The sequence below is a fragment of the Nicotiana tabacum genome, chromosome 11 (assembly GCF_000715075.1).
Source record: "Nicotiana tabacum cultivar K326 chromosome 11, ASM71507v2, whole genome shotgun sequence".
Classification (NCBI taxonomy): domain Eukaryota; kingdom Viridiplantae; phylum Streptophyta; class Magnoliopsida; order Solanales; family Solanaceae; genus Nicotiana; species Nicotiana tabacum.
Genome location: NC_134090.1, coordinates 141,989,940 through 142,062,028, shown reverse-complemented (window position 1 = coordinate 142,062,028; position 72,089 = coordinate 141,989,940). Strand labels below are relative to the sequence as shown.

General features: G+C 38.4%; 2 protein-coding genes and 1 long non-coding RNA gene across 7 annotated transcripts; 2 read left to right on the top strand and 1 right to left on the bottom strand.

The window, feature by feature from the left end:
- Nucleotides 1–21,552: 21,552 nt before the first annotated feature.
- Nucleotides 21,553–35,202, top strand: LOC107817859 (uncharacterized protein At5g03900, chloroplastic-like). Of its 4 annotated transcripts, XM_016643750.2 has the most exons (14): nt 21,555–22,116; nt 23,415–23,522; nt 23,620–23,720; nt 23,817–23,897; nt 30,070–30,142; nt 30,226–30,291; nt 30,546–30,632; nt 31,134–31,199; nt 32,217–32,359; nt 32,443–32,529; nt 32,617–32,680; nt 33,418–33,561; nt 34,515–34,640; nt 34,737–35,202. In XM_016643750.2, the coding sequence occupies exons 1-14, from the start codon at nt 21,775–21,777 to the stop codon at nt 34,752–34,754; spliced, it is 1,506 nt and encodes a 501-aa protein (XP_016499236.1). In that variant the 5' UTR covers nt 21,555–21,774; the 3' UTR covers nt 34,755–35,202. The 4 variants fall into 4 exon arrangements, 2 of the variants coding, with proteins under 2 accessions (XP_016499237.1, XP_016499236.1); XR_012696791.1 differs by lacking the exons at nt 34,515–34,640; nt 34,737–35,202 and adding an exon at nt 32,985–33,126 and having other exon boundaries at nt 21,553–22,116; nt 33,418–33,556; XR_012696792.1 differs by lacking the exons at nt 34,515–34,640; nt 34,737–35,202 and adding an exon at nt 32,985–33,131 and having other exon boundaries at nt 21,553–22,116; nt 33,418–33,556.
- Nucleotides 35,203–35,787: 585 nt separating this feature from the next.
- Nucleotides 35,788–39,948, bottom strand: LOC107817858 (proteasome subunit beta type-5). 2 transcript variants are annotated; one of them, XM_016643748.2, is made up of 8 exons: nt 39,817–39,948; nt 38,837–38,960; nt 38,594–38,723; nt 37,753–37,859; nt 36,923–37,057; nt 36,742–36,845; nt 36,148–36,248; nt 35,788–36,018 (listed from the first exon to the last, which is right to left on the bottom strand). In XM_016643748.2, exons 2-8 carry the CDS (start codon nt 38,951–38,953, stop codon nt 35,891–35,893), a joined length of 822 nt encoding a protein of 273 aa, XP_016499234.1. In that variant the 5' UTR covers nt 38,954–38,960; nt 39,817–39,948; the 3' UTR covers nt 35,788–35,890. The 2 variants fall into 2 exon arrangements, with proteins under 2 accessions (XP_016499234.1, XP_075081620.1); XM_075225519.1 differs by lacking the exon at nt 39,817–39,948 and adding an exon at nt 39,417–39,551.
- A 5,998-nt stretch (nt 39,949–45,946) lies between these two features.
- Nucleotides 45,947–47,736, top strand: LOC142166383 (uncharacterized). The gene is made up of 2 exons (XR_012696790.1): nt 45,947–46,858; nt 47,152–47,736. It is a non-coding gene; the product is annotated as an uncharacterized LOC142166383 (long non-coding RNA).
- Nucleotides 47,737–72,089: the final 24,353 nt, after the last annotated feature.

Genomic DNA, 72,089 nt, shown 5'->3' with positions numbered 1-72,089 from the left:
AAGAGCTATTTCCTAATAGACTGTCGGAAAATTGCACAGATATGGTGCACTGTACGGCGCGGTAGTGGAAATTCACAAAAATGCAAAACATGAAAGTTGTAACCCTCTCGAATAGATTTCCAACGATATACTGTGGAGCCCAAACGGAGTTCTGAGCAAAAGGTTATGTGTATTTTACTAGACAATGCACCGTATGCCCGCTCGATTCTTCGTTTCGTTCTTCACTATCATCCGTTGATCCTCGAACACGATCCCGACTTGATTCCTTGGGCTTTTACTCAGACTTCAAAGCTTCAAATTACTTGAATTCATTCCATAAGATCTACATAGCTTGGAATCACTCCTACAAGGTATAAAATACACAATTAGTGCAAAACACTAGCGATTAAAGCTCAAACTCAATTAAAGTGCAATACATTAAAGTGTAATAAGCGACTAAAATACATAATTATAGCTTATCATCAACACCCCACACTTAAACCATTGCTTGTCTACGAGCAATCAAACTACACTTTATATAGAGATGACCTTTTTAAACAATTCTCCTAACTCATCACACCAAGGATATTTAAAATAGACTAAGCACAAAAGTGTAACATCTTCACCTCAAGATTTGACTCGCAAATACTATGCATTATTTACAACTCACTCACTTACTCTAACATGGAGGTCAATGATATTACCTTTTTTCATGAATCACGTGCCCTCACACAACAAAAGAGAGTTGTTCCACACACAATAAAGTTTAAGAACAATTAGGAACTCAAGATAGCAAGAATTCATTCACTCTCAGAAATAACATTCACATGCTACAAAAGATGCACCATAGGTTTGCCCGTAGTATACTATTGTACTAATCGAGCTCATTAAGTCTAGGATCAATTAGGACTTTATTTGGTTGTAATGTAGGTTGTGGGATGGGTAGGATACATTTGGATATAAGAGTGACTACACCTCCCTAATCATTTTAATACATATACTTTAACATTCAAACCCCACACTTATGTCAAACCATGACTCCACCTTCACATAAATATACATCAACTCCCAAATTATTTAAGCACAATTACATCAAGAGTTACCACTTGTCAATGAATATCTGCACACAATACAACTATTTTTTTTCTTTTTCAATTCAAGTGGCTCTTGCTCTTTCAAATCAGTGCACCTTTCTCTTTATTTCATTAGTTCCATTCAAAAGCCAAACCAACCACCCCACACTTTAACTTTTACAAAGTTCATAACAATCCAAGTGCTCATGAGAGGTGAAAAGGTTCAAATAGATGGTCAATTCAAATAAAGGGGTAAGACTTGTAATATGGTTGCCAAAGAAATAGGATTACAGGCTCAAAGGGGTTAACTACGATACATAACAATTAGGCGGGTAAAATATACATATCTGGCTCAACAAAAAATGCCTATATCACTTCCAAGTCTGAACAAAACTGCTATTTTGCTTTGCAAATACACGGGGTAAGTTCTAGGCATCAAATGCAATGCACAGAATAACACCCAAACATCACACACGCATGACATATAACTCACTCAGGATTGGATTTATCAAGGCACTCTAGTCAAAGCAGTTAAGCAAAGTTAAGAACATACAATTTAAGGTGCTTATATAAGAGTCAAAAATTGAGCCTAAGCGTCACAACCAAAGGACTCGCTATTCTCAAAGCATAACAAAGTCAAGAGATATTGCTTCAATTCAATACACAACACAATGGCTCCTATTCCTAAAACAATTTAAACTAACTACACTCGGTTCAAACAAAACCCTTGGAAAAGAATCGCGGCACAAAGAAAAACCAAGGGGGGAATTACTACACTACCTATAAAAAAATCTTTTTGTCCTTTTTTTTCTTTAGACTTAAATCGCTCAAGAAAATTGTCTAGGATATCCATCGTCAGGAAAAGTCCAATCTATTTTTTTCATTCGTTTTTCTAAATAAAAAATTATTCAATTAAACTAACACAACTAAAATAGCATAGGAATTCACCCAAACAATATCTTCACCCCACACTTAAAATTGTGCATTGTCCCCAATGCACACCATACTAATAAGAGGGCAAAAGAAACTCCCTGGTAGGCCAACGTCCGAAGCACTAGCAGCTCATGGGGTATTCAAACTTCTCCCATGCTTGGTCCTTCGTGCGGGTACCTCACACTTAGTTCCAACTATTTGGTTTGTTGTTGTATCCTTCCAATAGCGTTGCTTTTCATGCTCCTAGAAAATCAACAATCGACACTACAAAAATAATACAATTAAAAAAATTAAAAATAAAATAAAAGAAAGCAGTAAAGCTGGGTTGCCTCCCAACAAGCGTTTGATTTAACGTTGCGGCATGACGCGGATCACTTTTGCCTCCACTTTGAACTTATGAATTGGACCCCAAGTTTAATTCTGCTCTATGATCATGCTCATGAAGTAATACAAATTGTTGCGAGCCAAAAATTAAATGATACTTTATGAACTTTTTGGCTTTCAACCGAGGAGTATCGTTTTGCCTAGACGGCCTTGAAAATTTCAAAATATAAGGCATTCCTATCTCTTCCTTTGATTCTTGCATTGACTCATACAGATCAATTTCCATTTCACCATCTGAACATAATGTAGAGAAGTATTTGGAATGAGGTTCAACGCGCTCAAATACATGAAATTCAAGATTTTTAACCTCCTAAACACCAATCACACTAGAGTTAACTAAATTTGTATCTTCAACGTCCATGGTTGACTCTAGTATTACTTCTTCAACATCGGCATCCTCAAATTCTAGTTGGTTAGAGTGTTGGGGTTCTATTTTGGACTCCTCCATTGACACCTCAATTTTCATCTCTAATACACACTGCTCCTGGCTGCTATCCATAATATTGACATATTGAGCATTAAAAGCTTCAACTAGTTGACTCACTTGAGCCTCCAAATTGCGAATAGTTGCATCTTGCCTTTGTATCCACAGTTGTATCCTGTCATATTGTTCCACAAGGCACTTTAGCATATTCTCGATCTTTTTCAGGTCATCATCCCTGGGTTCTTTGTTCCTATTAACTTCACACGAAAAAGAAGAACCATCAAAGTAAGGGGTTGGAGGAAGATAAGAAATATAAGAACAACCATGAAAGTGACCATCTTGACCACCACACATATCACACACATTCTACACATAAGATTGAGTTGGTGCACGTAACTCGCTCTCGGGAATATTTTGATAATTTTGCCCTGGGTAGTTTCCTCTACAATATGCATAAGGAGGATCAAAAGTAGAATTACCAACATCTAAACTCTTATAATTCCAAGATGTCATGTCTCTCAAGTCAAAAAAATAAAAAAAAATCAAATACAAGAAAACAAAAATAAAATTTCAAACTTGCAACCTAGAAATATGTACACATACAACTACACCGTTAGTTTTTCAGCAACGGTGCTAAAATTTGATCACGCCCAACTATGCCTTATAAAAAGGACTAAGCGGTCGTTGCAAATATAATCTGTTTTACAAGTCTGGAGTCGAATCCCACAGAGAACTAAGGCTTAGCTACAACCATTCAATATCGCTAAGAAACATAAGTCCAAACAATTTCCTAATTATAAAGATTATAATATTTATTTTTATCTAATTAACTAACAAATACTAGAAAGCAGTAAAACTATGAATTAACAATGATAAGGATTGGAGACAAGATTAAGCAGGTCTAGAGTTATGATTTCCCCTATTGTCGGAATCCTTTCAGCTACGTTTTTTATAAATTTGCCTAAGTATTCTCTACCTATCATGAGCGCTCTGACTATTGTAACTCTCTCTTGAGTAATTACCACAATTTACTAGACATTTTCTCCCAAATTACGCTAGCTGACATTAAGTACGGCTCACTCGGATCGCACCCAAGGATTCGTTATCCCTAATCCCACCTTTAAACCCTTTGTATTGATCCCTCAATAAGTTAGGAGTGATGTTATTCAACAACTACCTAAATATGCACTCTCTCTCGAGTAATACACACTAAATAGGCACAGTCGATTGAGAGTTCTTCAACCAACCACAATAATAACGTAGTTGAACAAATAGAGAAAATACTACAGCAAATCTATCTAATGTAATAGGAAAATCATCCTCCAGTAGATTCCATCAAAACCCTAGATAACAAATTAGCTATTAATAATAGTATGCATAACTACAATACTAGCATTCTTAACTAACAATGAAAATAGGAAGAAGAAAGTGAAAAACTCGTAGAAGAATTCTCCGCCTTGCTCCTAGTGTGTTCTTGCCTCCTTAGGTCAAATCTTCGGTCTCCACGATGGCTCCGTGCTCTTCCTAGGTAGTGTGTCCAGCGTCACCAAAAAATATTTTTCCATGTATATATACCAAGTAGGGTTGGGCCCAGACGAAAATACCTTCTCCTATGCAAAATAGGACAATAACTCTATAAAATTTGTGCAGGCGTGTCGCAGGCCGACGTACTGTGCGACGTGGCAGTGGGGAAGTTCAGAGAGCTGTTTCCTAACAGACTGTTGGAAAATTGCACAAATGCGGCGCACGCTGCGGCGCGGTAATGGGAATATGCAAAAATGCAAACCATGAAAGTTGTAGTCCTTTCGAATAGCTTTCCAATGATATATTGTGGAGCCTAAACGGAGTTCTGAGCGAAAAGTTATGTGTATTTTACTAAACAGTGCACTGTATGCCCGCTTGATTCTTCGTTTCGTTCTTAACTATCATCTCGCCCATCCCCAAACACGATCTCGGCTTGATTCCTTGGGATTTTACTCAGACTTCAAAGCTCCAAATCACTTGAATTAATTTCATAATATCTACATAGCTCAGAATCACTCCTATAAAGCATAAAATACACAATTAGTGCAAAACACTAGCGATTAAAGCTCAAACTCAATTAAAGTGCAATACATCAGAGTGTAATAAGCGAGTAAATACATACTTATAGCTTATCATTAGTGTTACATGAGCTTAGGAAGGATTTAGTTGAATCTCACTATAGTATTATGGCAGTAATAAAGTATGGGCATTGTGAGTTATCAAGTGTTTTGATCTATGGCTTTGAGCCAAGTGGGGGGGGGGGGTCTGCTATCGATGATTTGATTATATGGTTATATGTTGTATTAGTTTCTGTCCGAGGCATACTTGTGGATCAATGATGACTTGCAGAGGCTGGCTTTGAGGATCACTTAAGCAAGGAAATTTCTGGATGTATGGGATATTACACTATATGGGAATATGGGAATCATGGAATGATTGAGTTATTATTCATGAAGGATATAGTGCACATGGTGTAGGAATCTTCTTGGTTGCGTTAAGGCGGGGTTACTTCTTTGGGTGTTGTCGTGCTAATGGGGCACATGTTGTTCGGCCCGTTTGGGCGGTACAATTGAGATTTGAGTAGAGTGGATGACTCTCGAGAAAGTTCTTATGGATTCAAGATTTATATGTAGCAATTGATAATTTTTCGGATTTGTATATGGCTAGAATCTGTGATTTACATTGGACGGTGTCGAGACTCGCGGTATTTCTATATCATTATGTATTATACATTTCAGTATCAGGAAGGTGAAGGAAATGACTTTAGATTCATGGAAGGGCTTTTCAGAGTGGGTGTCTCGGTTGTGGTACTTTTGGGGTGCTTAAGAGGAAATACAACGGCTTATGGGCCTTAGGGCGGTGTGGTTTTACGCTAAGGTCTCGTATGGTGAGTTTTGGTTGAGGATCGTGGTATTATGGCAAGTAGAAGTATCAACTTGAAGGCACTTTAGAAGAAAGTCGGAAGAAATAAGATAACTTGGTAGTAGGTTGGATCAGTATGGAAATGGTATGCTCGGTTCTTTTGCTTTTTATGATGAGGTAAGGCTTTACGGGTGTTTTGTGGCAATACTCTTGGATTTCGCGACCTGCGTGGCTTGGTTGAGTTAGAGGGATTCAGTTCTGATAGCTTTGTTATGTATAGATGGATTCCAAAGTGTTCTCGATGATTTCTACCACAGTTTGAGACGGATATTTCCTACCGGTATGATGAGCATGTTGAGTATTGTGATTTTCCACTTGATGGGATCATGTGAAAGGTTTCTGGCTAATTGATCATGTAGTTTGCTTGTAATTTAGAGTTGATTATGAGATTTTCATACTTTTCATATGATGGCATGATAGTTGTGGTGTGGTGTGTGAGATTGAGATTTGCATAAGCAAGATCACAGTTCAATTTTGAAAGGAAGGTTATGAATTCTTAGATAACATGGATGATTTCCGATGTTTCGATGAATGCTATAAATACTTGGCAATACCTGAGGAGGGTGTGCATTTCAGAAAGGCGCATTGTGTTTTGACTTACGGATGCTTCATTAATATTGCGGTACTCGCCCGGTTGATCGACTACTGATGTTCAGATTTTTCTATGTGGTATGGAAGAATTATAGAAGTATTTCTCATAGGATGATTATATATGAGAGATATGTTAGTCATTCGAGTGGTGGATTTGGGATCGGCTAAGGTGATTCATGTGTTCTATGGATTTGGAGACTGGGAGTTCTCAAAAGCAGATTGTCTCAAGGTTACGGACTGTGAAGATGTGACCAAATTTAGTTAGTTGGTGGTACGAGTTATGGTTAGATCATTGTGGACTTTTGGAGGGCTATTTATCTATTTGAGGATGACCGGAGTTAATTTGGGGACCCATTGGTAGGACCAATGAGGATGTGTATTCTACACCGGGTCGGATTTGATGACTTAGAATTGTTTGTGTTTAGGGGTGTGGCATTCGGTTAGAATTGAGTTTGTTAGTGTTCGGATATGTTCTATGAGTTACTCTTCTATGCTGCAATGGGTTTTGACTTATCGGTTATGTGCACACATGCGGTTCTGTTTGGGCCTTGCAGCGAAATTCGAGCGAGATGGTTATTGGGGTGTTGAATGGTTAATATCACCTTGGTTATGTTCTTTCTGGGAGGTGGTATATTGTGTTATTTCTTATCCATGGTTATTGTCATGCACTTCATGAACATGATGTCGAATTGCGTGTGGTTGTTAATTTTAAGCATTGTGGCTTGAGGTATTTCATAGGGGCCAGTGTTTGGATAGGATCGCGCACTACAGTGAAGTTATGTTGGGATATGATCCTTTGTGCTAGTGTCGTATGTTTTGGTTCTACAGTGTGTGATGGGTTTACGTTGTGGTGGCACTTGTTGAGCTTGCAGAATGGTTCTCTTATTTGAGTAAATTTCCATGTTTGAGTACACTTGAATTGTTGCGTATTGGTGCACGGATTGCACAATTTGTGGCTTAATGTTGTATTGGTTTGGCATGTCAATAGGGTGTCTGTATTTGATAATATGAGGTCGTCGGACCTAGAATAGGTGCTATCGGATTAGATTGCAGTATGTTTGGAAGGATAATGTCGTTGATCAGCTTAGAAATTTGCTATAATTCTTGTCGAACGAGAGGGAGCTCTGTGACTTAATGATCTGATGAGCGGTTATGAGTTTCTGTGTGTTGCTTTCATCATCAACAGTGTGCGAAGGTTTTGAATGATGTTTTGTTTGATATGAGGTTTATTACCGGAATCAGGTTTGTTTTGAGCAGCTACTGTGATCAGGAAGTTATTGCTATGGGTATTTCAGTTATGTGGTATATCATGTGATTACATCTTGGTCTATTATTATGGCCCGATATAGCTTGTTTAGACTTATACAGTGTGTAAATGCGAGATTTGAATCTTGTAGGAAATTTAGGATGTTAGAAATTAGATTCTAAGGTATACAGACTAAGGTTGGAGTAATGATCTTCAGTTATGTTGTATTGTCAGGCCTATATGGAATAGAGTGATGTGGGATGACCCCTGGATATGTGCATGGTAAGGTTACGTGATGATTTGATGGCTTGGGAATGACTCATAACAAATTTGAGGACAAATGTATGTTTAAGTGGGGGAGATTGTAACGACCTGACCGGTTATTTTGAGAACTAGCATTTCGTTGAGCTATTTGGAGTCTCGATTAGCTTCGTATGATGTATTACAAGTTGGGTGTACCATCGATTTTGGTTTTCAGGTGTTTGGAAGAATGAATTCCATGTTTGAAGCTTTAAGTTGGAAGAGTTGACCAAGTTTGACTTTTTAGCATTTGACCTCGGTTCAAAATTTTGAGGGTTCCGTTAGGTCCAGATGGTGATTTTGGACTCGGGCTTGTTCCCGAATTTGCATTTGATAATTCTAGAAGGTTTCGGCACTAAAGTTAGAAATTTGAAGGTTTGGAATATTCATAAGTTTGACCGGGAGTTGACTCTGAGGATATTGGGTTCGGATTTTGGTTCTGGAAATTGAAATAGCTTCATTGTGTAATTTGGGAATTGTGTGCAAAATTTGAGCTCATTCCGGGTTGAATTGATATGTTTCGGCACAAGTTTTGGAGGTTGAAAGGTCAAAGTTCATTTAAGTTTGAATTGAGGTGCGATTCATTGTTTCGATGTTGTTTTGTGTGATTTGAGGCCTCGAATAAGTCCGTGTTATGTTATGGTATTTGTTGGTATATTCATACGGGGTCTCGAGGGGCTCGGGTGCATTTCGGACGGGATTCAGATCATTTTTGAACTATTTGGTTAAGGCTATTTGGCAGGGATTCTAGTGTGACCGCATCTGCAGAGCTATGGGAATAGATGCACAGCCGCAAAAGCGACAAAGTGGTCATAGGTGGAAAAGGCTATGTTTGGAAGCATCGCAAATGCAAAGTTTTGGGCCGCATCTGCGTTATCACAGAAGCGATGGCTGAGGCGCAGGAGCGGACGTTTGCGCAGATGCGCGATTAATATCGCACCTGCGATGTCGCAGGAGAGGATGTTTTTTCGCAGGTGCGAAGAGCCATTTCTCCAGTTGATTCCGCAGAAGTGGTCTTCAGGTTGCAAAAGCGATGTCGCATAAGAGACGTCGCAGAAGCGGCTAAATTATTCGCAGAAGCGAACACGCCTGGGAAGAACTATATTTCGAGGCTTTGGTCGTTTATTTCACATTTTGGGATTTTGGAGCTCGATTTAGGAAACTTTGAAGAAGAATTTCACCATACAAATTGGAGTTTGCATTCTTAACTCGGTTGTGATTATACATGATTTAATCTTCATTTTCCGCGTATGATTATTGATTTTGAAAGAGAAATCGAAGGAATCGTCTATCATGTCATAAAATGAATTTTCAAGTTTTGAACATCGATTCGGAGTCAGAATTAAGTGAAATTAGTATGGTTGGACTCATATGTGAATAGGTTGTCGAATTTTGTGAGTTTCATTGGGTTCCGATGTACGCGCCCGAATTTGACTTTTTGGTTGACTTCAGGATTTTGATTAGAAATTCAGCCTTTATTATTTGGAATTATTCCCTTAGGCGTTATTTGATGTATTTGGGTTGCTTTTGGCTAGTTTTGAGCCTTTTACAGGTTGATGCGCGCTGTCGCGCCCCCTTTTTCTCGCAAAATCAGGTTTATGACATTAGGAAGGACAAATCGTTCCTTTTGGGAACTAGGTTTTTGCATTTGAAGAGTCGCCACCTAATGATTAAGGTGCATTAGGACACCAATAGAGATTCAATTCTAAGTTTGTTTGGGTAACCAGAGATTGGGTAAGGGCTTGAAACTATCCCAAAGAAAGGTGTTAGGCACCCCTCAGGATCCACTAGTGTGGTTCACGGCCAGACAATTATTGTGAATTTGGGGTGCAATTAACATATAAGCAGATAAGGCTCAAATAAGAGGGGATTTCAATGCACAATAGTTTGAAATTAAACAAAATTTGAAAGAGCAATTAAAAGAGCTGATTTTAAATAAGGAGTTGCAATGCTTAAAAAAAAGAAGGGGGAAATAAAGAAAATGGGTCCTAGGTTCACAAAAAAAATGGATCACATCAATGCAATACCTGGTAATCACTCCTCAAAAGAGGGGTTACACGTGGAATTAGCACACCGGTCATCATATTCATATCTACCCTTCCTACCCTGTTAAGGTATTATAGCGTGGATTGATTCGATTAATATTGCATGCTATTACCCGACCCATTCCTATCAGTCCCGGAGGCACTTAGGACTATTATTCCTAAAGGGGGGGGGATATTAGGTTGATTGGTTTCAAAGGATAAAAATCTAAGGCGACATACAAAAACAGATAATATGGCATATAAAGGGGAAGCATGTAAACAGACAAAAGGCTCACGTATACCTCCTCAAAACAAAGGCACATAACTAGCATGACTTGCACATACTTTTTAGGTCTGATTTAAAGCACATAAAGATGAGAGAAGTTAATTGTTGAGGCAGATTAGTTTATTACATAACTCAGATAAGAAGCCTGAATCAGGTCTGCCTGCTGGTTGTAACAATTAACAAAGGCGAATTCAATTTTACAGTTATTACTCTAAATTTTGCCTAAGTGTTTAGACGTGGTCCTATAGGCATGATATCTACTTAATTCAGATGGTAGTGAAACAGTGATAACTCAAAACGTACTGCTTGAAATCCTATAGGCATGCATGCTAAACCTTGTTGAAACTAAAGGAATTATTAAACAGAGGTTTAGAATAGACAAATTTAAATTAGACTAGTTCCAAATTCTGCAGATGGTGGTATCTACTATTACTGACTCTAATCCACATGGGCATGATATCTAACATTGAATGTGAATGGAACGACTCAAATTTATTTAAGAACCCCTATAGGCATGATTTCTATGTGTTACTGATTTCAGCATGCTATCGGGTTATAACCAATTGGACCTTAAAAAAATATGATATCTAAACGGTGACAAATGTGCAGAATTTTAGACAATCCCTATAGACAGGTTATCTAGATGTGATGTTGAACAAGTAAGTCCGATAGACATGGTTTCTAAATGTAATGTGAATATGCAGAATTGGAGCAGTCCTATAGGCATGTTTTCTAAATGCGATTTGAACAAGTAGAGAATGTAGTCCTATAGGCATGTTTTCTACCCTTGAGCATGCATAATTTCCCAACCCTTTTTTCACTAGCCAACCCCAAATGTTCATTACAAATTATTACAAACCAGGAATAATAAATTATATCAGAAAAAGTACAAAGAAAAGTTACAACTAGAGGAAGCCTGATTCTTGACTTCCTCTCTGAGTTATGAGATAAACCAACTCAAAATACCATTGATCCAAAGCCTTTCTCAGCCTTGAGTGTGTCAAAGTTCCCTAAGGGCCTTAATAGGACCCCGAGTAGTGCTCACACCCAAGTTTTATAATCAGAATAGGGACAAGTGTAGTGTGGAAATGCCAACCCTCATGTGTCCAAGTTCAGAGGGAGCTCATGGGTCCCAAGGCAAGGCTCACATGAGGGGGGCAGAACTTAAGTCTAAGAAGAGAGTGAAAAGTGCAGAAACTGAGTTCTAACAACTGAGGGAACAAAGGAGAGGGAAAGGGTGAGGGGAGTCAGCCATTAACACTTCAAAGAATTTATAACTTCACACAAAGGGGCAGGGGATTGGGAATCCATTGCAAGAGGGACTATATACTTAGGCATGGGTTAATTTTGGGTATGCACAACAATAGGGAGTGTTGTCATGCTTGTAAATCAACCAGAACATACAACATATAAGGGTAAAATGGAGGTTATAATCCTAGGAGGATCAAGTTTGGGTCATGCTCAACAATATTCAATGCTGTCATGCCCCTAACTAACCACAAATATTAATCATATTGGGGTAGGAATTTGGGATTCATAATACATTGATTCAGAACAGGAGAAGGAAATTACAGCATGCTAAATAATGGTACTGAATTAAATACAAGAAGTAGGCATACAAGAATGCAAAATCAGTAAGTAAGCATGTTGTTGTTGGTGCTGAAAAACTTAACTAGAACATACGAGTCAAAGAAGCAAAGTGCAGTAAAGAAAAGTAGCAGGACTTCGAAATATAGCCTTGGCTTTCAGCCGGCTAAATAGGCAATAACACAAGTAGTAGTAAAGCAAGAGAGAGTGTTTGAGTGTAAGTGTGAGTTCAGAACTAAAAGTGTTCGTGTTTCTTGAGTTTTATGGGCTTAGCGATTCCTTGGAGATTCTTTTCGAGTCCTTTGCCAAGTTCATACCCACTCCAATTCAGTATACTCTCGATCTTGTTATCCCACCATTTGTCTTTATCAACATCATTTACCCGTTTGATGTGATGGTAAGTTTCTCCACCTAGCTTCCTTCTTCCCTCAATTGACGGAACGGTCTGGCGACTGTATATAGGGTTGCTACCGTTGCCGTGAATGATCACCTACTGGTGATTCCATTCAAATTTTACCGCCTGATGCAGTGTTGATGCTACGGCCCCAGCAACATAAATCCACGGTCGTCCCAACAGCAAATTGTAAGATGTTGGCACGTCTATCACTTGGAAATCAACATCGAACCAAGTTGGCCCCATTTGTAAACACAAACTAATTTCCCCAATAGTGGACCTCTAGGAACCGTCGAAGGCTTTCGCATTTATGGCTTCATCCTTTATCTCGTGCAGTCCCTTGCCCAACTTCTTGAGTGATACCAGCGGACAAATGTTGATACTAGAACCTCCGTCGATCAAGATCCTGGTGATAAAGTAGTCCTCGTATTGCACAGTGATGTGCAGTGCTTTGTTGTGACCCAACCCTTCAAGTGGCAGCTCATCCTCATGAAAAGTAATTTTATGACTTTCCAATACCTGTCCTACTATGTTGGCCATTTCCCCGCCAGTGATGTTGCTTGGCACATATGCTTCACTCAGCACCCTCAGCAGAGCGTTCTTGTGTGCCTCAGAATTATGTAGCAAAGCAAGGATGGAAATTTGCGCATGTGTTTTGTTCAACTGGTCGATAATCAAGTATTCCTTGGCCTGTATCTTTCTCCAAAGATCGTCTGGACCTGTCTCAATGATGGGTGATCGGTTAGAGGCCTGCTTGCTTGACTCAGCTAGGTGTTCTGGGGTATAGACCCTACCAGTTCTCGTCATACCCTGTGCGACAACAGTTTCCTCAAACCTAACCTTGCCTTTCCTCTTTGCCTCGGTTGTATAGTCCCATGGTATAACCTTTGTATGGAATGGTCTCATGGTCAACATTGCCACTGGGATCGGCGTGGGTATCTTTACTCCGAACGGAGCGTGTACCTTGGGCGGTAAACTGCAACTTCTAATGGTATAGGTGAATTTGCCGGAGACACGAATTCGACCTCAATTGACGCTGGTGTCTTTGCAGATGGCGTTGTTTCAAACTCAAGTAGCACGGACATATTTACCTTAGTGTCCCCAGAGAGATGCATCTGGACTACAATCGGATTAAGAGTAACTATTGGCTTCTTTGGGTCATCACCCTCTGCGATCAACCCGATTGATCCCTCGGGATCCCAATCATCCTCTATTTCAATCATGTGAACACCTCCACCCTTGTGGTCTGGCAGAGGATTATTGTGGACATTCGGAGCGGGTTCCTTCGCCACAATAATCTTGTTGTCAATTAAAGCCTGGATTTTATCCTTCAAAGAACGACATTCGTCGATGGTGTGTCCTTTCATGCCAGAATGGTATGCACGGGATTTGTTTGGCTAACCCACTGAGAAGGGTTCTCAGGGGTTGCAGCAGGGATGGGGGTAACATAATCAACAGCTTTGAGTCTATCGTACTACTGGTCAATAGGTTCAGTAATGGCTGTGTATTGTTTAGGAGGTTTGCGGTCAAAATTTGGTCGAGATCTATGGAAGTTTTGGCGTGCGGGAGGTGATTGGTAGTGGGATGGTTGAGTATTGTAGGCTTGGTAAACATGTGCAGGTTGGGAATATCTGGGTGAAGTAGGCTGATATGTGTGAGACGGAGGTGATTGATAAATGGGTGGTGGAGTTTGGTAGGAGAGTTAGGGGTCGTTTGAATTAAAAAGGAAAGGATGCTTGTTGGCCGTTGATCTGAATGATCAACGACCTGGATCAAAACGGGCGAGTGGGCGGGTTATGAAGATAGGTTTGGGTCGAATTAAATCAGAATTGGGCCGGGGGTTCAAATGGTTTCAATTGAGTTCAATTGGGGTCAGAATTGGGCTATAATCGAAATAAAATTGGGCTAACATTTAAATAGTTAATTTTTCCCATTTAATTTATAAAAAATAATAAATTAAATTCTGGAAATAAATTAAAGGTACCAAAATAATTTATAGCATATAATTAACTATTTAAAAATACCAGTCTTAATTTTTATGAATATAAACGTAATCAATCTTAAAATAGGCTAATGTTGTAATATATACAATTTAACTTTAAAAATACTACATGACTTTATAAAAATATGCAAAAATTATATTACCTATATTTTAGCATAAATATGAGAATCCAATAAATGAATTACCAAAATGATAATTTTGGGAATAATTATTGGATTTTTATGGATAAAATAGGGCAATAAAAAATATTTGGACATACTTATATATGCATACATATGCTATTTTGAAAGTATTTTGCATATTAAAATATACAGGGAAAAATTGGGTATCAACACGTGCGAAATGGAATTTCTAGAGTATTGGTTGGCATGCTCGATATTGAATTCGGCTTGTTTGAGGTAAGAATCCTATCTAAACTTACTTGAGACACTAGTTGCCTGAATTATTTGTGATAGACGCGCTATGGGTGCGCATGTGTGTGGGCCTTGAGCCCATGTGCGGGCGCAAGGGTATTTTTTCATTTTCAGGATAGTGCTTAGGCTATGATACGCCTAGAGTTGACATTTAAGCTTTAAGCTACAATGTATTTCATGTTTGTATCATTGTTGTGAACTATTTGAGCCATTTTTGAGGTTACGAAGAGGCTAAATCCCTGAATAAAACTTGGTAATTACTATTTCTGTGATAAATTGCTGATTTGAGCTATGATAACACACATTGCACATGCCTACACTTTAGCATGTAATTATACCAATCCAGGAGCATGAAATCTGATATTTTATCCATCATATACATGTGTTCTTATACATTTGCTTATGTGTGACATGATTGGACTAGATGCCTGTGACCACGCCGGTGGATTGTGTTGAAATGCATGTGACCACGCCGGACAAATTATGTTGTTATGCATGTGACCACGCCGGGCAAATTATGTTGTTATGCATGTGACCACGCCGGGCAGGTTGTGATATTAGCACATGAGCTGTCCGTGCGGATCAAGAAATTGATGCGAGTTTTTGGAAAAAATCATCCTTGAACTATAGCCCAAACTTAAAGTACATACTTTTGATGTCTTAATGAACAAAAAATATCCATGTACTATTTAAACTGTTGCAAAAATTATCCTTCTGTTAATTTTTGTCAAAAATATTAACGACAGAAATAAAGCTGCATACCAAGCACGTGGGTTTCCCCCTAAAGTTTCCAAAACTTTCCCTTCTGCCAATCATCTTCCACCTTCACCAAACAAGACAAGGCTTCATTTCCATAATCTACTCCTTTTTAAGACATATGTATACTCCATAAATGGATTCAATTTTATACAGAATCGTCCCAAATTAGCCTCTGATATTGCAAGTAAAAAAAGGGGGACTTTGTGCCAGTGTATGTGGCGCTAGGAATGATCGGACTATCGGCGAGTTTTGGGCTGCACACGGTGATGCATCAACTGAGGCGATACCCCTGATCCAGCTCGTGGCGATGTTTATACCAAGTTAGTAGTAAAGCTAGCTATTACTATTATCTACTTCTACTACGACTACTTGCTTTTCAATTTAATTTCTCTTTTCGTTTAGCACAAATATGGAATAAATTGGTACTTATCTAGCAATTTTATTATTGAAGGAAGTCGGGTGTGGTGACCTTGCAAACTGTAGGAGTAGATCCAAAGTTATAAATTATATATAGGTTTTGTGGAGTTTGATTGTATTTTAGAGTTTAATCTCCAATTCTATAGTTTGGTTTTGAGAACTTTTATTTTTGAAGTCTGTCTTTTTTGGTGAAGGTGAAAGATGATTGGCCGGGGGGGGGGAAGTTTTGGAAACTTTAGGGGGAAACCCACGTGCTTGGTATGCACTTTTGTTTCTGCCGTTAGTTTTTTTGACAAAAATTAACGAAAAGATAATTTTTGCAACAATTTAAATAGTACAAGGATGTTTTTTGTTCATTAAGACATCACAAGGATGTACTTTAAGTTTGGGCTATAGTCAAGGATGATTTTTGCCAAAAACTCTATTGATGCTATAGCATGTGAGTTATCCGTGCAGATCCAGATATTGATACTATAGCATGTGAGTTTCCCGTACATTACATGAGTTATCCGTGCTGATCTAGATATTGATACTATAGCACGTGAGTTATCTGTATGGTCGATCTTGATGTGAGCTTTAGGAGAGCTGGTTACCGTTATTGGATCGGGTTGTGCGCCACAACGTACTGATATTTGGTTATTGCATTTCACTTTACATGCAAATACCTTGACTGATTACCTGATTTACTTGCATATCTTCATTATATGCTGGATTGTTGACTGAGCATAACACTTTAAAACCAAGAATTGTGAGCGTAAAAAATGGTTTTACCTGATATTGTTCCTAATTTGATCATATAACTATTCTATACTTGTTGGAATATTGAACTGCACAGGTGTTAGTGAGTATCATGTATAGTTCTTGCTTTTTTTGTCTCGTCGAGGTTAGTTAGGATACTTATTGAGTACATGGGGTCGGTTGTACTCGTACTATACTTATGCACCTTGTGTGCAGATCTTTGTGTTGATGTTGCTGTGTACGGTAAGGGCTAACACTGAAGATATACCTGCATTCCTGTTATGACTATCACTTGTCCGTGGTAGCATTAGATTCATATTCTGTTCATTTATATTTCAAATAGATATTGTAATTATTTCAATTCAATTTTATAAAAATCTAAGTCTTAGTGGCTCATGAGTTGTACTACCAGTCCTTGAGAATTCTTTGTATAAAAATTCAGTTATATTATCATCATTTCTCTTAGTAAATCTCATTTGAATTGGATTATTATTATATTGGCTTACCTAGTCTGTCGAGTTAGGTGCCATCACGACTAGTTGGATTTTGGGTCGTGACGACTCAACTGCAAAGAAATTTTGAGAAGTTTTTTTTAATACTTACTATGAATGCCCATGGGAAGCCGTACATGGCATAACTAACCGATCTGGATTTTTTACCCGAGATTTTATTTTCCTTCCTCTTGCTCACATATGATTTGTACATTAGCAACACATCCTTCTTCAAGTACTCAATTGTAAGCTCAAAACATTCCTTGCCTCCTAGATATTTCATGAAAAGTTCCAAATTGTTAGCCATACAAATCCACTTCTTATCGACGCGCGTTATGTTATCCCTTGCAATTAATACTGAATGGACAAACACCAATGCAATATTAAACCTCTCGACTGTATCAAACCTCTTGAACCTCAACTATTTCAAAAGTAGCTCTGTTTCCACCCCCTCCCTACTACACCGGCAAACTTTGTCGCATAATGCTTCGCCATCATCCATTACTTTCTTCATTTCTTCTTTACTGGGTTTGGCACCACAGTCCAATCCAGTCATCATAGCAAACTCCTTCAATCCAAAGTGAACATGCTTGTCTCTAACTAAAAATCATAACTTGTACTTTTTCGCGCAATAAATTTGGCGAATAAGTAGGGAATGGATAAGCTGTCAATTGATCTGTGTCCAGTGCTATGAAAGTTTTGCAAACTATCCAAACAACTACTATTAAAATTTTCCATCAATTTAACTACTCTAAGTTTATCCTTGAACTCATGGAATACATTGATCCTAGACATCACACTAATCTTTACCGAAAAACGTCTATGCTTTCTTGGGAAAGTCTTGAATTTGTATTTAGATGCGTCGATCGCTCTTACAAACACATGAATTGACAGAGCATCTTGTTCACCTTCAATTGTTGCATGTGTTTCACTTTCCAGCCCATCTTCACCATCTTCGAGTTGTTTATCATCTTCTTCTTCTGCTACATCTTCATTTTTTTTTCTTCTTCAGCATTTTTATCAACCTCCTGAGCATCATTATCACTATTTTCATCATCCTCCCCACCTAAAGCTTCATTATCATTTTCCTTTTCTTCCTTGACAATTATTTTTTTCGAAAACCTGTTCTTCCATTTGAGTTTGTGCTGCATTTATGTCCAAGAATTTTTCCTCCTCATCAACATCCTCTAATGCTAAGCTTATTGAAATAGATTTTTTACTAACAAATATGTCCTCGTCAACTAATCTAGACCTTGATCTTGTTCTTTTTTTACCAGTAGACTTTGATGGCTCTTTGTTCTTTTTTCTCCTATCACGCTTAGAAATCTCAGTATTTCCTTTACTAGGGAAAGCTTTAAAAGTATCTACTTTTTATTTTCTAGTAGTAGTTTTTGAAAGCCCAGCATTTGCTTTGCTTGGCAATGCTTCTTGTGTTTTTGCATTTCCTTTTACGTTTGGAGGCTTTGAAGGTTGTGCAATTGCCTTTGTTGTCGAAGGAATATGCTTCTTAGCAATTGATTTCTTCCTCATGTTGTCTACATACAAATATGCAATGTCACATTAAATAATTTAAAAATTATGATCAGAATAAGAAAACAAGCCCTAATTCCAGTAAACATCTATGACCAGAAGACAATCGACCACAGTTTTATCAATAAAATTTTGGTCACTAATTACGATGAAATTCTAAAATACAGAGTACAAAGGTAGTCCAAGAAGCAAATATAATCATCCACACCATATAAGATATGGTTATACACAACCCAATAGATCTTGAACATGCATATGAACGAATCATTCTACAAAACTCGAAATCATAAATGTAAGAAACGGGAAAGGAAATTAGAATTACCAAAATTGACTCGTTCTGAGCAACAATACAATGCTTGTTGGGTCTGTAGAGATGATTCCACCCAAAATCGGAGCTTGATTCTTGTTCCTTCTCGCCGAAAACTACCGTGGTCGAGGGGTTTGAGTCAGAGAGATAAGGGAGACTAGAGAGGTGAGAGAGAATTTGGGCGAAAAAATAAGAGAGAAATATTGTTCTTCAAATTTTATAGGTGACTCACAAGTTTTGAAAATGTTAAAAAAGGCCTCATCCATCTTAAGTCTCTCATTTAATTATTTTCCAACCCAAAAAAAGATTGAGAAATAAAATAGAAGGTGACTTTTTTTGGGGAAATTTTCGTTCCTATACCATATAGGAAACTATATTACCAAATATGTTCATAGTTTGCATATTACCCTTCATGCTAATAGTATTTCTACATAATATATACAATGCATTAAATAAGGAATTATTATAGTTGTAGGATTCCTTATTTAGGCGCGCTAAAAAAGGGGAGTTAAATATTTTCCAGATCTTCCAACGCAGATCACGCACAGTAATCACTATTGTCGACTTCTTTACAAAATTTTTGTACTCTGTTTTTTGCGCTAAACCCTGTTTCAACATTTTCTCTGATTTCATAAATCAAAATCGACAAAATCTTCTATAATTCTTCTGCAACAATAGCAATTATGGCGAAAATACAAAGCAAAGGAAAAGAGAGCAGCAATTCCACCATTGACAACCATTAAAAAGCTTTGAATTCAAATTTAGGTTTTCAAAAATCATTATTTGTTTGGATTGGGTGTTGTTGAAAATAATTGGGAATATGGTTTGGAGTTTATATCTCAATTTTGAGGGGTTTTGATGAAGATTAGACTTGGTTTTGACTGAATTTCAGATTGAAACTCGAAGAAGAAGAAGAAGAAGAAGAAGAAGAAGAAGAAGTATATTGCAGAAATTGTAGAAAAATTGTAGACAATTGTTTATTTATTTTTCTTTTATTCATTTACCTATTGTATGAAAGTTGAACAATATTGTATAAAATTTGTATTTAAGTGGATGATTTAGTACTGTTTTGGACAAAAATATGTATAAAAAATGTGAAATATACGTTTCAGGGGAAGCATTTCGAGTCCAAATTTGTACCCAGTTTGTAGATATTTTGTAGATAAATTATAGATTATTTATATTCTGATTGTAGATGCTTTATTTTCTGTTTTCACAAATAAAAAAATGACTAAAACTTCTACAAATCTTCTGAAAAAACGCAATTATGTCAAAAATCTCAATTATGCTACAATTGAATGGAAATTGGGATATTAAAATTCAATGTACCCAGTTTGTAGATATTTTGTAGATAAATTGTAGATTATTTGTATTCTGATTATAGATGCTTTATTTTCTGTTTTCACAAATAAAAAATGACTAAAACTTCCACAAATCTTCTGAAAAACGCAATTATGTCAAAAATCTCAATTATGCTACAATTGAATGGGAATTGGGATATTAAAATTCAATATACCCAGTTTGTAGATATTTTATAGATAAATTATAGATTATTTGTATTATGATTGTAGATGTTTTATTTTCTGTTTTCACAAATCAAAAACGACTAAAACTTCTACAAATCTTTTGCAAAAAAACGCAATTATGTCGAAAATCCCAATTATGCTACAATTGAATGGGAATTGGGATATTAAAATTCAATGTACCCAGTTTGTAGATATTTTATCGATAAATTGTAGATTATTTGTATTCTGATTGTAGATGCTTTGTTTTCTATTTTCATAAATCAAAAACGACTAAAACTTCTACAAATCTTCTGCAAAAAACGCAATTATGTCAAAAATTCCGATTATGCTACAATCTGTGATTCTCCTATATGCTCTTGTTACTCCTTACGAAACGGCTATGCTAAATATGGAATCCAAAAAAATATTTCTACAATTTTTCTTCCAGAAAAATAAATAAACAACAGTCTACAATTTTTTATACGTCTTCTTCTTCTTCTTCTTCTTCTTCTTCGAATTTCAATCTGAAATTCAGCCAAAACCAAGTCTAATCTTCATCAAAACCCCTCAAAATTGAGATATAAACTTCAAACCATATTCCCAATTATTTACAACAACACCCAATCCAAACAAATAATGATTTTTAAAAACCCAAATTTGAATTCAAAGCTTCAAATCTTTTTAATGGCTGTCAATGGTGGAATTGCTGCTTTTTTTTCCTTTCCTCTTATATTACTGAAGGAACCCGAAATCATAACTATCAAAAGTTATTGCTGTGTATGAAACTTTGAAGATTTGACTTCAATTTTGACTGGTTGTAGAAGAAAAAACATTGATTTTGGACGTTAATGGTAGAGAGTTTCAATTGTTTTTCTGGATTTAGTAGAGGGTTTCAATTGTTTTTCTGGTTTTTCTGGTTTCTAGGTGTGTGGTGATACGTGGGTGAAGGTGTGGGGTTGGGAGAGAGAAACGTGGGGAGAGGGGGATTTGGATGAATATACGATATCATAAATGTAGGAGTGATATAAGGTACAATTAATGTACAGTTAAAAAAACTTATGGTATAAAATTGATAATTTGGTATGCTAAATATAATTATATTAAATTTTAAATAATGAGGGTAATATAGTTTGCTATATGGCACGAAATAATTATTTTTTTTCCTTCAATACAAGGTGACTTGACCAACTTAAGTTTGGAGGAGGTGTTCTTGACAATTCCTCTCTGGAAACGAACGTAAAACTTGAGTACATAGTTTGACTTGCGTTAGTTGGTGCAAAATACAACATCCTCTCGCTTTCCCCGTGAAGTGGTCAGACGAGCAATAGCTTTGACATTTTCACCAAGCAAATTCCAATTTCAACAAATGGGCACAAAAAAAACCAAAGAAACTCACAAAATTCTCAAAGGCAAAATATTGATCACAAAAGCAAACTTCTATTAAAATGGCAGCCATTTATTCCACAAGCTTCTTCATTGTGAAACAATTAAAGATTCAATCTTTTAATTCTGAAACATTCAAATTTATCACTAAAACTTATGGGTCTTTAAGATATAACAAAAAAACTCATGGGTCTTTGAGGAAAAAGCTGATACTTAGTTGCAGTAGACGTTTAGTGGAGAGTGATCAGCTGCGGTGGGATGTACCGAAGAGAGCTATGGATGCAATTGAATCATTGGGAAGGAGGGTGACAGTTGGGGATGTTGCCAGCAAGGCTGGCCTTCAGTTGAGTGAAGCACAGATAGCTTTGCAAGCTTTGGCTACTGATACTAATGGCTTTTTGGAGGTAAAATTTCTGATCCTTCTTTTAATGTTTTGAGATGCTAATGTTACTAATTTTGTGTATTGTAACGTCAATTTGACTTTGTAATATATTTGTAATTTAGTATGGTTAAAGATTTTTTTATGACCGTGATTTTCGGGCCAGCTTGTCTGTGGACTATTTCACCGATGCAGTCTGGTTAATGACTTGTATGTTAGTTTAGGAAAGGGCAGCCCGGTCCCGCTATGTGCGGAGTCCGGGCAAAGGCCGTACCACGAGGGTCTGATGTACGCAGCCTTACCCTGCATTTCTGCATGTTAGTTTAGGAAGAAATTTGAAATTTATAGAACCTCTAGCTTGTTTTCAAAAATTATTTAGTACTAAGTAGTAGTATTTTGAGATGCTAATGTTAGTTAACTTCTGATATTTTTTATGCTACCTTGCCTTTTTTTCTTTTTGACAAAGTTGCCTATGAGTTAATTTGGGCTATATAGACAATCCAACTTTTAGATAGGTTAACTTGGGTTGTGCTTGATTTGATCCATCAGTGAATTTATTTCCAACCAACTCACAAGGATTGGTGTTTTAATACTTACTCCTTCCGTCTCATTTTATGTGATGGTGTTTGACTGACATGAAGCTTAAGAAATAAAAATTGATGAAACTTGTAGTATAAAACAAGTCATAAAAATCCGTGAGGCCATAGTTGAGAGATTTAAAGTTAAATTATTTCTACATATATAAATATGTCATTTCTTTTGGGAAAGGGAAAGTATTAGATGCCATGCAATATCTCCCAAACATGTGAAGGGGTAAAATTGAATGAGTTAGGAGCAGAGTCACCAGTTCAGCTGCATTATAAATTGCAGTAGCTTATTTTTCTGTAAGAACTGAACTTGTAAATATTGATGGATAGGCTTGATTAAAGGGAGGAAGAGGGTTGATTGACTGATGATGAGATGTTGAGACGTGTTATAGAGGAAAGTAACTAACAATCTTCCAATAGCTGGATGGGTGACAGAAATTAGAATTTCTGTTTTCAGAACTGTGTATTGAGTTTCTTATTATAAAATTCAAAAATAAATAAAAGAATTGTGTGCTATGTTTTCTGCTAAGTTTCTTCAAGACTCTTCATTTCTGCAATTGAGTCCTCTTAATATTTGTGGAATACTATTCATAATTAAACATATATTTTTTCTTTTGACAAATCATATGCTTCACCTCAACTGCTGAACTAGACCATGTAGGGCATTGCCGCATCGCACGTGCTCCACCATGTAATTATTGTATATCTGATTTTTCGGCTAATATGGTTTTGATAGGTGTCTGATGAAGGCGATGTCCTATATGTGTTTCCCGAGAATTCTCGAACAAATCTTGCTGCTAAATCACTTAGGATGAAAGTTGAGCCTTTGCTGGAGAAAGCAAAGGTACTTACCCTCCCATATTGTCAGTTGCTGAATGTATTATATTGAATAAGTTATCCCATAAAACTCATACTTTGTGCAAGTTCCAAACACTTTGCAGATGGCAGCAGAATATTTAGTCAGGGTTTCCTTTGGTACCACACTGATCGCTTCAATTGTTATTGTCTATACGACCATAATCGCCATTGCCTTAAGTAGAGGGTATCAGATCCTCTTACATCTCCTATTCATTTTTCCTCAATTAATTTTTTTTGCGCTTAAATGTCATTCTGTACCTGACATTTGCCTTCCTTACAGTGATGATGACATAAGCTTTCCTGACATTGGTTTAAACAATAAGGGAAGGCGAGCGACATCTTATGATAGTGGTCTGTTCTGGTAATTTTTAATTTGACCTTTTTTCCTTATTGAAGAAGAAGTTGCTTCTATGTTAACTTTTGTTACATCGGTCTATTTTCTTAAGTTGATTTAAAGGCCTGGCTTGTAGCCTCTCTTTGGGCTTTGGAATAAATTCATCTACAGTCTAGTAAAATTATTTGCATTTAATACAATGAGTATTATAATTCCCTGCATCCCAAAAAGAATGATGGGATTCAGAGCACGAAGGTTAAAAAGCATCTAATTTTCAGTGTGAATTTTAATAATGATTGCATATTCAGAGATTTCATAAAAAGAGCATTACAATTTCTTATAATTAAAATATTTAAAATGTTAAAAAAATGCATTCAGTTCGATTATAATGTCTTAAAAGATAAAGGTAATAACACCAAAATATTTGTTATTGTCCTCCTCCTTTTCTTGATTGATGGGGAACCATGGTGCCTTGCCAAATGTCCTTAAAGGTAGATTGATCAGCACGTTTTGTTAATCCACTCCTTATTAGTTGTTGAATGATCTCGACCTACTAGGGGCTAGGGAGGCATTGGTACCAAATTAGTAGCTTTGCGTATGGTAATTTCTTGCAAGCATGTAAGTTTCGTCGGCTTTTGTACTAGAGATTTGGAATTTCTTAGAGTTGTATTGGCAGGTTATGAAATTCTATTCTTTATTTCATTTCTGATGAGCATGGAAGGATATGATTGCTATAGAGCCATGGATCAGTGTCCAGACTTGGTGTGAACACTTTTTTTTAATAAGGAACTTGGTGTGAACACTTTTCCCCGGCACCAAGAGAAGTTGGTGTTCAGATGGGTTTGACTATCAAGTTTAGCATTCTTCCTTTAACTAGTTTTAACCCTTCCTCTATGCATTATGTGGAATATAAGGCTGGAAAGGAATAGAAGATGTTTTGATGGGAAAGACAACAACTTTCTGTTGTCAAATACAAATGTATACAACTTATACTTTTGGTGTTGGGGTTAGTATGTTGGAGAATCCACCTTGTTTTGGAATTTGGGAATTCCCGAGGGTGCAGTTGTAACAGGAAATTTTCTCCTCATCCTTCTGTTTTCTTGCATCTTTGCAGTGCCTTCTTCGTACTAATTTCTTGAATAAGATTACCTTACCTTATCAAAAAAAGATTTAAACCATTAGATATCCTTCTCATCCCAGCCCTCAAAAGCTTCCAATTCTGCATGATAGATGATTAACTTCCTAAATCTCTTACTGGATTAGAAAAAAACTTCCTAAATCTGTAATCTAATCTGAAGCTGCTTTATATGGTGTTTAGAAAACTTTTGATCCAGATTTGTGGAACATTTCTCCAGTTTTAAAATTCCGTATTTTGAGAAGTTTTGATTTGGAAACTGTCCGCATCTTCCTTCTTAGCAGCTACATAATATTTTGCTGTTCTAACTAGCATGTTATTGAAGTTGAAAGATGTGACATTGTATATTTTGTCATGCAATAGAAAGGGACACTGCACATACGGTATAGCTCAGAAAGCATATACAGAGATAATTATTAGACCAGGGAGTATCTTTGAGTTGAATAATCATTAGCTATATTTTTGTCAAATGTCTGCTTTTCTAGCTATTAAGGTCCTTAAGTGATTCTTGCTTTTCTAGCTGTGAGAAAGCACGGGAGAAAATATATTATTTATTTAAAATTGACAATGATACAATGAGCCCTATATATATATAATACATGTCCTACTCCTAATACATATGAGATTAGGGTTATATACTACTATTTAACTATCAAACTAACACTCCGCCTCAAGCTGGTGCATATAAATCATATGTACCGAATTTGTTACATATATAACTAATACGAGGACCAGTGAGGGACTTGGTGAAAATATCAGCAAGCTGATCATTCGACTTCACAAATTTTGTAGCAATATCTCCCGAGAGTATCTTTTCTCTAACAAAGTGATAGTCAATCTCGATGTGTTTAGTTCTCTCATGGAACACTGGATTTGACGCAATATGAAGAGCAGCTTGATTATCACATACAAGTCTTATCTGACTAATCTCACCAAATTTCAACTCCTTGAGCAACTGTTTGATCCAAATTAGCTCACATGTGGCCATAGCCATTGCTCGATATTCTGCTTCTGCACTAGACCGAGCAACCACATTCTGTTTCTTGCTCTTCCAAGACACCAAATTTCCTCCTACTAAGACACAATATCCAGATGTAGAACGTCTATCAGAAGGTGATCCTGCCCAATCAGCATCTGAGTATGCAACGATCTGCTCATGGCCTCGATCCTCAAACAATAAGCCTTTGCCTGGAGCTGATTTTATATACCGAAGAATGCGGACAACTGCATCCCAATGACTATCACAGGGAGAATCCATAAACTAACGCATAACACTCACAAGAAAGGAAATGTCAGGTCTAATCACTGTGAGGTAATTTAATTTACCAACCAACAGCCTATATCTTGCAGGATCGCTAAGAGGCTCCCCTGTCCTAGCAGAAGTTTAGAATTCGGATCCATCGGAGTGTCAACAGGTCTACAACCTGTCATTCATGTCTCCTCAAGAATATCTAAAGCATACTTTCATTGTGAGATCACAATACCTGAGCTAGACTGAGCGACCTCAATACCCAGAAAATACTTTAATCTGCCCAGATCCTTAGTCTGAAAGTGCTGAAAGAGATGTTGCTTCAACTTACTAATATCATCCTGATCATTGCCGGTAATAACAATATCGTCAACATAAACGACCAGATAAATTCAGAGATTTGAAGTAGAATGTCGATAAAATACAGAGTGATCAGTTTCACTACGAGTCATGCCAAACTCTTGAATAACTGTGCTGAACTTACCAAACTAGGCTTGAGGAGACTGTTTTAGACCATAGAGGGACTGACACAACCGACATACAAGACCACTAGACTCCCCTTGAGCAACAAAATCAGGTGGTTGCTCCATATAAACCTCATCCTCAAGGTCACCGTGAAGAAAAACATTCTTAATGTCCAACTGATAGAGAGGCCAATGGCGAACAACAACCATGGATAGAAAAAGGCAGACTGATGTAATTTTAGCCACGGGAGAGAAAGTATCACTGTAATCGAGTCCAAATATCTGAGTATATCCTTTGGCAACAAGACGAGGCTTAAGTCGATCAACCTGGCCATCTGGACCAACTTTGACTGCATACACCCAACGACAACCAACAGTCGATTTACCCGAAGGAAGAGGAACAAGCTCCCAAGTACCACTCGTATGTAAAGCAGACATCTCGTCAATCATAGCCTGTCGCCATCCGGGATGAGACAGTGCTTCACCTGTAGACTTAGGGATGGAAACAGAGAACAAAGATGACACAAATGCACAATGGGATGATGAGAGACGATGGTAACTTAAACCGACATAATAAGGATTAGGATTAAGTATGGACTGTATACCTTTTCGGAGTGCAATCGGTTGATTAAGAGGAGACAATTCCGCAGTATTAGCAGGGTCAGGTGCAGGTCGTGAATCAGCTGGGCCTGATGCTGGAGGCGGACGACGATAATAAGTCAGGAGTGGTGGAGCTGTAGAAGGTTGAACTGGACTAGGTGGTGGCACTGGAGCTATAGGTGGGGGAACTGCAACTGGAACTGTAGACGGTTGAGCTCTGGAGGAAGATGAATAGGAGATAGGGATTGAATCTCCAAAAGAAGGAACGGGTAGCACCTAAGAAATATCTAAGTGATTAACTGGACCTGTGAAGTATGATTGAGTTTCAAAGAAGGTAACATCAGCAGGCATAAGAAATCGCTGAAAGTCAGGAGAATAACATCGATATCCCTTTTGCGTTCTTGAGTAACCCAGAAATATGCACTTAAGAGCACGAGGAGCTAACTTATCTTTTCCTGGAGTAAGGTCATGAACAAAGCACGTACTCCCAAAGACACGAGGTGGAAGAGAACAAAGGTAAGTGGGGAAACAGGACAGAGAATGGAACTTGATTTTGGATAGCTGAAGATGGCATACGATTAATAAGATAACAAGATGTAAGAACTGCATCCCCTCAAAAATGCAGCGGAACATGAGATTGTATGAGTAAGGTACGAGCAGTTTCAATAAGATGTCTATTCTTTCTTTCAGCTACCCCATTTTGTTGGGATGTGTACGGACAAGATGTTTGATGAATAATCCCATGAGAGTTCATAAACTGCTGAAATGGGGAAGACAAATACTCTAGGGCATTATCACTACGAAATGTGCGGATAGAAACCCCAAATTGATTTTGGATTTTAGCGTGGAAGGTCTGGAAAATAGAAAACAACTCAGATCGATTTTTCATCAAAAATATCCAAGTGCACCTGGAATAATCATCAATAAAACTGACAAAGTAGCGGAATCCTAAGGTAGAACTAACCCGACTAGGACCCCAAACATCTGAATGGACTAAAGTAAAAGGTGACTCTGCTCGATTATCAAGACGCCGCGGGAAATGGGAGCGGGTATGCTTACCGAGTTGACACGACTCACACTCTAGAGTGGACAAGTGAGATAAGCCAGGTACCATTTTCTGAAGTTTTGACAAACTGGGATGTCCTAACCGTTTATGTAATAAATCTGGTGAATCAGTAACGGGACAAGTTATTGGAGGAAGACAAGATGCGAGTCCATGTGATTTTGCAAGGATAAGGTAATAAAGTCCATCTGATTCACGTCCGGTTCCAATGATCCGCCCTGTACTGCGTTCTTGTATAAAAACAAGGTCATCAAGGAATAAAACAACAGATTTAAGTGATTTGGCTAAGCGACTAACGGCTATGAGATTAAAAGGACTACCAGGAACATAAAGAACTGAGTCTAAAGGTAAGGAAGGAAGTGGATTTGCTTGACCTATTGCAGTTGCCATGGCTTGAGACCCATTGGCCATTGTGACTGTTGGAAGAGATTGAGAATATGAGATACTACTGAAAAGAGATTTGTTACCAGAAATATGATCAGATGCACCTGAATCAATGACCCAAGACTCAGAAGGTGAAGATTGGGAGACAAGTCATGCTACTATTTGTTAGAACAACGGAGGCTAATCCTGAAGATGTCTGTTTACGTGCTTTGTACTGAAGGAACTCAATATAATCCGGTAAAGAAACCATCTGGATTGGATTTAATGCATTCGATCCAACGAATTGTGAGTCTAAGGCTTCTAATAAGAATGACATTATAATGTTCACGCCGGAAAAGGTCAGAAAATTGTTTGGAAATCACTGTTTCACTGTTACTGTTCACCGAAAACACTATAGCTCGCCGGAAAATAAAAAAGTCGTCGGAATCTGATGTAAACTTGATGGGCAGGCTCGAAAAGGCCACGCGAATAGGCTGTCTGAAGGAAAAAATTTGAAATCTGGTCGGGAAAAGGCCACACGCGCCGGCGTGTGGGGAAAAACTTGCCGGAAAAATAGACTTCCGATCTGCGCGTGAGGGCGCATGAGAGGTCGGTTGCCGGAGATCTTTGGTGGGGTTTGGTCGCCTAAGCCTTGGGAACCCTGTGGTGGTGTTGGTTTTTGCACAACACGAACGGAAAGTGATTTTGTTACGGACAGCCTCTTAAGTCGCTGGAAAATTGCACGGCGACGAGGTCTTTCTTCCCGGAAGTCGCTGGAATGACGCACAACGATAATTTTCTCACTAAAGCTCTGATATTATATGAGAAAACACGAGAGAAAATATATTATTTATTAAAAATTGACAATGATACAATGAGCCCTATATATATAATACATGTCCTACTCCTAATACATATGAGATTAGGGTTATATACTACTATTTAACTATCAAACTAACACTAGCTATTAAGGTCCTTAAGTGATTCTTATTTAAAAGACATTAGAATCCTCTCTCCTATCTTGATTTGGTTGTTCCTTCTTGTATTTAGTTTGCTCTAATTCTTATCAAGAACTCTCAGTGCTTTTAGTGCAAAAAAATTCATTATTTATAACACATCTTAAAATTGTAATATGATACCATCCAATGGGATAGTTCGATCATATGCTAAACATGGATGAGCCTTAGGATGTCTGATCATTTTCAAAATCTTAGCAACCATTCATGGTCACTTCAAGAAAGCTTGGCTACACATCTGAGTCATCTGACCCTCTTAACTTTCTGTTAGATTGTTTGCTGACTTCTAAAAAATTATACTTTCTTTAGGTATTGGGATCCAAACAATCATAGGCGACAACAAATTCACGAAGATGGTGTCAGGATGAACTTCTTTGAATCTGTATGGGGGAAAAGCTATTTCTTCTTTTGCTCTGTGTTTGCATCTGCTTTTGAAATGATTAATACTTGACGCTCGATTTGCAGGTTTTCTCCTTTGTATTTGGTGATGGTGATCCAAATCAAGGTATTGATGAAGAGAGGTGGAAGTTGGTAAATATTGACCACTAAATTTAGTGGTTCGTTACTTTTAACATATCATTTCACACATATCTGCTTCAATGTTTTCCCTTTTGCCCATCCTGCCATTGTTCCCACACTTTGAGCGTACTTTATGCCAATCCTGACAAATGTACAATTACACGAGATTGTAGTTGCTTTACTTGTTAACAGTCAGTACTTTTATACATAACCAGTTGCTCGTTGTCAGACTAACAGTCACCGTTGTCTGTAAAAACTGTTTGCAGATAGGACAACATATATTGTCAAATGGTGGTGTTGTCATTGCTGAAGAACTTGCCCCCTTTCTCGATCTAATGAATCCCAACTACATGGTACTTTGTGTGGTTTACATGACCTGATTTTGTTTTTCTATTAGTATTTTGTAACTATTGACAGGAATGGTAGAATTTTTTCAAGTAGCCTTTTTGAAAACTGGCTTATTTTTATATGAATTGAATTTTGTTCACTGGGTTGTTGTTGTTGTTGTTGTTGTTGAATTTTGCAAGATTCTGTAAAGTGTGAGGGACTTGTTTTGCTGGTTTGGTCGTAGGTTCATTAGTGTATTTTTTTATGTTAGTCTATTTCTTTACACTTCTTTACTTTGCTTGTGCACAGTTTCTGGGTGGTCACTTTTTATCCATATTTGTCTTCAAAAGTTAGTTTTCGGAACTTGCCAGGAAAAAAAAAACGAAGTTTGAACTGATCCAGGCACTGCCCTTTTAATTATATTTCCTTTTCTTAGAAATTGATTCTTATAGCGAAGCAATGGGACTTTTTGCACCAATGTTAAAAATCTCTCTTTTCTTAAATTACTTTTTTGTGTGTAATGACAGGATAATGAATCATATATCCTTCCGGTGCTATTGCAGTTTGATGGTCAGCCAGAAGTAGATAAGGAGGTCTGTGACAAACGTTATTTAATCTTCTATCGTAATATTTACTCTTATCGGCATGGTTGAAGCCTATTGCTGTTTGAAATGATCAATTTTGCCAATTAATATGTTCATGGCTTCAAGAAATTTCTTGGATCAGTTGCATATTTTGAAACATCTAGTATAAGTTACCTTGTTAATTACTTATCAAAAAAAATAACATTAAAGTTTTTGAATGCTTAAATGAATTGAAGTTCTTGAAATTTGTGAAAATTTGTACAGTATAATATCATTAAACGGTATCAAGCACTAAACTTCCTAAAAAACAACCCGGGGATTTATTTCACTTGGATGTGGTGTCCGGTGTCGGTAGTTTTTTTTAAACCCATTGGTATGGTTGGGAGGGAAAGAAAAAAATGGAAAACTTCTCATTTTTGAAGTGTTAAAAGATAATGTGGAAGGATGTCCAAGCTCTCCACTTTTACGTCCTTACCAACAAGGGAATAACCTATATTTAGACAAACAGCTTCTTTTTTCTTCTTCCCATCTCGTTCTCTTAGAACTCCAGCCAAACGTAGTGTAAGTGTTTAAATAAGCATCATTTGTCTTCTATTCTGGTCTTCATTTCTCAGATTTCATTTCCAATTTATCTTTAAATGGTTATTCTAGATTCTAGCACAAAGAAAACAAAAGAATGAAGAAAAAAATACAAGATAACTTCCCCGACCAACTAAAATGTTAAAACTAGTTGATTTATGCAGTTTATATGTTGGATGTTGTGTTTTGTCATTTGCAGACAAGTGTAGGGGGCAAATACAGATATTTGCGGTTATTTCAAGGGGTCTATCAGGTCTGGGGAGCTGTTGTACAAGAGATACTTTAAATAGCTAAATGATGCAAAAATAATAGTTCAGTGCTGAGTGAATGAATTCATGGTGGTTGTGAGGCTTTTGATGCCTTTTCCCAGTGTTGTTTGCATAAGAAAATTGATTTATACTCCAAAAGGTTCTCCGCAGCCTTATCTTGTATAAATTGTATTTTCAGGGAAATATTCTGTATCGATTCCCATCACTCCAGCGTACAGCTGCTCGCCAATGGAGCGGAAGGAAGGAGTACGTAGGGAAAATATGGCCTAACTGGGATGGACAGGTTGAGAAATATCTGAAAGAAATAAAGTGGAAATTTAGGTACATTTTCTCTTGCTTGTAAATAGTTGAAATTTCTTACCTATAGATTGAAGTTCCCTAACAATGGGTGTTCCACAATGAAGTAAAGCTAGTGTATCACAAGCAGCATTGGTCGTTGGTTTGGGTGCGCTGAATTTACTTGGAGTTATCATTCTTGGTACCATGTTGAAGTATGGTTCTTTTTGTATTTTTTTAGACTTCTTAACTTTGCCATCTATATGTTTTTTTTAACTCTTCCCGTTGACTGTATCTTGAAGGAGCATGACTGTTAGTCCAAGTAGCCTCATTTCGTCTGTGTCCAAGTTATTTCCATTACTTCAGGTAGTGTTTTCATTCAGCCGACTTTGTTTAGTGCATTATCTGGTCTAACTATTTTGATCTTTCACGCCGTTTATTTAATCACAACATAAAGGTAATCTCAGGCTATTGGAAAGAGCTCCTTGCTTTATGTCCATATTTTTGGAGTTATTCATTTCATGGAAATTTAATTTCCTTTAATAGTGCTTTGTTTAGCTTATGTTGTAATCTTTTTAACTGTGATAAAATATTTAGATACCTCGTGGATTGTGATGACTTGAACCTCCTTATGATGGAGCCTGAATCTCTGTATTTTCTATTTTCTGAGAGGAACTTTCCTGATGGTAAGCACCCTCCACTTCCAACCAAGGGGTTGTGAGTTCGAGTCACGCCAAGAGCAAGGTGGGGAGTTCTTGGAGGGAAGGATGCCGAGGGTCTATTGGAAACAGCCTCTCTACCCCAGGGTAGCGGTAAGGTCTGCGTACACACTACCCTCCCCAGACCCCACTAGTGGGATTATACTGAATTGTTGTTGTTGTTGTTTGTTGAACTTTCCTGAAGTTAACGTTACTTAATTATGAAGTGACCTCCGAGTTATGGTGGCCAACTTGAATGAATCTTATAAGACAGCCTGTAACCTAACTCATTCTGAAGCCGTATTCATTCCTGTAACCTAACACATTCAGAAGATGTATTCATTTTGCTTTGCAAAGGTAAATAAGCTTTTTGAACCGCTAACTTCAAATCTGATTTACTTGCAGATTTATGCTGGCTCATTTTTCACCATTCCTTTTGTTCGCTGGTTTCTTGTTCAAAAGAGAAATTCTGCAATTGAAAAGAGAAATCGAGCTAGGGAACAATATGCCCAAGCACTTGTGCGTCCCGATTTCTCACTAAGATGGAAGGTAAGAAGGTTCAGCTGGTTCGCTTTGTAATTTTTTTTGGCCACCTCTGAGGTTTCAATTTTCTGCATGTTTGGTTAACAGTACAGGTTTAACATCTATACTTGGGAAAAGTTGGCTAAGTAGTTCATCAAAAGTTCGGTCTAATTGCTCTAGAACTTGCATAATCGCAGCCTCCTCTTCCTTTTAGGAAATAAGCTTTAACTTAGCACTTTAACTTGTTCTGTGAAAAATGAGATTTTGCTAATTGTTTGAAATGTATGCACATACACCTACTTTCTTTTCTTTGATAAGCCAGAGACGTCTTTCACTAATATCACACAAAGAAAGAGTCAACATAACAAATGGTGTATTGTAGGTATTCAGTAAGCTTCTGAGAAAACTAGCCAACTCTCTATACTACAAGAAGGTAAATTCTTATTGCATCATAATAAATTAAACAAAGAGGACTTTTGACTTAGCACAATGGATTTTCAACTCCTTCAAAATTGTATGTGCATATAGCTTATAAGGAAATATAAATTTTCCTAATGAATCATAATAAGTAAATGGGAGAAAAATAAAGATATGGAGTATGTTGCTTATATAAAAGAGCAGCCCGGTGTACGAAGCATCCCGCATTCACGCATGATTCCGGAAAGGGACGCACCCTAAGGAGGTGTGATATAGGCTGTCTACCCTGATGAAGCACCGGTGATTGATTTCACGGCTTGAACCCGTAACCTGTTAGTCACACAAAGACAACTTTACTATTACTCCATAAAGATATGGAGTATGTTGCTTATTTATGTGGTATATTGTTTGTGCTTGATTATAATCTAAAATATCAGTTTGGATTTGGAAAATTAAGAGACCCTTGGCGTGTTAAGTCCTGGTACATTAACTTTCTATTTATGTCTGGTATAATGTCTCTTCCTTGGGTTAACTCTCACTTCATTTTATCGAATAATTTTCAGCTTTTGAGTGCTCGAGATATGGCACAAAGAACTTTTATTGGTGAGGATCGAATTGTTTACAGTACAAGCAAGGACTTGTATGAGCAAGATTATGATGCCCAACAATGGGAGCAGAGATTCGGTGAGGTAGAAAAGTCTGAATAGATTGCAATAAAAACTATGCCTCAATACCAAGTTAGTTGAAATCAGCTATATGAATTCTCATTATTATCTCCATTTCAGCTCATTTCATTCCAATAATCTGGGCACGTTCATTCATCATAGCGATTCGTTTTGTGCTGTCTGCCAACATACTGCAACTCTCCTCTTTTATGAGGGCGTGGGTTGCTGAATAAGCTCACACAAATGGAGTTTCTGAATAGATTGTATTATTGTATATATTTTTTTCTTGTGGGTATATCTTCATATACAGGAATAAGACATCAAGCAACGCCTTGTGCTCCAGCATCAATAACTGAGGCATCCAAGCTGCAAATGGATCAACTGTTATGCCACTTTGTATATTCCATTTCCATATGCTTAGGTAAAGAATTTATCCATTCAAAGTATAGTAGGTTCTGATTGGATTGACAGCAGGGATCCTCTTGGTCTCAGAACCACAAGATTCAAGGGAAAATTCATCATACTATTTGTATAGTCGAGTATAGAAACTTTTGTCTCCTAAAATACAATTTTTTTGGTCTTCCAATGTGTGTTTTCACAATTTGCTTGCCCCTAACTCAGTTTCACTTGGGCTGTCGCTTACATATTTTAATAAATGTCTTTTATTCAATTAAATAAGCAGGGAGAACAACCTCTCTACCTTTCGGAGTAGGGGTAAGGTCTGCGTACATACAACCCTCCCCAGACCCCACTTGTGGGATTATACTGGGTCCTTGTTGTTGTTGTTGTAAGCAGGGAGAACACACTGTGAATGTCTGATTGTATTAAAGGAAATTGAGTAGCTAGGTTTAGTGAAATAATGGTTATTTTGGTGTGTAAAACTTTTCTTTAAATCAAATTACTTGGTGTTTGGTGACACTTTGGATTAAAGGGATTAGATTACTTTAGTCTTAGAAAGCATTGGTGGTTTATGTAGTTCATTATAAAAGGATAAGACATGACTAGAAAAATTACTTAGGTCAACATTAACTTATTTCGTCACTTATCCGCTTTTCGTTTTTGTTGTTTCTTTTTAACAATACATGATTAGCTGAACGACTGAAATTGTATGAGAGAAGTTGAAGAGTGGAAAGATGCAGTTTGTGCAAACTGCACAATAAAGTCTGAGAAGAAAAATAAACTTTGATGTCTCTTTAATATGCAAAGATGAGAACATATTTGATCTGGTTTACAAAATCATGACATAAAAAAACACTATTACAGGATCTTTATCCTCAGGCTACTGGCACTTCAGCCATTTCCTGTTCCACTGCTGCTACTTCAACGGGATAGTAGTTGTAATGGAGTTCTCCAACATCGTCACCTGATAGCTTCTTCCATCCATTTGGTCCGACATGATAAACTGAAACGAACCACAAAGTTAACGGCCAAATACACAAACACCATGGAGCAAAAATACAACAGAGAGAACGGAAATAGCCACTTAACATGGTACTTCCTCTTTTTAAGGATGAGGATGCAAGAAACATACCACTAGCAACACCTCCACTAGCTCCATCACGGAACGTAGCATGATAAATCGCTCGTCTAGCTAACTCGGCTGCTTCTTTCACGGACAAATCATATCGGTACCTAAAGTGAAACAGCACAGGGAGAAATATTAGATTTAGAGAGAAGGTAAGAGTTCAGTGGTTTCCTGAAGTTAACGAATCAGAAGCATGAGCTGTAAGCTGCGAAAGTTTTGACCATAGCATTGTCACAATAAACTAAGGAGACATTTTGAAAAGGTTGTAACCCCCCCCCCCCCCCCCAACCAAAAAAAAAAAAAAAGGGCCTCCGCGTACGGAATGCATTTAGACCTTGGTGACACAACACAACTTTCTCTCTTTCAGAAGACACTGAGATCAAGTACGACCAACAGATAAGTGCATCTGCACCTCGCGCATGCAGTCCTTTGCACTTCAATATGCACAAGCCACATATCAAAGACTGAGTTGACTATAACAATGTCTGAAGGTCGGTTTTTGTCATATAGATAAGACGAAACTAGTTAACAATCATTCTCAAGCAGATACTAGGGAAACCATGGAAATGCTGATAGGAAAACGTAGAAGAAAGCACACACCCATTATCCAAAACACCATAAGCATAGGGTGAACCAGATCCAACAGAAAATCTGGTTCCTTTAAGCCTTCCTCCCTCACTATCCACATAATATAGTCCTGGACCCTGCACAATCAAGCTTTTATATTAGTAAGAAAACAGGAAACATTTTACGAACTGTACCAGCTTCCATCTTTCAATACCTTCTCATCCCAACCCGCAATCATAGTTCCAACAGACAAACCCATTCCGCGATAAGAATACAAAATGTTTGCCAGCAGCTTTGAAGCTCCAGTAACTGAAATTCTCCTTTTGTTTGCCAGTTCATGCAGACGGCACTGAATCACAAAAAGGGAACAGGTGACCAAGTTTTACCAAGTGTATGAAGCCAAATTCCATAATACTATTTCTGCTTATGAACTGCAGAACTTTCTTCTGTAATGGGTCAGGAGGAGGATATATTGATGTGTTATATATATAGATATAATATATATACACCCCCCCCCCCCCCAACACACACACACACACTAAAAAAAATAAACATAGTTGGACTTTAACTTCGGGAGACTTTAATATGCAGAGTGAAAGATGGCCCAAGAAATGTAAAAGACAAAAACCCTTGGGGGCTTAGCCTTTAAGAAAATAAGCGGGAAGAAACTTTCAAAACACTAGTGCGCTAACAGCGGTGGAATATAACATTTTCCCAATTATCGTTTCCCTCCCCAAATCTAACACCATTTAATAATTGTCATTTCTTTCTTTTTACCCCTTCAATCTAGTCACATTTCCATTCTCATTATTAGCTAACTCCTTTTTTCTTTCTTAACCTTCCTCATCTTTTTACTTTAGAGTGGAAGGAGAGACATACCCACCCTAAATAAATATATGCCATCAGAAGCATTAAAATTCTCTAGAGTACATAGATCTGTAATGCGGAAGAGACCAGAATTGATCGAGATCGAGTATTCTCCTGGCAAAAATGGGTAAATGCAGCAACTTGGAAAAGGAAATGGAGTACTTCATAACCACATACCTTGATTCCCAAGTTTCTGTGCCAGAATTGGCAGTCAGCAGCCCCACCAGCCATTGTGCCAAGCATATATGGATTAATTTCAATGATTTTCTTCACAGACTGAGATGCTGCGAGATATTAAAAAGAAAAGAACATATTTCTCAAAAGGATTAGCCAAATCAACAGATAATGAAATAACACTTAAAAGAGTATTTGGATCCTCCAAAAGAAGTAGAAATCCAACTACCTAAAATTTGGAACTCACATTCCTCTAATGAAGAACTTGACACTCAGCTATGGAACATACAAAACTAATACATACACATGTCTCGTGCAGCACAAGTCCATAAGACCACAGCACAACCATATAAAAACGGAAGATAATTAAAGTTTTCTTTTCAGGTACGCACGAAATCAGGTTATGTCTCTATTTATCCACACACACTGCTTAAGGTACTAATTCCAAGTTCTAGCCATTGTACCAATAACCTTAGTGACATTGACAACAAAGCTACTCAAAAAGGTATAGCATATGACACAGAGATATACTTGAATATGCCATTGATGAAAATTTTGTAGAATGTGGATACTTTTGAACCCAATAACATTTTATGCTGAAACCGGGTAAATACAGCTTCACATGTATGCAGAAAAACTCAAACATGAAAACAATTAGGTCTTGCATGTCCCTTGAACCGTTGTTTATGGTTATATCAATTCCATATCAAGTCATTTGGCAGAGAGCAGGATCACAAGATCCATAGACAAATCGATGCTTCATAACAGTAGCAGGGTTGACAAGTAATAAACGATTTTCTTCACATTGTTTATCATAAAGACAAAAATGAGCGGAAGTGTTTACATATATATCCTCCCATGCTAGCCCGAGAATCAGCAGCAACCATGACACCTTCTTTAAAAATGAAAGCAAGAGTTGTGGTTCCCTTCGCAGGCTTCACCATTTGGATTGCTTCTTTTTGAAAACCGTCAAACTGAAGGAACACACAGGATAGAAAAAAAAGGAAGCATAGTTAGAGATTCAGGTCTCGATAGATTCCCAATTAACAGAATATAATTGATCACACAGAAAAGTAGTCAGACTCACATTAGTAGTGTTAGGAATCTGGAATGACGGAGAACTAGGAATGTCATCAAACAGTTCCGAAGACTCCCCTCGAAGTGGGGCAGTCGGTTCAAGTCCACTAAAATCGATCTTCATCATTGAAAACCTTTAACAGCAATAATTGATAAATCAGATATGTTCCACTCTGTAATACTTATCAATCTCGGTAGACAAACAAATTGAGTAATTATTAGAGAACTTAACTAACAAAGTTTTCCAATGTACTAAACTTAACTCAAGGGCCTATATGTACAGCCTCAATTGGATTAAAGGGATAAATTAAATTAACTGATATCATATCCTGATATTTCAGAGTTAGAATCCAAAAATGGTTGTGGATAATTGCAGGGCTGGATGTAGGCTTTAAGATATGGGTGCGGACCCACTGGCTTTGCCCAAACTCAATATATGTGTTACGAAATCCATTAACGATGTACAAAAACTAAATTCGAAAAGCAGTTACTAGAACTTGGCACAGCTGCCTTTGGTATACTTTTTGTTCAAGGACAAATCTAAAAATTATCTACCCCATCATGTTATTTAAAATCCAAATTTAAGGTACCTGTATCTACAGTAAGCCTGAGTTGATAACCCGAAAGTAGAATAAAATAACCTCCTACAATCAGTTAAACTATACGTGAAAATTCTTCTAAAGCATCAATATATATAATTCAAATCCTTTCATAAATAACTTGACATTATCACTTTCATCTCAAATGCTGAATATCGAAAAGCTCAAAAAACATTAAAAAATTCTCTCTTTTTTTTCTGTGATTCTAAGGAAAGTTATCAAAACATCGATTACTAAAATAGGCATCTTACTACACCACCACAAATTGGGGCTATTATATAGTACAAGTATATATTTGTCAAAAGAATTCAACAATGTATATAGTTCGAGTTGAAGATAGTGGATGCAAACTGCTGCAGGAAGCTTATATAATGAAAATTAGGGAACTTACAATTCAATTTAGCTGGAGAAAGAGTTTCGCCGGAAGTGCAATTTCTTCTGAAGTGGAAAGTGTCAACTTGCTGAACAAGAAACACTGACCAACTTGAAATGGGGCCGAAACGAATCGCAGTTTGGGCCAAATCCATTCGCTAAAGTAATTTGGGCTTGTAACTTAAAATAAGGCCCAAATTCTTCGATCGAACGGGTTCCGATTGAGGCCCAAATCATCCTCCTACTCATCCTTAAAAGTTACTTAGTTTGTGTCATAAATAGAATTTTATTTATGGTGAATATCTACATTTAGAGAGATTCTAGGATTTATTACTTGGGGGTTAAGTCACTCTCTTCCTACAAATAGAGGGTTTTATTCCATTGTAATTCATCTCAAAATTCAATAAGAATTACTCTCTCTTTCTCTGCAATATTATTGTTCTTCTACTTTATTATTTTGTAATACGTTATCAGCACGAGATTCTACCGACTCAAGAAGCTCTTTGAGAAGATTAAGCAAATATGGATATCTCTCAAAGCAAAATTGGATCAAAGTTCAATTGTAAAAATATTTGTTTAGTTGATTCATGTACAACACATACAATATTCAAAGAGAAATATTTCTCTCATTTAAGTATGTGTAAGGCAGATGTTACTACAATTTCTAGTAGTAGTAAATTAATTGAAGGCTCTGGAAGAGCTACTATAACTCTGCCTAAGGGAACAATACTTATCATAGAGAATGCAATGTTCTCCTCCAAGTCCAAGAGGAACTTGTTGAGTTTTAAAGATATCCGCCGAAATGGATATCATATTGAGACAATAGATGAGAATAATTGTGAATATGTCATCATTACCAAGAATGTCTCTAGTCAGAAGAGGGCTATTGAGAAGTTCCCATCTTTATCTTGTGGCCTGTATTGGACAAGAATTAGTGCAATTAAGACACATTCTACCGTAAACCAAAAGGTTACTGACTTCAATACTTTTGTACTTTGACATGACCGATTGGGACATCTTGGATCAATTATGATGAGACGAATTATAAAAAAACTCAAATGGGCATTCATTGAAGAATTTAAAGATTCTTTTAAATATTGAATTTTCCTGCACTTCTTGTTATCAAGGCAAGTTAATTATTAGACCATCACCAACAAAGGTTGGGATTGAGTCCCTTGCGTTTTTGGAACATATACAAGGGAACATTTGTGGACCTATTCACCCACCTAGTGGGTCGTTTAGAGATTTTATGGTCTTAATAGATGCATTTTTGTACATGGTCTCATATGTGCCTATTGTCATCTCGCAACCTCGCATTTGCAAAATTAATGGTACAAATAATTCGATTACGAGCATAATTTCCCGATAATCCAATTAAGTCTATTAGACTTGATAATACTGCTGAGTTTTCATCCCAAGCATTTAATGATTATTGCTTATCAATTGGGATAAAAGTGGAACATCTTGTAGCTCATGTTCACACTCAAAATGGTCTTGCAAAGTCTTTAATTAAATGTCTGCAATTGACAGCAATGCCGTTACTCATGAAAACGAGGTTTCCCACTTCTGTTTGGGGTCATGCCTTTTTTGCATGCAGTAATGTTAGTTCATCTCAGACCATCAAATTATCGTAAATATTCCCCGTTGTAATTAGTTTTGGGTCATGAACCTAATATATCCCATTAAATTTTTTTTGGATGCGTAGTATATGTGCCTGTAGCACCGCCATATCGCACCAAAATGGATCCTCAAAGAAGGTTAGGAATATATGTTGGGTTTGAATCGCCCTCTATTATTCGCTACCTCGAAACATTAACGAGGGATTTGTTTACTGCACGATTTGTAGGTTGTCGATTCGATGAGACACTTTTCCCAAAATTAGGGGGAGAAGTTGGTGAAACCAAACGGAAAAGTTTGTGAAAAAATCCATCATTATCTCATCTTGATCCACATGCCTCTATTTGTGAAAAAGAGGTACAAAATATTATCCATTTGCAGAGAATAGCAAATCAAATGCCAGATGCATTTACGGATCTGAAAGGATAACAAAATCACATATCCCGGCAGAGAATGTTCCAATTCATATTGGTGTCCCTATTGGACAACCTTCTAGTGCCATAGCTAATGAGTCAAAAGCATGTCTAAAACGTGGCAGACCATTAGGTTCTAAAGATCAAAATCCTAGAAAAAGGGAAACAAATTATCAAAATGATACTAAGAAAGAGTCTCATGAAGAAATCCATGCTTTAACCAATCCTGAGATTCATGAGGAAATCACTAAACCTGAGACTCAAGAAAATAAGGAACTATCAATAAATCCAATCGATATTAAGACAAATTTGAATCGATTGGATATAGAGGTGGATTATGTCTTTGCATATAATGTTGCATCTAACATTATGCAAGATAGTGAGGATCTTGAACTTCAATCTGTTGGAGAATGTCGACAAAGAGGTGATTGGCTAAAGTGTCAAGAAGCAATCCAATTAGAGTTGAATTCACTTGCAAAACGTGATGTTTTTGGGCCTGTAGTCCAAACACCTAATGGTGTTAAGCCTGTTGGCTATAAATGGGTCTTTGTATGCAAGAGGAATGAGAAAAATGAGGTACAAAGATATAACGCACGCCTTGTTGCACAAGGATTTTCACAAAGGCCTGGTGCGATTATGAAGAGACATATTCACCCGTTATAGATACTATAACGTTCCGTTTTCTCATTAGTTTTGCTGTCCATGAAAAGCTTGACATGCATTTAATGGATGTGGTTACCGCCTACCTTTATGGCTCACTTGATAATGAGATATACATGAAAATTTTCGAGGGATTTAAAATGTCTAATGCAAATAATTTAAAGTCCCAAAAAATGTTTTCAATCAAATTGCAAAGATCTTTGTATGGTTTAAAGCAAATAGGACGAATGTGGTATAATCGTCTTAGTGAGTATTTATTAAAGGAAGGTTATATAAATGATGTCATTTGTCCATGTGTTTTTATAAAGAAAACAATATCGTAATTTGTTGTACTTGCCTATGTTGATGAAATAAACCTTATTGGAGCTCCTATAGAACTCCAAAAGGCAATTCATTATTTAAAGAAGGAATTCTATATGAAAGATCTCGAAAAGACAAAAATATGTCTGGGTTTGCAAATTGAACATTTGGCAAACAGAATTTTTGTCCATCAATCTGCCTACATAGAAAAGGTATTGAAACGGTTTTACATGGATGGAGCACATCCATTAAGTACTCCAACGGTTGTTCGATAATTTGATGTGAATAAGGATCCATTCCGACCTCAAGAAGAGAATGAAGAGCTACTTGGTCCTGAAGTACTATATCTAAGTGCAATTGGTGTACTAATGTATCTTGCTAATACTACAAGGCCTAACATAACCTTTTCAGTTAATGTCTTAGCAAGATATAGCTCTGCTCCTACAAGGAGATATTGGAATAGAATTAAACACATATTACGGTATCTAAAAGGAACTACCGATATGGCTTATTTTATGACAATAATTGCAGCCCTGATTTTGTTAGTTATGCCGATGCTGGGTATTTATCCGATCCACACAAGGCTCGATCTCAAACATGTTATGTGTTTACATATGGAGGCACTGTCATATCTTGGCGATCGACTAAGCAATCAATTGTGGCTACTTCATCTAATCATGCTGAAATAATTGCTATTCATGAAGCAAGTCGAGAATGTGTGTGGTTGAGGTCTATAATACATCTTATTCGAGATAAATGTGGTTTGAAGTATGACAAACTACCCACAATTTTGTATGAAGATAATGCAGCATGCATAGCCCAATTGAAGGGAGGATTCATAAAAGGAGATAGGACAAAACACATTTCACCAAAGCTATTTTTCACACATGACCTTCAAAAGAATGGTGATATCAATGTGCAACAGATTCGTTCAAGTGATAATATTGTTGATTTGTTTACAAAATCTCTACCGACGTCAACCTTTAAGAAGCTAGTGTACAAGATTGGGATGCGAAGGCTCAAGGATGTGAATTGATGCTCTCATCAGGGGGAGTTAATGCGCGTTGCACTCTTTTTTCTTACAAGGTTTTGTTCTACTGAATTTTCCTAGCAAGGTTTTTAACGAGGCAACCAATAGGTGCATTTCTAAACATGTGTACTCTTTTTCCTTTTCTAGAATTTTTTTCATATTGGGTTTTATATTAATTAAGGTTTTAACGAGGCACATTATTTGTTAAATAGACATTCAAGGGGGAGTGTTATAAATAAAATTTTATTTATGGTGAATGTCTATATTTAGAGAGATTCTAGGGTTTATTACTTGGTGGCTAAGTCACTCTCTCCCTATAAATAGAGGGTTCTATTCCATTGTAATTCATCCCAAAATTCAATAAGAATTCCCTCTCCCTCTTTCTCTGCAATATTGTTCTTCTTCTTTTATTATTTTATAACAGTTTGGCCTTTAAGAGAAAATATGCTACTAAAATTAGTAAATTCATAAAATACGACCAATATTAACCAAATTCTACAAATATTAGTTCAATTGGCTAATTATATGCTTCTCCTTCCCTTTAATCTACCTCCATTTTTTCCCCTCTTTCTCCCTCTTTGCAGAATTTTCCTAGAGTATTCAAATAAATTATTTAAGATCTTAAAGTAGAAAAATTCGTGAAATCTTCATATTAGAGGAACCGTTAAACTTATATGATGCACTAGTAAAGCAAATTATAACTTACAAATCACCAAGATAAATAAACTACGACGATGATGACTTGTCAACCAATTTGTTCCTTTTTGTCATCTTAGTATTTTTATTTTTTAGACCCAGCAACAAAAATATTAGAAATTTCTTTGTTTAGAAGGTACTTAGAAAAGTATAATTATGTGAATCACACCAATCCACGTTGCTTATAGTACAAATTATATATATATATATCATATACGTACAAAGCATATATATCTCCTTGAATTCTATTTATTTTTATTTGATTGTTTGGTTACTTGAAAAGTGAAGAAGATGGGCTAAAAGTTCGTTTAAATTTGACTCTCGAAATTGTTGAATATGAAAATTTGAGTTATTGAAATTGAAATTTATTTTGAGCGAATGATATTGGAATAGATTGGGTACACAAACTCCTTTTTTGTTTAGGGTTTTTGAATGTTATATATCATTGGTAATTTATTCTAGCTATTTTAGGTAACATAACTTAATGGCTAACTATTGGTAAGTAATATCTCTTTATGCTATTTCTATAGTTCTCTCTTCTTTTTTTCCCCTCCATTGAAACAAAATAAGTCAATATAACATTCTAAATCTGAAGTTAGATTGATGTAAAATTGAAAGTTCTTCTCAACAATTTCCGAATTTGAGTTTATGTTTTCAAGAAAACATGCAAGTCAATAAACGCGTGTGTTAGAGTTTTACTCTTCTATAACTCTAAGTTTCAAATGGTAATTAAAATCATTTCCTCCATTTCAGATTAAACTAGTCTCACACGAAACATTTCGCGTTAGCTCCTTTCGATGAATCTTAGAGGATAGACGTTACTATTTTAGCCCAAAGTAAAAAATAGCTTTTTTCCATTTTGATTCAAAGGAAAAGCTCAAACTTTTGAAAGACTAATTTTTGATACGCATTTTGCACATGTACTCTATGTAATTGAGTACATAATTTTAAAACAATCACCTACAGTTTGATTTATAAAATAAAACGTTAAAATAATGTCTTATTGTGATTTTTGACTTTGCCTGCAATTACATCTAATTGTGTTGTTTTTCTTCTTCTTCTTTTTTTTTTGGGGGGGGGGGGAGGGGGTTAATAAACAAAATTTACTAAACATAATTCATTATACTAAATGATAAGGTTGGAATAATAGTATATTGGAACTAGGTTTGCTGAATTTGATATGTCATTGTTAAGATATTTGGCCCTAATCTGTATAATGTTAGGTAGGTAGTGGGTGTAGATATGAATTTAGATAGATATAGATATCATATTATAATGTCAGATACCACTCTATTTAAGTAAGATATCTTATATCTAAAAAAAATATAAATTTTTATATAAAATAATAATAATAATTTATTACTAATATAATATATTTAATCTCTATGCTATTATAACTGACATATCTTGTGAAACTATTGAAAATGAAGGGAGAATGATAATACCAACGGAAAACAGTCAAAACTACTCTTATGTTTTGCTAAATGGTTTATAAATAACCTCCGTACATTTATCGGTCCAAAAAAACACATGACGTTAATTTTATTAATAAAATTACCCTCGCGTCTAACGGCAAAACAAACACGCTTTTCATTTAATGAGGTGACATTTTTTTACTGGGACACGTGGCCTTTTCAGCAAAAAATCAAACATGGGTCTTACTTCAACCCATTAATGGATCCGACTTTACCCGGCTCAAAAACTTTACGTTAACCCATCCTTTTGAACCCAATTTGCTTCAACAAAGCTTCACCTAATTTCATGTTCTCTTGTCGAATTGCTCCTGCACATGCCATTAATGTGTGGCCAAGTTGACTGAGACGTTCGCGTGGAAATTGACTCGCTCTCAAAACTACCCCACATACCACCACTCACCAAGATTCGTGAGGAGGACGACAATAACTCTATTGTAGTTGTGAGTTTTAATCTCTTGCTCTGTAGTTGTTACACCGGCGACGCATGTAGTAATCTAGTTGGATTTTCAATTTGGGGAAAAACGGCTTTACTTGGGATAGTAGTTAGATTTGTTCTTTGAGGAATATTAGTTGTGAAAGAGGAAGATTAATTGATAAAAGGTTCTTGTGGTTGAGTTCAGAATCATAGATTCGAGCCAAAGATGAGAGATTTGAAGGTTATAATGAACAGTTTCAGAAGCAAGAAATGAAAGATTATTTTGTTGAACACTACCCATAACTTCTTCAAGCTGTTCAACTTTCTGAGCAACTTCAGCCATGTCTGATGCCTTCACTTTGTAACCCAAAATAGCAAGCATCTCATCATCAACTCCTGCATCTTGCTCTGCTTCCTCCCACATCTTTCTTTCCAGGTGTCCACCCGCAGTAGAGGTACAACCATCGGAAAATGAATTTTCCAGTTGCTGATACGACATCGTTTGATTAATGTAAATATCTGATGCCATAAAAAAGGATGGGTTAATTTTAATATTTTGACCCAGTTAACAAACCCAAGATACGTTAATGGGTTAGAAATAAGACTCATGTTTGATTTTCTGCCGAAAATGCCATGTGTCCTGATAATTAGGGATTTTAATACATTTTATACTCCTTCTTGCTTAAGTTTTGATTAGAAATTTGTACAAAATAGTCCCAAAAGGCTCACAAGTTGTGCTTGATTGCAGGTTTGATCAATAATGTGATAAGATGTCAAAGATCAGCTCAAAAGGAGTGAAACTTGCACAAGTGCCAAAGACAAGACAAGCTCAGGCAAAGCAGGCCTAGTGAGGCCGCACACCATTCTGTGCGGTCCGCACTAGGAGATTCAGAGAGGTCGACTTCCAGGCAAATATGCAATGCGGATGCACTAGGTTTTGTGCGGCCCGCACTGAAGGCAATGTGGCCGCACTCGATTTAGTGCGGTCCGCGGTCCATTTTATGCGGACCACACTAGAAGCCTATGCGACCGCAGTCCATTATGTGCGGTCCGTATTGCCCAAGTTCAGAGAGCTGTATTTTCAAGTTCAGAGCCCTAGTGCTGCCGCACACCATTTTGTGCGGTCCTCACTAACCCCGCAGGAGCATTTTTTCCAGAATTTTTAGCTTAGTATAAATAGTTTATTTTCCCATTTTTAGGGTATCAGATAGTTTTGTAACGTAGCTGCGCTCGTGGGTTCGACTTTCTTAGCCATTTTGGGCAATTTTATTTATTTTTCATCATTGAATCTTGTTATTTACCTTAGCGATTAATTAATATGAGTTGTTCCTCATCTATCTCTTACCTTTCTTCTTTAATTATGAGTAGCTAGTCCATAAGCTAGGGTTGTGGCTCAACCCTAGTGTGGGTAATTGATAGGTCTTGTATTTTAGGGCTATATTGACTATGAGTGTTTGATATTTGGTCCAATTTCAGGGTTAATAGCTGAATTAGTGGTTGCAAGCACTAGTTTGTGCTTAGTTGACTAGGGCTCTTCTTGAGAAAGAGAGCCTAAATCTCCGAAATTGGTCCAACTAGGAATTGGGGCGTACTCAAGAGATTGATAGCCCCAATTAAAGGGTTAAATCTCGAGAGAGTAATACCCGACTTAAACCCTAGTTGCTTGTGCAAATTTGCATACCCAATTGGTCTTAAGAAAGTCATTCGGGCAAAATCACTCGAACCACCGAGAGGTGTAGAGTGGGTAATATCGTGCAACGGTTATATCATACTCCCCAATTATGTCAATCGTGTCTTAGATTCAATTACCCGTCAATTAACCACCTAGGTGAAAGTCATTACCCTAGTGCCTTTTAAACCATTTGAATAACCCTTTTTAGATTAGTTCTTAGCTTAATCTAGTTGCATTTACCATTTGTAGTTGATAAAAGTATAAGTAAAATGAAAACCCCAAAAATGATTAGAAGTGTAATTTGGAACACATACGTAACCCTAAACTAGATAGATACTCGATTCCAAATTCTAGCTCTCTGTGGAAATCGATCCCGACCCTAAATCGGGTAAAAGCTGCTCCGACCCTCTCTCACTATTCAATAATGGTGTGGAGTAGGCCGCGATCACGTTTTGGCGCCATTGCCGGGGAGCTAACAGTTTTGGCTATCTATTTAGTTAGTTTTGTGTATTGTTCTTCATTCCTTCTTTGTTACTTAATTTTTTGTGTCACAACTTAGGTACCAAATAGCAGCGAACAACGCTAACGACCCTCTTGGAAATATGATTGTGGGGGAGGAGGTAGATGATGTCGGAGATGATAAGGTGCCTCTTGTACCTCAAGACAACGTAGAGGCCGTCAGGCTATTGCGAATGATAATAACAATGTTCCAGACCCTCCTCCGCCACCTCCAAGAGTGGCTCCCAAAATACTTCCGAACTAGGGCTATGCGAGTGCTATTGTCCCACCCCGAATTCGGGCGGGCAATTTTCAGATAACCAATGTGATGTTGACCTTACTTGAGTAGCGTGGGTATTCCACGGGTCCTGCAAATCAAAATGCCTACAAACATCTCAAGGGGTTCGTGGATACATGTTGGGGGAGCAAGCAGACGAATGTGTCCGAGGATGCTCTTAGGTTGAGACTCTTCCCATTCTCACTTCGGGGGAAGGCATTAGATTGGCTCGAGAGACTTCCCAACCATTCCATCACAACTTGGGATGAGTTGGCGGATAAATTCATTGCTAGATTTTTCTCGCCCGAACATATGGCGGCATTGCGTGATGAGATATTGGCCTTCAAGCAAGATCCCACGGAACCTTTGCATGAGATTTAGGAGTGTTATAGAACAATGGTGAAAGAATGCCCCAACAATGATATGACCGAGGCTATGATCCAACAAATCTTCTACCGGAGTATTAACACCAAAAACCAATGCATAGTGAACCAACTAGTTGGGGGAAACTTTATGAAGTTGTCGTATGATGATGCATGTGATATACTTGATGAGATGGCTGGCACTTCTTCTACATGGCAAAGTAGAGCAAATGTTCCCCAGGGTGACCCCACGGTTACTCATTTACACAAGAAGTTGCATGACCATGGGCAAGCTATAGCGGAGTTGACAACTACTGTGAACCAATTGGCTAAGGCACAATTGCAACAAGTCCAAAACCCTCGCCAAATGAATGCTATGGAGGGTGTCAATATGCTTGTCAATAAGAGAAGGCAAAGGAGGAAACAAAACCAAGGGAATTCTGAGCAATTTGATGATGACTGTGATGGATTTCAAAATGATGATTATGATGACCAGAGTGAAGAGGTTCAATATGTAAACAACTATCAAGGCCAACGGGGCAACTCTTCCAACTAACAACAGTGGAGACCTCAAGGCAATTCGGGCAATCAACAACAAGGCAATGGTAATTGGGGCAATCTACAACAAGGAAATGGTAATTGGGGGAACAACAACCAAAACAACAACTGGGGCAATCAGAACAACAACCAGAACAATCAAGGGAATTGGAATGGTAATAACAACAATTGGGGTGGCAATAACAATCAAGGTGGATGGAACAATGGAAACCAAAGAAATCGGGGGCAAGGCTTTCAAAGGCCCCTAATGTACCAACAATCGAACAATCCACCCCTATTTCCATCTCAAGGTCCTAGTTCTTTTGGCAATGATATGAGTAGAATTGAAATGATGTTCGAACAGATGATGAAGAAGAATGCGGATTCGGATGCACATTTGGCTTCCTACAATACCTCTATTAGAAATTTGGAGGTACAACTAGGCCAAATCTCACAGTCTTTAAATACTCGCCCTAAGGGTGCTCTACCAAGTGATACAGTAGTGAACCCGAAAGGTGGAAACAATCATGTCATGGCGGTAACAACGAGAAATGAAAGAGGCAGTGATGTGAATGCCTCCAAACAAAAGCAGATCTTGGATGATGATGTTGAGTTGCAAGAAGATGAAGTCCCTTTGGTAGTTGAAGATGTGGTTGAAGAAAATGTGACCAACGAAATGAGGATTGATATTCAAGTTGTCGAGGTGAAAACTCAAAATGATGTGAACCCGTCTAGGGAACACATAATAGACATGCCGGAGCCGGTTGTGCCTAAAGCCAAGGCACCTTTGCCAAGGCCACCTCCACCTTATCCTCAAAGGCTCGCGAAGCAAAAGAATGATAATTAGTCAAGAAGTTCATTGACATGATGAAGAGCTTGTCCATTAATGTCCCTCTGGTGGAGGCTCTTGAACAAATGTTGGGCTATGCAAAATTCATGAAAGATTTGGTCACAAAGAAGTGTTCTATGGATTGTGAAACTATAAAGATGGCTCACCAAGTTAGTGCTATAGTGCATTCAATGGCCCCGAAACTTGAAGATCCCGGTGCCTTCACCATTCCTTGCACCATTGGGAGTGCGGATTTTGCCAAGGCTCTATGTGATTTGGGAGCTAGTATCAATTTGATGCCCTACTCAGTTTTCAAAACTTTGGGTATTGGGCAACCTAGGCCAACTTCCATGAGGTTACAAATGGCGGATAGATCGATGAAGAGACCCTTGGGTATGCTTGTCCGGGTGGACAAATTTATCTTGCCAGCTGATTTTGTGATCTTGGACTGCGAGGTGGACTACGAAGTTCCTATCATATTGGGCAGACCTTTTCTAGATACGGGGAAGGCATTGATAGATGTGGAAGCAGGGGAACTCACCTTCCGGGTGGGTGATGAAAAGGTGGTCTTTCATGTGTGCAAATCTATGAAGCAGCCCAATAGTATCGAAGTGTGCTCTTTTGTTGACCTCGTCACAGCAGTGATAATTGATGAACCTAGTGCAATGATCAATGTGGAGGACCCATTAGAGGCCGTATTGTTGAATCTTGATGTCAATGAGGATGCAAGCCGAGTGGAGTGCGTGAATGCTTTACATGGGATGGGCTTTTATTCTTACGAGCCTAGGAAATTGTCTTTGGATCTCGAGAATAGAAAGACTCCACCAACTACACCTTCAATTGAGGAGCCTCCGGTGTTAGAGTTGAAACTACTGTCTACACACCTCAGGTATGAGTTATTAGGCTCAAATTCTACTTTGCCAGTTATTCTTTCTTCTTGCCTTACTAACATGCAGGTTGATGCCATATTGGCGGTGCTTCAAAAGTGGAAAAAGGCAATTGGATGGACTTTAGCTAATATTCGAGGAATAAGCCCCGCATTTTGTATGCACAAGATTATTCTGGAAGATGATGCAAAGCCTTCCTTGGAGCATCAAAGGAGGTTGAACGAGGCAATACAAGAAATTGTGAAAAAGGAGGTGATCAAGTGGTTGGATGCCGGGGTTGTGTACCCCATCTCTAATAGCTCTTGGACTTCACCGGTGCAATGTGTACCGAAGAAGGGTGGCATGACCGTGGTTACAAATTCCAAAAATGAGTTGATTCCTACAAGAATTGTCACCGGTTGGAGGGTATGCATGGATTACCGCAAGTTGAATAAAGTGACCCGCAAGGATCACTTTCCTTTACCTTTCCTTGACCAAATGTTAGACCGACTTGCTGGGCGTGCCTTCTATTGCTTCTTGGATGGGTATTCTGGGTACAACCAAATCTTGATTGCTTCGGAAGATCAGGAGAAGACCACATTCACTTGTCCATATGACACTTTTGCCTTCTCTAGGATGCCTTTTGGATTGTGTAATGCACCGACTACATTTCAGTGGTGTATGATGGCTATTTTTCACCAATATGGTGGAAGACATTTCGGAGGTGTTCATGGACAATTTTAGTGTTGTGGGGGATTCTTTTGATGAGTGCCGGAAGAATCTTGATAGGGTGTTGGCACATTGTGAAGAGACCAATCTTGTCCTCAATTGGGAGAAATGCCACTTTATGGTGGAATAAGGAATAGTTCTTGGGCATAAAATTTCGAAGCATAACATTGAGGTGGATAAAGCAAAGATCGAGGTAATTTCAACTCCCTCCCCTACATCCGTCAAGGGAGTTCGAAGTTTTCTTAGGCATGCGGGGTTCTACCGGAGATTTATCAAAGACTTTTCGAAGGTAGTGAATCCCTTGTACAAGTTGTTGGAAAAAGATGCTAAGTTCGTGTTTGATGACAAGTGTATGCAAGCCTTTGAACTTCTCAAGCATAAGTTGACCACCACTCCTATCATCATCGCGCCTAATTGGAGCTTGCCCTTTGAGCTCATGTGTGATGCGAGCGATGTTGCGGTTGGGGCGGTTTTGGGGCAAAGAGTGAACAAAATATTTCATCTGGTGTACTATGCGAGCAAGACAATGAATGATGCTCAAGCGAACTACACGGTGACCGAGAAAGAACTTTTGGCTATTGTGTTTGCTATGAAACAAATCTGGCTGTATCTTATGTGTGCTAAGGTTATTATTCATACCGACCATGCCGCACTCTGGTACTTGATGATGAAGAAGGACTCCAAAGCCAGACTGATGCGATGGGTCTTGTTACTTCAAGAGTTTGATTTGGAGATTGTGGACCGAAAAGGTAGTGAGAACCAAGTGGTGGACCACTTGTCCCTCTTAGAGGAGGATGGGAGGCCTCGTGATGTCCTAGAGATCAATGATTCATTTCCTGACGAACAACTCCTTTCGGTGTCGATGAATGATATGCCATGGTTTGCCGATGTTGCTAATTTCCTTGTGACCGGTATAATCCCGTATGAGCTCTCTTCTAACCAAAGAAAGAAGCTCAAGCAGGATAGTTTGGACTTCTATTGGGATGAATCATACTTGTTCAAGATTTGCACAGATGGTGTGATCCGAAGGTGTGTCCCGGAGGAGGAGCAATTGAGTATCTTGGAGGCTTGTCATTCCTCTCCCTATGGTGACCAGCATGGCGGGGCGAGGACGGCTTCTAAAATTCTTAGTTGTGGGTTTTATTGGGCAACTTTGTTCAAAGATGTGGGTGATTTGGTGAAGAGATGTGACGAATGCCAAAGAGCAGGTGGAATTTCGAAGAAAGATAAGATGCCTCTCAATACCATCCTTGAGGTTGATATTTTTGATGTATAGGGCATTGATTTCATGGGCCCATTTGTTAGCTCTTGTGGGAACACTTAAATTCTTGTGGCGGTGGACTATGTTTCAAAGTGGGTTGAAGCCGTGGCTTTGCCCAACAATGAGGCCCGGAGTGTTGTTGCATTTCTCAAAAAGAGCATTTTTACAAGGTTTGGTACTCCTCGTGCAATCATAAGTGATGGGGGGTCCCATTTTTGCAATAGAGCTTTCGACACTTTGCTTTCAAAGTATGGTATCAATCATAAAGTTTCTACTCCCTATCATCCTCAAGCAAGTGGTCAAGTTGAAGTCTCCAACAGGGAAATCAAAAGTATATTGTCAAAGACGGTCAATGCTAATAGGACCGATTGGTCAAAGAAGTTGGATGACGCTCTATGGGCTTATAAGACTACATACAAGTCTCTTATTGGTATGTATCCGTATCGGTTGGTGTTTGGGAAAGCTTGCCATCTACCGGTTGAGTTAGAGCACAAGGCCATGTGGGCTTTGAGGAAGCTAAATCTTGAGTGGGTTGTTGCAGCCAATCTTCGTGTGGAGCATCTCAATGAACTTGATAAATTCAGATTCCATGCCTACTCTAGTTCGTCCTTGTATAAGGACAAGATGGAGTACTTTCATGATAAATATGCTCGTGGAAAGGAGTTCAAAGTAGGTGATTTGGTTCTCTTGTTCAACTCCCGGTTACATCTGTTTCCAGGAAAGCTCAAGTCAAAATGGAGTGGACCTTTTGAAGTGGTGTGTGTGACCCCGTTTGGTGCTCTTGATTTAAAGAACAAAAATGGTGAAGTTTTCAGAGTTAATGGGCACCGGGTCAAGCATTATCTTGGAAAAATTGATGACAACCATGTGGTGGCACTTCATCACTTCAGATGATGTGATGGTAACCTGCGTCGTGCCGCGACATTAAATCAGGCGCTTCTTGGGAGGCAACCCATGTGTTTTTCTTCTTGTTTTTATTTGATTTTCATTTGTAGAGTAGGATTGATTTTTGGGCTAACTGGTTGTGAGATGTTACAGGATTGTGTTGGTGCAATGTAAAATATAGTGAAAAAAGTGCCAGGTCTCTGAAGTATTTAATGTGACCGCACTACATTTAGTGCGGACCGCACTGGTAAGGGTGAAATGTAGACCTCTCTGAAGTTTGCCACTGCGACTGCACTACATTTTGTGCGGTCTGCAGTGGACCACTGTGGCAGCAGTCCATTTTGTGCAGACCGCAGTATGTTGCCTCCTCAAGCTTGAAAATAGTTGTGTCGTGCGGACCGCGGTCCATTTTGTGCGGTCTGCACTAGTTGGTGAGACTGAGCCTCAGGTCCTTTTTTATAAATAGGGTCTGAGGCCCTCCTTTTACCCTTTTCGAACCCTCACTCTTAGAACTAATAGAAACACCGTTCATCATCTTTTCTCTTTATAACTAACTGCTTGGAATCGTTATTCTTCATTTCATTGCATAGCTGGTACCATTACACCCCTTTTACTTATTCAATTTTGTTAATTTCTTTTAATTTTTTTTCCTGCATCCTTTCCTATGTTTCTCGTATTTTCCTCGATTGATTAGATTAGGGTTGTTAATTTCTTGATTAGAGTAGGATCATGTGGTTAAAAACAATGGTAAATCACGTAGGGACATGACTCAGGTGTTAATTAAGCTTAAAATCAAAAATCCATGGAACCCTAACGTAGTGCCACAGCTGGGCATTCAGTGCGGACCCCTGTCTTTTTTGTGTGGTCCGCGGTGTCCCTGTGCGGTCTGCAGTACCATTTTGTGCGGACCGTACTGCTTATTGTTCTGAAAGCTGAATCTTAGGGAATGCGGCCGCACTACATTTTGTGCGGACCACATTGCCCCTTGTGTAGCCGCACTATATTTTGTGCGGTCCGCACTGCCGGGATACAGAGAGTGGGTAGTCTGAACCCCACCTCTATGCGAACCGCATGGCCATTTTGTGCGGTCCGCATTGACCCATGTGCGGCGGCACACCATTTTGTGCGGTCCAAACTAGGTGACTTCTGCAACATGTCTGCAATTTTTTTTCTCCTGTTCTACAACCCTTTCTGCAATATTGCTTTTCACTGTTTATTGATTCTAACAAGTTTACCTAATTGTGGTTGCAGACAACGGTGAAACAATGAGGTAAAAGATCTAAACAATCTGGCAGAGGTGCATCCTCTGGGGGAGGGAAGCAGAAAATGATAAAACTCACTCCCCAAGCTAGGCAAAACATCAAAAAAATAAGAAAGATGATAAAACTGCTGACAGAGCCATTGACATGTCGGGGAGTGAGTACGACCCCTCCCAGGAGATCTCTTCGGACTCTGTGCTAGAATTCATCCCTGACTGGCCAGAGAGGAACAGGCTGAGAGACACACCTCCGCCATCCCCCGCTGCATAAGCTTCCGTAAATATTTCTTCTGGGTCGTCTGAGGGCTCATGTGAAGGTAGTGGGGAATACTCCACCTTTCCCGCAGCTTCATTATCTGGAGAGGGTACAATAGGTGATGAAGGGGAAATAAGGGGAGAAGAAGAAGTAGGAGAGGGAGGTGAACCTCAGGTAGGGGGTATTGCTAGGACTAGGAACCCGGAGGTTTGGCAAGACCAATTCGTTAGTGAAGTAGCATACCATAAATTTCGGGAATGGTGGCCGGTGAGGAAGTTAATCCCGGAGCGGAGTTTTATTGATAGAGACTTGCTACCTCACAACCCCAACGTGAGGAGGCAGTTTAGGACAAGAGTAGGTTGGGAACATTTTCTAGATGAGTGTGTGGATGCCAACGAACACTTGGTCAAGGAATTTTACAGCAATGTAGCCCACATCAAAAAAGGCTCCAAAGTGACCAAGGTTCGAAATCTAAAAGTGCTGTTTGATGGGAAGACAATAAACAATTACCTTGGCTTCAATGAGGAGGATGAGACCCTATACATGGCAAAGATGAAAATGGGCGAGGAGGTCCGTCCCTGGCTAGCACAATACTTGGAAATCCCGGGTACCACCCCTGATTGGTTGACTGCGGGCGTCAAGATTCTGAGACATAGTCTGAATTTCGAGCCACGAGGGTGGGAGACATTTGTATGTAGCAGGTTGGACCCCACGACACATGACAACTCCCTACCTCTTCACCTGGCGGTTTTGGTGGCGTCAATCATGGCGGGGTACCCAATAAATGTGGGGAATGTGATGTCAAGAATTATTACTATTGTGGGTGCTGAGCATGACAGAAACTACCCGTTCCCCAGTTTTCTCACTATGTACTTCCGGGATCTGAAAGTAGAAAAGAGGCCCTTCGACATTAAAGTCAAAGCGAAGGCCCCTTTTTCCTGGTACAGCATACATGGGATGATAACCCCAAGAGCAAGAATTTGAAGGGTACAGTTATTGCTCCAACTGGCCAGTCTGAAGAGCCAGTTGTGGTAGTGACTCCTGCTGAGCCTGCCTCTACTTCCACTACTATCCCTCCTAGTCCATCCATCTCAGCGGACCTAGAGATTCCATCCTCCCGTGTCCATTCTATTACTGCCCACTGACTGAGCCAGACACTTCTTAGTATCAACAACTGGATGCAGAGTGCGTCTTCCCAGTTGTCTACACTCACTACCACGGTAGAGGCTTAGTCAGCACCTCCACCCCCACTGGTTCCCTAGTCGATAGAGGATGTTCTCAAGGATATACTAGACAACCAAAAGAAAATCCTCGACACTCAGAATGTACTGACTGAGGCAGTTGATTCACATAGCAAGGCTCTCAAGGAGCTTACTCGGGATCACAAAAAGCTGAGGAAGACACGGGCATCCAAGGAGTCCGTAAAGCAGTTGAGAGCTGATGTCGACAGACTGAAGGTAGATTAGCTGCCTTTAGACTTACTGCTCCAGGACCTAGGACATGCAGTTCATTCCCAGCAAGAGCAGTCACAGAGGCCTCCCAAGAGGAAGAGGATGATTCCTATAGCGGATGATACAGTAATCTAGTTGGCCGACCCACCGGAGGCTTCCTCCAGTTAGCCACATGATACACTTCAGGAGCCTGTCCAGGTCCAGGCCTAGGTCCCAGCAGCACAGCAGCAGGCCACCAGGAACCAGTCTGAGGTTCCCGAGCACAGTGAGGACCCTGGGACCACTCAGCAGCCTATGCAGACAAACGGGCCATATGGAGTTTCTATATCCTTTTCTCTTTCATTTTGGTGCTTTATTTCATTTAGTTGGCATTGGGGACAATGCCAACTTTCATTTGAGGGGTTGGGCCCTACATTCGGATGATTGTATATATTTGACATTTTTTTATGCTTTCTTGATTTTTCATCTTTGGGTTGTATATAATCTTAATATTTCGTTACATTTATCGCACTTTTATTTTACTTTGGGTCTGTATATAAAGTTATGCTACATTGTACATATTCATCTCATCTATTGTATATTCAAATCCCCTCTTGTATATATTCATTCTACTTTCCGCAAATTTTTCGTTCTTAGCTTTTTATTTGTGATTCGTAGCTTCTTGTTTTTAAAGCTTGAAATAAGCCTTTGGTTTTCTTAATGCCATGATTCTTTCTAAAGGTGAATTTTGTGTGAACCGGGTGGCTCTTCGCAATGATGGATGGTGTGACAACCTTCTTAAGGGTTTGAGTCCGTTTTTCTTTTTGTTTTTAGTAGTTAGTAGATAAGGGTGCCTCAAGCAAAGCTTCACTTAGGCCTAACACATTTGCCTTTGATCTTATAGTCAAAAACAAATTATTGTCTTTAAGATGGTGAAAGTAGAGACCTTGAGACTCTTGTGTTGATCGATAATCATCAAATGGTTTTTCGGAACCATGGTTTGCTGAAATCCTATCTAAGGTCGTTGTGGGCCCCTGACTCTATGTCTTTAGCGATCCATTAGCTTGTGTGGTGAGTCATTAAATTGCAAATCCAAGTCCCGAGTCATTGGTCTAGAACTTGCCCTGAATGTTTGTTGAGGCAAAATCCTAAGTGAATTTTGACTTGAGACATGATTATAGGCTCTCTTTAGTCCAAATGATAGCTTGAACACTTCCATAACCTACCAATGATAAGATCCCTAGTCAACCCTTTTGAGCCTTAGACCTTTTTCCTTCAAAACCCATAATACAAGCCTATACCCGTTTTAAAAGATACCCTCTTTTGGAACTCGATCTTTCCTTAGCAAATGGCAAAAGTATAAGTTTAGGGGGAGAGACGAGAATTGTAGCAAAGTGGTAAAAAGGCACAAAAAATGAAGAAAAGGAAAGGCAATGAAAAAAAGTAAAAGAAAAGCAAAAAGACAAAAAAAATATTCAATGTAAAAAAGAATAAGAAGGGATTCAAGAAAAGCAATGAATGAAAGGTATGAAAAGTTGAAAAAGGAGAAAAGGTTTGAAATGCATAAGAAAGAGTGACAGTGTGTCTCTCTAACACCTTAGAAAGAAGTGAAATGACTCAAAGAGTCAAGTGAATGTACGCCAAATGAAACAAAAGAAGTGCTTAAGGGAAGATGGAACCTACTTAGACCAAAACATTTCCTACCCTAAACCAAAAACCTTCACAATGTCTCCACAAAAGCCCTATATGATATTGAGTTGAATGAAGCTTACATAAGTGGATACTCACATAAGGGGCAAGCATATGGTACCTAGAGCCGGACTTGTGGATTTTCTTGAGAGAGATGAGTGAATTTCCATTATCCTTGTTCTGAGTGCCACTATCTTAAAGGTGAGGATTGCTTAGGGAGAGTTGAGGATGTGTGAGTTTGGATTCCACAATGACCAAAGTAATAGAAAAGAGTTCTTTGATGTGTTGAGTCAATTCTTGATGCTCTTGTGTCACACTTAATCCATGGTGTTTAAAGGAGTAAAAGTTGTTAATGATTCATTTGTATTGAGGGCAATTTTTAGTCCCAATTGATGTTAGATGAGGTTACTTTAGGACAACTGAAAATTTCTTGGATGTTCTCTTAAGGGGTGAGTCTTATTTTGTTTGCTTGAGGACAAGAAAAAGCTTAAGTTTGGGGGAGTTGATAACTAGGGATTCTAATACATTTTATACTCCTTCTTGCTTAAGTTTTGATTAGAAATTTGTACAAAATAGTCCCAAAAGGCTCACAAGTTGTGCTTGATTGCAAGTTTGATCAATAATGTGATAAGATGTCAAATATCAGCTGAAAATGAGTGAAACTTGTGTCACACCTCCTTTTTGTGCTCCTACCCCGAAGGGTAAAATGCGTGAGGGGTTTTTTCCAATTTAAGTGACAATATTCGAAATGGGATTATTTATTTAATTCAGAGTCGCCACTTGGAAAAGGTTTGGCTTTTGGTGTCCCAAGTCACCGGTTTATCTTGAATCCCAATTCGAGAAAAATATTTGACTTTCCAAATGAAGTCTGCGAACCAGAAATTCTAAGTAAGGAATTCTGTTGACCCGAGGGAAGGTGTTAGGCAACCCCGAATCCCGTGGTTCTAGTACGGTCGCTTAAATTGTTGTAATGGCTAAATATCTGATTTTAATACATATTATAATTTATGTGCTTTTATCAACTTTAAACCGCTTTTATTATTATTATTATTTTAATAGAATTGCAACGTCGTGAAAATGCATCTCGAACCACGTCGCAATCAATGCACCCGTGGTTGTTAATACATTCCGGCTCCGTTGAGATTTGGATTTGGGTCACATAAATGCACACCCAAATTTAGGAGATTTGGTATCGCAACTATGCCACGGGAACCGTTCCCATAGCCACGATAATTTATTAACGCGCCTAAAGCAAACTATGAATATACAATTATTTTTTCTAAACTACTTTGAGATTATTGGAAAGCCGAGAGTTATGGAATTATTGTGGTAAAAGTGATATAGTGTAGATTTTTATTCTTTACCCAGTTTGTATTTGAGCCCGGATCATAATCCTTGCTATGACTTATTAAATCTAAAAGCCCAAAATCTCATTCATCTCACTTTAAATTTAAAAGATCCAATGGCTCTAATATACCATAGTTTCTTTAGCGTAAGGCTCCATTTTTTAGTTTTTATTAGATAACTATAATAATTTTGAACTTAAAGCCATATATTGTTTCATGAAACAAGAAATTAAAATAATTGAACACTAGAAACATAACATCAACTAAGGAATAAAATGCTAACATAAAAATTGTTTTTTAAAAAAAAAAAGAACTTCCTTTAAAATAATGACTTATTTACGTTCAAGTCTAACATGGATTTCTCAAATCATATTAATCTAACAACATAGGTGAGAAGCTAATTATTTAGTGATTTGAGAAACTAATTCTAATCAAACACACATAAATCAAAACAGAAACAAAAGAAATAATAATGAAACATTTAAACAGATCTAAATCAAAACTGAAATATTCATCTAATGCAAACAAGAATTTAGAGGAAATGAACCTTTGATATGAATATTCTATCAATAGACTGAGCAGACAACCTTCTTCATGAAATGGATACAGCTCAACAATCGTTACTCCAAAATAAAATAAAGCCAAGCAAAACCATACGGACTAGAAGGAGACTCAAACGGAAACCCGGACTAGCGACTTCGACCGGCGACGAAAATCCAAACGCATCTGTTCCGATTTCTTTTAGCCAATTTCAGCAGATCTTTTGGCTCATTTTGGGTGGTGTTAGGGGTGGATTTTATGGCTGTTTGCAACAGGTTTTTGCTGCTATTTTAGAGGTCGTTTTGGCTAAAAGAAATGGAGCTATTTTCAAGCTTGTTTTGGTGTGTTTTGAACGGATTTTTGATGGTTGAATTACTGGAGCTTCAAGGCTGATCTTGATGGTGAAAAGGTCATTGTTTTCTGGTTTGAGAAGAAAGAAAGAAGGAGATCCGTTGGGGAGGGGATGTTCTGCCTGTGTATACCCACGGTATATCGATTGTATATCGAAGGTATACTCTGTCCGCATTTTTGGGAGGGTGAGTGTATTTGGAGAAAAAATGGGTAGAGGAGAGAGTTGGGGAGCTCTCCTTGCTGCCTCTGACCGTGTGTGTGTTAAAGAAGCTTAAGAAATGAGGAAAAGGGGGAGAGGTAAAAGTTATCTTGTTGTTGGAGTGTAACATGGGTGAGTTGGAAATGGATAAAGTGAGAGGGGACAAGTAAAAATGGGGGACAAAAGAAGGTGGGATGGGAATATGGGAATAGTGGGATGAGGGACCGGTGTGGGGGCGAGGGAAAGTGAAAGTGAGGTATTGACGAGATAAGTGGGAAAAGTGGGAATAAATTCAAATAGGGTAAAAAATTAGGTGTCAACAGCTGCCCCTCTTTGCTCGGAAACACGAAGAGTTTTTGAGGAAAGATAAAGTGAACCATGTGACTAATTTTTGACCATATCGTTATTCAAAAGAGGAAGAAAAATAAAGGAAAGGCGCAACCGAGTCCTGGTTTTGGACGGCCTACATATCCCGGGTTATAAGGGAATCAGGTCAGGTGTAGTTCAGAAGTGAATGGGGCGATGGAGTTCTGAGGTTGAGAGCCGCGCGAGGTTCCGTCGAAGTTCCGGTCCGATGTCCTGTTTATTACATAAAATCAAAATTAAAAAGACTAACTAAGCCTATCAGCTACGAGTTACAAGATTCCTATCTATAAATCTCTTGAAGCTTGATCTTGAGTCTTGGCTAGGTCTTGCTGCAGACTCCGATCTGAATCTTGATGCTTGTTAGCTGTAGGTGTTGATTCTTTCCTCAGCTTGGATCAAGGCGGGACATGCGAAAACTTGTAACTTCAAACGTATCTTGAGCAGTCCGCATCTTTCTCCACTTCAATATTATGAATTCACTTCTCTTTTTTGTTCTTTTCTTCTTTTCTTTATTCTAGACCGAGATTCATTCCATCAGTCATCTTGTACCTTGTGTTTCGAGGGCAACCTGCTCAAACATCAAAACAAACAAACAAACAAACAAACGAAATTTTCTGCCCCAGTTTTCACTAGGAAAATTTCGTGAGTTAATTGCCATAAAATCTACAGAATTGATGAGGGGATTGGAAACCTCAAGTCTAAAAGGCGCAACTCAGGTATTGGGGCCCTAATGTGTGCAAAACGCAAAATGGTCAAATCAGGGATTAGAGCCCTAATATTGGCTAAAAAGGGAAAACCGCTTGACTCTGGGATTGGAGCCCTAATGTCGGCTAAAGAAAACTTGCTCAACTCAAGGATTGGAGCCCTAATGTCGGCTAAAAGAAAATCGCTCAACTCAGGGATTGGAGCCCTAATGTTGGCTAAAGGAAACTTGCTCAACTCAGGGATTGGAGCCCTAATGTCGGCTAAAGAAGACTCGCTCAACTCAGGGATTGGAGCCCTAATGTCGGCTAAAGAAAAATTATTCAACTCAGGGATTGGAGCCCTAATGTCGGCTAAAAGAAAATTGCTCAACTCAGGGATTGGAGCCCTAATGTCGGCTAAAAGAAAATTGCTCAACTCAGAGATTGGAGACCTAATGTCGGCTAAAGGAAACTCGCTCAACTTAGGGATTGGAGCCCTAAATTGGGAGGATTGTCAGGTTATGCCGGAAAACTGACCAGGTTATGCCGGGAGAAAAGGAAAAAGGGCTCCTGGGTTATGCCAGGGAGGTTCACGGGTTATGCCGTGAAGAAAAGAGGTCCTTGGGTTATGCCGGGGAGGAAAGAAAAAGGGGCCCTGGGTTATGCCAGGGAGGTCCACGGGTTATGCCGAAAAAAAGGGAAAGAGTCATCGGGTTATGCCGGGAAAGTCATCGGGTTATGCCGGAAAAGGGCAAGAGTCCTCGGGTTATGCCGGGGAAGTCATCGGGTTATGTCGGAAAATGGAAAGAGTCCTCGGGTTATGCCGAGGAAGTCATCGGGTTATGCCGAAAAAGAGTCCTCGGGTTATGCCGGGGAAGTCATCAGGTTATGCCGGAAAAGGGAAAGAGTCCTCGGGTTATGCCGGGGAGTCATCGGATTATGCCGAAAAAGGGAAAGAGTCCTCGAGTTATGCCGGGGAAGTCATCGGGTTATGTCGGAAAGGGAAAGAGTCCTCGGGTTATTCTGGGGAAGTCATCGGGTTATGCCAAAAAAGGGAAAGAGTCCTCGGGTTATGCCGGTGAAGTCATCGGGTTGTGCCGGAAAAGGGAAAGAGTCCTCGGGTTATGCCGGGGAGTCATCGGGTTATGCCGAAAAAGGGAAAGAGCCCTCGGGTTATGCCGGGGAAGTCATCGGGTTATGTCGGGGAGTCATCAGGTTATGCCGGAAAAGGGAAAGAGTCCTCGGGTTATGCCGAAAAAGGAAAAGAGTCCTTGGGTTATGCCGGGGAAGTCATCGTGTTATGCCGGAAAAGAAAAGAGTCCTCGGGTTATGCCGGAGAAGTCATCGGGTTATGCCGAAAAAGGGAAAGAGTCCCCGGGTTATGCCGGGGAAGTCATCGGGTTATGCCGGAAAAGGAAAAGAGTCCTCGGGTTATGACGGGGAGTCATCTGGTTATGCCGAAAAAGGGAAAGAGTCTTTGGGTTATGCCGGGTAAGTCATCAGGTTATGCCGGAAAAGGAAAAGAGTCCTCGGGTTATGCCGGGGAGTCATCGGGTTATGCCGAAAAGGGAAAGAGTCCTCGGGTTATGCCGGGGAAGTCATCGGGTTATGCCGGAAAAGGGAAAGAGTCCTCGAATTATGCCGGGGAAGTCATCGGGTTATGCCGAAAAAGGGAAAGAGTCCTTGGGTTATGCCGGGGAGTCATCGGGTTATGCCGAAAAGGGAATGAGTCATCGGGTTATGCCGGGGAAGTCATCGGGTTATGCCGGAAAAGGGAAAGAGTCCTCGGGTTATGCCGGGGAAGTCATCGGGTTATGCCGAAAAAAAGGAAAAAGGTCCCTGGGTGATACCAGGGAGGCCCACGGATTATGCCGGGAATCAACTAGGAATTGAGACGCTTTTTAAGAAAAATGAGTAAAAATGCAGGAAAGAATTGGGAGGAGACTTCCCTTTTGGGTTGATTATTGCAGCATAGCTATTTCTAACCCTTGCGCATTTCCTTTTCGCTGCACCTGCCTTTTTCACCGTTGCACCTGCTTCTTGTGCGGTTTGTGCATTTTTTTTTCTTTTGGTTGCACCTGCTTCTTGCACAGTTGCTTTGGATTGCACCTGTTTCAATTTTTCAAACAAAGAACAATTGTTAGTTTGAAACTGTGGTCGGTTTTGTGGCCTTCATTATTTTTCTTGGTCCCAGCCTCATTTCTGTTGAGAAACTTCGCCATTGATTGGCTTCAAAGGCGACCCCTTTTCAAACTGATAAGACTCAGATTTCAGGATTTCATGATGATTCGCCCGTGTAAGGCTTTGGTTCTTCCATCTCACTCTGCTTGGGGATTTGGAGGTAATCAAACGTCATGATCAGTCGGGATTGGACTGACGCATCACTGAGGCTGGGTATTTTCTTCACCTCTTGCCAGACGGAGCTTTGTGAAATCGGTCCTGCCACATTTTCTTTCTAACACATTTTGGAATTTAGGGTTAAGCCGAAAAGGATTCAAGGAAATATAAACAAAGAGCGGAAAAAACGAATTTAAAAGAGAAACGTCCCTGTCGGGGGAAAAGAAGGACTTATCTGAGGTGCATGTTGGCTTCAAACTGACATGACACGCTTTTTGGACTGGATACCCGAACCTCACGAACTTGCATTTTCTCATGAACCAAAACGGATCTATGTTTCCCAACCAGGGAACCTTGCCAGAACTTTCTGTGGTGAAATCATCTTTTCAGCCGACAGCGCCCTTTGCGGGTTTTCGCTAGTCGACCTCTCTCATTTCTCTTCTCACCGTCGCCCGATAGTACCTTTTGCGGGTTTTCACTAAACAGACTCTCTCATTCTTGGTTTCTCTACTCTCGTTGCCTCATGGTGCCCAAAGGTTTTCACCAACAAGACTCTCTCATTTTATTTCTCTCAATTTTAGAATGCATCGACTTCCAACCATGATATTTCTTGGTTTCCACCGCCTTTGGCAATTGATCCGAAGGACTTGTACTTGGTTTTTGGTAAAAAGAATTGTGGATGAAATTACAACTTCGGAACCATTTGGTGTGCCCTTGGTTGAACCATGATAGCATCTGCCCCAGTTTCAACTTCAGGGAAAATTGGATTTTTGTTTTGGTGTGACTGAACCCCAGATAGAGGCTGCCTACGTATCCTTTCGGAATCAAGTCAGAACGTAGTTCAAGCAAATCATTTGTGTTTTTTTTTCTGGAGCATCAGGGAATTTTTTATCCTCAAACCTAACTGCAAAGGCTAGTCATGTGGGACTTAACCTTTCCAACTTTATTTTGCATTTGTAGGCCTTTCTTTGCTGTCTTCTTTCTTCCAACTTCAATTTTAGAGCATTTGGGGGTACCTTGGTTTCTTCAAACTTCGCTGAGGCGATTAGCCACGTGAAACTCAACCCTTTCAACTTCAATTGCCTTTACAGGCGCTTTAATTTGATTTTCTCTTTCCAAGAGTTTTGATTCTTGAGCATCGGCTGCCATGGCCAGTCGAGGTCGTCTTGATGCTCCTGCTGAGGCTGGGTGCCTTTTGCACATTAGCGTGTATCAAACGAAAGCCCTGTAAATCAGTCTTGCCATCCTTTCTTTGTCTTGGTTTTGGAACAGTGTTAGACCAAAAGGGATTCAAAGAGAAACAAATAATTGAATGGAGAATGAGTTTAAAACTAGAAGTGTCCCTTTCGGGGAAAGGAGAGAAGGACTTATCTGGAGTACATGCGGACTTCAATGAACATGACATGCCTTTTGGACTAGATGCAATGGTTGTAATGGCCTTCAGTGCCGGATCAAATTCCTCATCTTCACAAATCATTCCGACTATTGGCCTGTTATTGTGGGCGGGCAACAGATTGTTCATCACATCAGGAGCTTCTTCATCCCGAAAAACGATTCTTTCAGCTTCAATCGAATCTTCAGCTGCCCTTTTGAGGGTCCAACAGTCCTTTGTATTGTGCCTCACTGCTCCAGAGTGGTATTCACATATAGTGTCAGCTCAATGCGGTGGGGACTCGGGGTTCAGCCGAATTTGGTCCACTGGCTGCAATAGATCCAACCTAACCAGCTTTTGGAACAAGCTTGAATACGATTCACCAATAGGGGTAAACTGATTCTTTCTGAAAGGCTCTCTTGGACGAGAATTGTGTCGGGGAACATCTGATTGAGGATTATATGGAGCTTGGTAAGGATGGATATTTCTGGGAAATAGAGCTCAGTTTTGTGGATAATATTGGTGGTTGTGTGTAAGGTTGCGCATTCATCAACGCATACCAACAAAACCAATCACCTGAACAGAACCTGGCTAATTTACTCACACACACAACCTTGTTAGTTTTGAGGCATTTAACATATAGGAAATCGCATGTTGGGATGCAATGCACCTAAACAGTTAAACGCTTCTACCATGTGTTTGAACGGGTTGCATGTTTCACCCCGGCCTTAACTAGCTCTTTTCACTATGTATCTCTTTTCTTTTATTCCTGCCTCTCTTTAACCACTCTTGATCCTTTTTTTTTTAATTTTTCTCTCTTTTTTCCCATTTTTACTCAATTATTTTATGGCTATGATCGAATCCGATGGGGATTGTCTACGTATCATGACCCCGCATGAATCAGATCTTGCGTAGTTCGGGAGGATCGAGAATGAAGTAAATAAACTAATTCTCTTTTTTTTTGGAATTTTTGAATACTTTAAAAGAAGAAAGGAAATAATTTTTTTTAAATTTTTTTATTTTGATTTTGATTTTTGTTTTGCTTTTGAAAGAAAGACTTTTTAAACCTCATTTGCTTTTGAATTGAATTTTGGGAATTTGAAAAGTAAAAAGAAAATATTTTTGTTTGAATTTTCATTTGTTTTGACCTTTTCTAAGGAAGAAAGGAAACATTTTTGGATTTTGGATGTTGCCTCTTAATTTTCGAAAGAGGGACTTTTTTTTTTTAAAGAAAAATGTTTTGAATTTCTGAGCTTTTTATTTATTTACAAAAACTTCTAAAGAAAAACGAAAACATTTTCTGGACTTCAAAAATTAAAAAAAAATATTTGTTTTGAAAGAAAGACTTTTAAACAAGGAAAATAATTTTTTTTTCTTTTTTTTTTATTTTGTTTTTTGAATTTTGGGGAAAAACTTCTTAAAAACGTAGAAAAATATTTTTGTTTTATCTTTTTTTTTTTGGATTTTGATTTGACATGTGGATTTTCGAAAGAAGGACTTTTAAGAAAATATTTCGGATTTCTGAGTTGCTCTTCTTCCCCCCCTTTTTTTTTCTTTTTAATTCACGAAAGTACTTTTAAAGAAAAGTAAAAATATTTTTGGACTTTTATTTCTAAAATTTTTTATGGATATTTATAAAAGAAGTATTTCTAAAGAAGAAAAGAATATTTTTAGATTTTTATTTCTGTTTTTTTTTTGCGGGAAAAATACTTCAAAATGAAGGAAACCCGTATTTTGGACCTTGATTTTTTATTATTTCATTTTTCCGTATGAAAAACTTCAGAAAGAAAGGAACTACCCTTTTTTGAGTTTTAAAAACTTCATTTTTTTAAGGAAAGATTTATAAAGAAAAATATTTTTGAATTTTTGAAAATTGGGGCCGGAACCGATGAGGTTTGCCTACGTATCTCACATCCGGTGAGAATCAGACCCGCATAGTTCGGTCCGATAAAACTAACTATTTTCGGAAAAAGACTCTTTTTTTTTTGACAAACACCATTTTTGGAAATACTCTTTGTGTACTTCGACAAACTATATAAAAATGAAACTTTTCTCTTTTTTTTTTTACTTTTTTTTTATTTTCTTGACCAATAAACAACCATTTTTTTAACAAATTCTCTTTCTTTCATTTTTCTAAAAATTTGGCGGAGTTTCGACACTATTTTGACATTGCTTATTTTTCTAAAACAGATAATCACACTCTCCGTACTCTATTTCTCTCCCTTTTTTTTTTAATTTTCCCACATGCTCCAAAGCCGGTCAGCATGTAAGTCTGAAACAAATAAATGCACAGAAAACAAGTAGGATGCATCAGGATGGTCTTTTCATTTTGGTACATCTGTCCTAGACAGACCCAACCCCTGTGTTGGGCCTCCAAAGTCAAATGCACATGATGCAAACAAACGTTCCTACTAGGGATCCGGCATGAAGCTGAGTTATTCTAGGTTCGTAACCTAGTATTTGTTCTAGACTGTGTACCCGAGCGGACAACTCGAGTCGAGGAGGGGGCTACGTACCGGGGACCCGCGAGATCGTCCGTCTTTGTAACTTGTCCGGCCTCTTTCTTATTTCAAGGTATGACACTAACAGAATAGGGAGTCTCGACCAGCAAGCTCCTCCCCGGAGGTAAGAAGAGAAGGGTTTCGGCACAGTTTATATACAGTTCAGATAATATCAAAGCGGAAAAAGACAACATTTAGCACGTTATGCCCAAACATGTAATAAAGATTAGATAATAAAGCCAAATATAACAATTATTCTAAGCTCGAATTCTTGAACCCTGAACCAGCGATTCTGGGTTCTTTCCCCAGCAGAGCTGCCAGAGCTGTCACACCTCCTTTTTGCGCGCCTACCCCGAAGGGTAAAATCCGTAAGGGGGTTTTTCCAATTTAAGTGACAATATTCGAAATGGGATTATTTATTTAATTCAGAGTCGCCACTTGGGAAAGGTTTGGCTTTTGGTGTCCCAAGTCACCGGTTTATCTTGAATCCCAATTCGAGGAAAATATTCGACTTTCCAAATGACGTCAGCGAACCAGAAACTCTAAGTAAGGAATTATGTTGACCCGAGGGAAGGTGTTAGGCACCTCCAAACCCCGTGGTTCTAGTACGGTCGCTTAAATTGTTGTAATGACTAAATATCTGATTTAATACATATTATAATTTATGTGCTTTTATCAACTTTAAACTGCTTTTATTATTATTATTTTTAATAGAATTGCAACGTCGTGAAAATGCATCTCGAACCACGTCGCAATCAATGCACCCGTGGTTGTTAATACATTCCGACTCCGTTGAGATTTGGATTTGGGTCACATAAATGCACACCCAAATTTAGGAGATTTGGTATCGCAACTATGCCACGGGAACCGTTCCCATAGCCACGATAATTTATTAATCGCGCCTAAAGCAAACTACGAATATACAATTATTTTTTCTAAACTACTTTGAGATTATTGCAAAGCCGAGAGTTATGGAATTATTGTGGTAAAAGTGATATAGTGTAGATTTTTATTCTTTACCCAGTTTGTATTTGAGCCCGGATCATAATCCTTGCTATGACTTATTAAATCTAAAAGCCCAAAATCTCATTCATCTCACTTTAAATTTAAAAGATCCAATGGCTCTAATATACCATAGTTTCTTTAGCGTAAGGCTCCATTTTTTAGTTTTTATTAGATAACTATAATAATTTTGAACTTAAAGTCATATATTGTTTCATGAAACAAGAAATTAAAATAATTGAACACTAGAAACATAACATCAACTAAGGAATAAAATGCTAATATAAAAATTGTTTTTAAAAAAAAAAAAGAACTTCCTTTAAAATAATGACTTATTTACGTTCAAGTCTAACATGGATTTCTCAAATCATATTAATCTAACAACATAGGTGAGAAGCTAATTATTTAGTGACTTGAGAAACTAATTCTAATCAAACACACATAAATCAAAACAGAAACAAAAGAAATAATAATGAAACATTTAAACAGATCTAAATCAAAACTGAAACATTCATCTAATGCAAACAAGAATTTAGAGGAAATGAACATTTGATATGAATATTCTATCAATAGACTGAGTAGACAACATTCTTCATGAAATGGATACACCTCAACAATCGTTACTCCAAAATGAAATAAATCCAAGCAAAACCATACGGACTAGAAGGAGACTCAAACGGAAACCCGGACTAGCGTCTTCGACCGGCGACGAAAATCCAAACGCATCTATTCTGATTTCTTTTAGCCGATTTCAGCAGATCTTTTGGCTCATTTTGGGTGGTGTTAGGAGAGGATTTTATGGCTGTTTGCAACAGGTTTTTGCTGCTATTTTAAAAGTCGTTTTGACTAAAAAAACGGAGCTATTTTCAAGCTTGTTTTGATGTGTTTTGAATAGATTTTTGATGGCTGAATTACTGGAGCTTCAAGGCTGGTCTTGATGGTGAAAAGGTCATTGTTTTCTGGTTTGAGAAGAAAGAAAGAAGGAGATCCGTTGGGGAGGGGGTGTTCTGCCTGTGTATACCCACGGTATATCGAGTGTATATCGAAGGTATACTCTGTCCGCGTTTTTGGGAGGGTGAGTGTATTTGGAGAAAATATGGGTAGAGGAGAGAGTTGGGGAGCTCTCCTTGCTGCCTCTAACCGTATGTGTGTTGAAGAAGCTTAAGAAATGAGGAAAAGGGGGAGAGGTAAAAGTTGTCTTGTTGTTGGAGTGTAACATAGGTGAGTTGGAAATGGATAAAGTGAGAGGGGACAAGAAAAAATGGGGGACAAAAGAAGGTGGGATGGAAATATGAGAATAGTGGGATGAGGGACCGGTGTAGGGGCGAGGGAAAGTGAAAGTGAGGTATTGAAGAGATAAGTGGGAAAAGTGGGAATAAATTCAAATAGGATCAAAAATTAGGTGTCAACAACTTGCACAAGTGCCAAAGACAAGACAAGCTCAGGCAAAGCAGGCCCAGTGCGGCCGCACACCATTCTGTGCGGTCCGCACCAGGAGATTCAGAGAGGTCGACTTCCAGGCAAAGATGCAATGCGGATGCACTAGGTTTTGTGCGGCCCGCACTGAAGGCAATCTGGCCGCACTCGATTTAGTGCGGTCCGCAGAACCCAAGATCAGAGAGGTGCCAGAGTTGAGGATTGAAGCCTATGCGGTCCGCGCTCCATTTTATGCGGACCACACTAGAAGCCTATGCGGCCGCAGTCCATTATGTGCGGTCCGTATTGCCCAAGTTCAGAGAGCTGTATTTTCAAGTTCAGAGCCCTAGTGTGGCCGCACACCATTTTGTGCGGTCCTTACTAACCCCGCAAGAGCATTTTTGTCCAGAATTTTAGTTTAGTATAAATAGTTTCTTTTCCCATTTTTAGGGTATCAGATAGTTTTGTAACGTAGTTGCGCTCGTGGGTTCGACTTTCTTAGCCATTTTGGGCAATTTTATTTATTTTTCATCATTGAATCTTGTTATTTACCTTAGCGATTAATTAATATGAGTTGTTCCTCATCTATCTCTTATTTTTCTTCTTTAATTATGAGTAGTTAGTCCATAAGCTAGGGTTGTGGCTCAACCCTAGTGTGAGTAATTGATAGGTCTTGTATTTTAGGGCTAGATTGACTATGTGTGTTTGATATTTGGTCCAATTTCATGGTTAATTGCTGAATTAGTGGTTGCAAGCACTAGTTTGTGTTTAGTTGACTAGGGCTCTTCTTGAGAAAGAGAGCCTAAATCTCCGAAATTGGTCCAATAAGGAATTGGGGCGTACTCAAGAGATTAATAGCCCCAATTAAAGGGTTAAACCTCGAGAGAATAATACCCGACTTGAACCCTAGTTGCTTGTGCAAATTTGCATACCCAATTGGTCTTGAGAAAGTCAATTCAGGCAAAATCACTCGAACCACCGAGAGGTGTAGAGTGGGTAATATCGTACAACGGTTATATCATAC

Excerpts from the sequence above, each read along its gene's own strand:
- LOC107817859 (XM_016643750.2), top strand. The coding sequence starts at position 21,775 with ATGGCAGCCATTTATTCCACAAGCTTCTTCATTGTGAAACAATTAAAG. Across the intron at positions 30,292-30,545 it reads ATGAAGAGAGGTGGAAGTTG|ATAGGACAACATATATTGTC; the intron begins GTAAATATTGAC and ends AACTGTTTGCAG. Across the intron at positions 31,200-32,216 it reads AGCCAGAAGTAGATAAGGAG|GGAAATATTCTGTATCGATT; the intron begins GTCTGTGACAAA and ends TTGTATTTTCAG.
- LOC107817858 (XM_016643748.2), bottom strand. The coding sequence starts at position 38,953 with ATGATGAAGATCGATTTTAGTGGACTTGAACCGACTGCCCCACTTCGA. Across the intron at positions 38,724-38,836 it reads AGATTCCTAACACTACTAAT|TTTGACGGTTTTCAAAAAGA; the intron begins GTGAGTCTGACT and ends GTGTTCCTTCAG. Across the intron at positions 37,860-38,593 it reads TAGCATGGGAGGATATATAT|CATCTCAGTCTGTGAAGAAA; the intron begins GTAAACACTTCC and ends AATATCTCGCAG.